This window comes from Colossoma macropomum, unplaced genomic scaffold (assembly GCF_904425465.1).
Source record: "Colossoma macropomum unplaced genomic scaffold, Colossoma_macropomum, whole genome shotgun sequence".
Taxonomy (NCBI): Eukaryota; Metazoa; Chordata; class Actinopteri; order Characiformes; family Serrasalmidae; genus Colossoma; species Colossoma macropomum.
In genome coordinates this window covers 10,060,867-10,132,955 of record NW_023494801.1, presented here as the reverse complement: position 1 = coordinate 10,132,955, position 72,089 = coordinate 10,060,867, and the positions used below count along the sequence as shown (strand labels likewise).

Sequence of the window (72,089 nt, the reverse complement as noted above, 5' to 3'; positions counted from 1 at the left end):
CATAATTTAATGAAATAGTGTGAACATGATTAAATTTAGTTGAAATTTCAGTTCAAGGAAATTTTACAAAATATAATTAAGGTGACAAAACTTACAAGCAATGAGTAAATGTCATCAGAAAGGCATCAAATTTAAGTTGTTTTAACTAAAAGAAAAAGTTGTATTTATAACAATCTACATAATTTGCTTAAGTAGAAAGAACATGAATAATTTTAGTTAAAATTACACTATTGAAGTAAATCCTGCAAAATACAGTTAAGTTGACATTGCTTATAGGTAATAAGTAAATGTTACTCAAATTATATCTCTGATTGTAGATAATTTAATTTTGTGCAACACTTTGACGAAAAAAAATTAAGTGTATGAGCCCTCTTATCTTTTGTCACTTGTGTTTGTTTTAGTGTCATAAAGCTGTCATCATGCGTGACGTGATACCACAGAAAACTAAGCTTAGGCTGGCTAAAACTTTAGTGAGGAGGGAGGGGATGGCAGTTGAACCGTGTTGTTTAGACAATCATATTTTAGTAAGACCAGTAGATTCAGTTAGACTGGTTTCGAACCGTTGGTGTGCATGTAAAAGTAAGCCTGTGAGCCTGGAGGAGCTTTTCTATCAGTTGGCCAATCATATGTGCAAATATATGTTCTAGTATTATGTTAGCGCTAAGCTAATGGGGATTCACATAGATATTTGTCGGTCTTTCTAGGTAAAATGATAACATTTTAAGCTTGTAATAATCAAATATTTATATTTCTGAGGAATCTAGGAGTCATCTAGGACTTTAAGAATTGTAAGTTCCTAATAACATTAGTGTTTAATCTGACACTTTGGCCCTTCAGTTGAGCTCCTGAACTCCTAATGAGTGTGTTAGATTGGCTATATCTGCCTAGGGACCACAGTGAAAAATCGGTTCGGCTAATTTTCCACTGGGGAGTTGAAGAATTCAACTCTTTGTTTCTATCCAAAACTTAAGTGAAAAAAGAGTATCACTACAGTACTTGTAGAGTTTACATACAACAAAAATGATGGTTATATTAAATGAAAATGTGCTAATATATTACAATCACGCGTTTTTTATTTCACAGAAATCATTAGGCCTTCTCCAAAGACCTAGAAAAGTCCTGATAGTTCCCCACTGCTACAGAAAAGCAGGCTGAACATTACCAGTTTGAAGATACAAGGATTTGTTACATGTTGCAAGAACATGTTAATACTGCTTTTATGCCCATGCTAATCTTATGATGAAAACATATTGGGAAGTTAAAGAAGAAGTAGTAAGTGTTAACTGAGTAGTGACAGAAAATGTGACAGGATCGATAAACAAAATAATTAATGCTGCTTGACATAAACACAAAAAGTATACATGATCCATTTTTAAAACACTGGTGGACAACAAATTAGCTGGCTCTGGAGAGGCAGAGAGCAGTGAAAGAAAGAAAAGTTATTTGCTATTTAGAGGGGCGTCTCTTGCCACTAGCACATTGCCTTAATGAGCAACAAGGTGTCAAAACAACTCAGACTCTCCGGTGTGCTTTCCCCTTGTTTATCTCGCACAACTCTAACCACTGACACAACAAACCCATCTCTTGCTTACTTCCTGAGACAGAGCCTGGCAATGAGCCCTGCGGGGTCAAAGTCACGCTGGACCGTTTTCGATAGAACACCCTGTTAATGAATTAACATTGCTCGTTTACCCTCACTCTTTAATTCGGAGAGGAACAGGGTGGTGACCCCGCTGCCTGATTAGATATATAGTGCTTGGAGGAGGCTAGAAGTTAATTTAAAGAAAAAACTATTTACACAGCCCCATGAACTGCATCTTAAAGGGAAGAATTGCTTGTTTATTCTTGCATTGTTTGTCTACCGGTGAGTCCTTTGTTCCCACTGAATCAAATCATTAAAAGTGTTTGTTTTTGTTTGGATGAAGCTCAGAATACACCATTAAAGTCACAAGGCTGTTTCATTTTTACTGGATGTCTACCAGGCTAATTGTGCACTGTGCTGTGATGTTCCTTTACTTTTTGTCATTAGGAACTGTAAGAGACAAGAGTAATTTACCCTATTTGTCCCATTTCAAGGACAGATAGGTCTGTAAGGTGTGAAGAAAAACTCTATCACACCATCATCTTTCATTTGGAAACGAAGAACTGCTTGGACAGAGGTTTTGTGGGTGCGGGGGTGCTTTAATGCTGCTAAGTACATAGCAAAATCTGGAACCTTTGGTGAACACCTTCATCACTCTCCTTCGAAGCTCATTTAATTAGCTTGCTAGTTTGGCTAGTTTGCTCTGGCTTGCAAAATGTAGATCACTCTACAAGTGTACAAGCAGGTGAAAGTGACATTAGAGGCACTAACCAGTATCGGGCTATTATGTGCACCGAACAAAGTGATGCATTGAATTTACTTATTTTAAATGTGTACATAACTCGAATAAAATATATTAAAATGTTACAATAAATTATGATTTTACATTAATATGATTATATCATTATCTTAGTTATATTATATAAAAATATATCAACACCATTACTGCCAAAAGTAAGCAAATTGGAAGACATGTTTGCCTTTATGTCTTTTATTCATGTGAAAATGAAGTACACATCTGTATCAAGTAAATGCAGTGTATCAATTTTCCACCACCAGTGGAGTTTTTGGAATTATTTTTCAACAGTAAGCATAAAAAAGAGATACGAGCATTAACATAGTTTACTTGATTTCATACGATTTTTTAAAACTTGCACTCAAAATCTTCAGAATTGAAACTGTGAAAAACTTGAAATTCCAGGAGGCCTCAGTTATTTCCAGGAATCTCAAAGCCAAACCTTCATGGTTGGCAGCCCAACCTCTGATGCTGCATGATCAATAATCATCAAACGTGAAAGTTTGAAGCACTGTGTTTTTGTGTAAATATTTGTGTAAATCATATTATACATTTTTTCTCAAATCTATGTGTACCACTGGAGAACACATTGCATACATATGGTGTGTTCGTGCATTTTAGTGCATAGTTTCTATTTATTTGCTGAGTTAAACATATTGGAGAAAAAACATATAAAATTAGCCCAGGCCACAAGTTTTTTCCTCAGCATGTTGGATTCAATTTCAAATTCGCAGTAATTGTACACTAAAATGTGCAAATTAAAATGAAAATTCAAATCTGCAGAAGTCTGTTGTCTGTAGAGGATGTGTTATCTTATTTGCACTCAGATAATTAATTAACAAAACATGTGATTAGACCAGGGGAACCCAAACTTTCACGTAACGGCTGTAGTACCACAATAGGTTCTCTGACTTATAATGATAGTGGAACAAGTTTTGGTGCTATATGTTGAAGTATTTTAGGGGATATGTTTAGAACCATATATAACAGGTTTTCTGTCATACATACTTAAAAAAGATGGTTCTTCAAGTATTTTTTAGTAAAGAAAATGGCTCTGTATAGAACCAAAAACACTCAAAGAACACTTTACATGATTAAACGGTTATTTGCGTCATGAAAGAATTCTTCAGCCTATGAAAAATGTGCTGTATATGGTTCTATATAGCACCAAAAAGGGTTCTTCTGTTGTTATAGATGTCAAGCTTGTAACAATAGAAGAACCCTTCTGGGTGCCATATAGAGCCCTTTTCAAGAAGGTTTTATATAGAACTGGCTATAGCGCATCCATGCACATTTTCCATCAATCTGAAGAATGCTTTCATGATGCAGAGGACTGTTGAATCATGCAAAGGGTTCTTTGAGTGTTCTTGGTTCTATACAGAGCTATTTCCTTTATTAAAGAACCTTTGAAAAACCATAATTTTTAAGAGTGTAGATAAGAACTATTTAAACACTCAGAGGGTTCTTGGAGTTGTCATGGTTCTACATACAGTACTGTACAAAAGTCTGATACAACTAAGCAAATCTCTGCAGTCAGTGTGTTTTGCCAGTTAAGATATTTGTTATGATATAAAAGTTGAAAAAAATAAAAATACAAATAAATACAGAAAAAGGTAACCAGAATTTCTTGTTTTCAAAAAAGTAATTAATATTTTACAGACAGTTAGAAGATCAAAATCTTTGAAAAGAAAAAGAACATTCAGTGCTTTTTAAAAAAAGTTATGAATGCACTACACAATTTTCAAATGAATTTTACTTTGAGTGAAGTTTGGCAAAAAATCTAATTGATCCTACTTTTTATTTACCTCACATGTAGTCAATCACCCAGGACATGTTTAGAGGCCAGATTTAGCTTTAGCAGTTAAGAACTGTAGCTACAAGGCTAACATTGCTAACAATCAGTAGACCTCAATAGGCACCCAAACAGCCAAATTTTTTTCTGTAAAAATACATCACCAGAGCTTCTCTCTACCTGTTCAAACCACATCCAGGTCTTCATTAAGGACTTGTCAATATGGTTTAGGACACACATGACTTGCTGTGAACTATAAATATGAGCATATGAACTACTTGCAGCCAGACAAAACCAGGGCTGGTGTTTACAAAGTTGGACTGATCTTGGACCAGATTCCTTCATATTTATGACAGTCATTGTTACAAATACTGATTCTAGATCAGCACATTTTTTCATTTTAGTAGGTTTGATTGTGTTGAAAGATGTTTTGATGATGTATTTATATATTTTGGGCTATTTGGGTGGCTATTTAATTCTAGTGTTTGTTAGCAGTATTAGCCTTGCCACTCTAGTTCTAAACTAAAGACTACCAGGTAAATGGAAAACTGTCTAAACGTTATTTTTCACAGACAAAATTCCTTTAAAGGGCTTTGAAAGATGTTGCGCTCTTCATAAACAGATCACTGGAAGTAAGGATCAGTAGCTGCAGCATGTTTTGAGGTTGTAATTCCTTTTTTATTAATATATTGGTTTCAAACCACAAACTTATAATGGCTCACAGGGGAGTCAGAAATGTAGAAATGTCAGAAAGAGTGTTTATATGCACAAGAGGTGACACAAAATACAACAGAGTGGGTTTAGGAGCCCATTATGGCATAATGTAATGAGTTGTGGAGGGTAAACAGCAAACAAATCAAGTGCACTGCTTGCAGTGGGTGATGATGTTTGGCTACTGCTTGGATCTTGGATCTGCTTTTTGAATATGAGAAAAAACTTTTGCTTTACATCCTTCAAAGCCTTCAAGCAACCATATCACCTAAATGTCTCTTAGGTGTCTTTAGCTGGTCTGAGCAATTGATCAGTAAATATAGGATGGCATGTGAATATAAATAAAGGATCAGATAGCCTGAAACATAGCAAAAGGTCAAGGAGAGGTGCAATTTCTGACCTTGATGGCCTTCTTAAATCAAAGCCCTACAAATAGTATTGAGCTCTAGAAAAACATGCTGAGTTAATGGACGTTTTCACAGTGGTGATAGGAATAAGACATCTGAAGAGTTTAATGCCCCTAAAAGCTACCTCAAAGAAGGTTATTACATGAAATGGTTATCATTATGTTGTCTAAAGCCTGACAAATTGTTTTATGGTAGATCTGAGAAAGTTTTGGCTTAAAATTCATGGTGGCGAGTTACATGCAAAGTGTTCTGAGGTTCTGAATGCAAAAAAATTATTTTATTATTTTTTCTCATTTACCACATTTTGCCATAATCAACATTACATGTAAAATCTCAGAAGACACGTGTAGATGTACTGAACATTTGGACAACTACATTTGTGTTGCAGACATTGTGCCTCCTGGTTTCGGTCGCCAGTACTGTAAAAAAAATCTAAATCAGTAATTTCTCCGCAATCCACCATTTCACATTGGACCATCCTGAATGACTTTGTTTACAACTCATCGACTGAATTATGCAGACCAGCCATTATGTTATTAAACAGTGCTCTTACAGCAAAGGAAAAAGCTCAGGATTTATGTGGGTAATTGGTGCACGATTTGAACTTGCTTTATTTTAAAGCACCTTGGAGCTGATTGGTGAATTCTCTCCATCATTTACAATGGAAATGGCAAAGTGCTTTTATTATGGTGAGCAACTGCAGATCCAAGCAGCATTTTGAAATATTGCCAGTGGACAAGTGCATATAGACTAGCTAATATGGAATGTCCCTGTGCAGCTGCATCAGATGCTTAGTGGGCTGGTCAGTTGCAGTGTGTGCTGGGTTATTGCACTACCTCAAGCTGATGGTCAGGCTAAAGCACGACTAATCTGTCCAGGGCTTTGGAATTGCCCACATCGTGGGAAGAAACAGAACTGGTTTTATTGCACTCTGAAATAGAGCCCAGTCGCAGCATATGGATTTGAGATTAATAACTCTTTCCCATGTAAGGTTTGCCGAACCAGTTCACACACCACAAACTGACAAAAATAAACCAAGGCCAATACCAAGCCCACTGAGTCAAAAAAACACTATGCTTTTTATGTGAGTATGAGGCCACTGGTGTCTGTTATCATTCAGCAGGATATAATCTGATATTGAGTACATGTGTTTTCCCTCAGCATTGCCTTATTATTTATATTGACTCCTCTCTATGATCACCAAAATGCATGCACTTTTAAATTGAGTTAGCTTTGTTTGAAGTGTTACGGAGCAACATAAACATGAACCAGTGGAACCAAAGCTAAGCCAATATCTCCTGCATCTTTACTCCACATCCCCCTGCAGTGATGCACAGTAGAAACTGAGCCCATGACTAAAAGACTGCAAAAAGAATATCATTGTTCTTGGTTACCATGCCCAAATGCCACAAAAATCTGTTCAATTGTGCCATGCAATGGTTCATGATTACCTCTGGTCACATTAATGCAAGAAGTACTTTTAGAAGGATTGCCATAACCTGTAGCCTGCATGATGAAATTGTTCCTGTCATAACAAAACCTCATATAATGATTTTGCAGCATCTCTTCATTCCTGTCGGTTCATTCATCATGAAATGTTCACACAATCTCTATCTACAGTACTGTGCAAAAGTCAAAGACAATCCTTATTTATTTAACTTTCAGTCAAAACAGCCATTATTACTTCATTTTTCAGTATATGTGAAATTAAATTAGATAAACAGTAATCCACATGAATAAGGAAGGAGTGAAAGAAAGAAATATTGTGAAAAACAAGAGTTTACAAACCTGGAGTTCAAAAAATGATGATTTGATATAGATTGATTGACAGAGTGATTGAATGATATAAAGAAAATTTGACTTCTAAAGACTGTGCAAAACCACCAAAACTGTCTTCATCAGTTAAACAGTACTTAAAATCTTTGAGAGAGCGGAGAACATCAAGCTTCATGCTGGTGATGGTATTGGTCTGAAGGGGGAGAACACTTCTACATATATATATATATATATATATATATATATATATATATATATATATATATATATATACATACGTGTGTGTTTATATACAAATTTCGTATACACTGACAATAGATTATTTTAAGCATATGTTTCAGAATTTCTCTATTTCTCTCTCTCTCTGTCTGTCTATGCATATACATGTGTGTGTGTGTGTTTGTGTGTGTGTGTGTGTGTGTGTTTGTGTGTACAGAGAGAGAGAATAAGATAGATAGATATGTGTAGTCACTGTTATAATAATACATCATATACATATATTCCATCTGACTCCTCCTGCATTTACAGTACCTTATCTGCTATTTAAGAAGAATGTTGTTTGCTTTTTGTACCATTAAACAAAATACAAAGGATAAAATCATGAGTTGCTATGGCTGGCATCACACTTGCTTTGTTCACAAATAACTAACTAAATAAACAAATAATAATGAATCAACTGCCTCTAGAGATGCCTCCTTCCCCTTATTTTTTTTTTATTTAGTTCTGTCTTTTGACCCTGGGTTCAGTGTACTAAATTGGCATGGTTCTGTAGTTCAAAAAATTTGGCATTTTAAAATTTCTCTTTTAATTAATTTCACAGTCTAGGTTCACAAATCCACACTGGGCCATCTTGAACCAGTCAGTTGAACTTGGTGCTGCTGCTCAGTGGTGTGCTTTGATGTGCTTTGCTCTGAGGACAGTCTGACCCAAAATGGCAAAAAGCGCACTGCAAACTTTACATCTAACCATAACTCTCATGTATCTCATGACTGCGCTCCGATCTTAACCCTCAAACGAAATCAGCCAGGCTCTGGGCCAGAATTTATTCCAAGGAGATGCAATCACAGAGATGTGCAAAAAACTCATACCAGCTGCTGTGAAATATTGAAGAGCCTTCACAATGAGTGATCAGTCCTGCTTCAGCAGTGCCATCTAATGTACTCAGTCTGAAATGAACACGTCCTTGACTGTTGGATATGGGACAACTGCTAAATTACTTATTGACCCACTGCCTTGTTCACCTATAGGAGTAGCCTTTCTCCACACTGCTTTACCTATAGATCCCAGTGTCCTCTTTTTCATACTGGGGTTCATTCCTAGCTGTCAGTCAATTAAATGGTTGACATTAACAATTTCAGATATCATCCTGATTACAAGAGAGTCAGACCTACACAAGACTACATTACACCACTGAAGCTGTACAGGCCAAAACAGGAGACTGTGGAAAAATGCATTGTGTGACAGTGTCCAATAAGAAAAGCACAGGACAGACACAAGATCAGAAAAACAGTTTCATTCTGGAAGGTGTTTTTCCTTAAATCAAAAGTGACCTTCAGCTATTCAACATCACTTGATATTAATGTCATCTCAGATTGCTCACTGATTAGATTTTTATTGGCTTCATGTAATGAGCACATATAAATTGTTGTTCATGCAGCCCATCCAGTTATTACTGACAAGAGAGATTTATGTCAATCTTTCCACTGTGAGAAGACAACACTGAGTCTGAAAGTATGTATAGCTGTCAAGAAGCCCTTACTGAGAAAAGAAAATAGACAAAAAGAAGAGCATTTGCAAATCAAACAAAGAAGCTGCTTGTGTTCTCAGAACAGTGGACCAACCACCCCAGAGTCCAGCCATCAACATCACTGAATGTGTTTGGGATTTTTGGATCATGAGAAGCAGAAAATGCAACCAACTTCTAAGACTGAACTTTAGAGTCATTAAAAAATATCCCTGCAGATTTCTTTGAAAAGCTGATAGCAAGTGTACTGAAAAGAGTGGAAGCTGTAATAAGGGCAAAGGATCGACATACTGAAAAAAATTATATTTAGTTGTTGAGGCTTATGTGTAATCTTCTATTATTGGCTATTTTAAATGGAAATTAAACAAAAGAAATGAAGGTCTCTGACTAAACATTTACTAAAATAAAGGAAAGTTGAAATATTCAAGATTCTACTCTATTTCTAGATCACTATTTAAATTTATGCAAATTTGTGAGATGACCATGGTTTTTGTACAAAAAGGTCAGACTGTTTACTGAGTCTTTTCTCTTGCATTGAAGCTTGTGTTCAGATGACTCTCAGGTGGATTTGCTCTACTTTTTGTGACATTTCCAGCTCAAGTACAATCTGTTATTAAAGCAAAAGAAGGGCACAGCACATACTAAGAGGGTCTGGAAGTTACACATTTCAAAGATTCTAATTTTCATTTACATTTAGATAGATAGATAGATAGATAGATAGATAGATAGATAGATAGATAGATAGATTGATTTTAGGTCCACATGAACTTGCGTGGTCATGTGTCTTTAGATAATGTTTAGTAACGATGAAAAAAATGAAAAAGAAAGAAACACAGAAGCAAAAGGCACTGCTGCCATCTAGTGGCAGCAAAACACTGACAGTCATCAGGATGCACAAGGAAATTATGATATGAAATTTCTAAGTTCTAAGCAAATAAGTCAAAACCATATGACTGAATACGCCTTTCTGGAGAGTACAGGTTTTTGGTTTAATTCAGGTCAAGCTGACTGAGATATTCTGTTTTGTGAAACAGGTACTCTACAGAATTGACATTAAAAAATATATAAACACACACACACACACACACACACACATATATATATATATACATACATATATATATATATATATATATATATATATATATATATATATATATATATATATATATATATCAAAAGATCAAAAGATCTTGAACTTCACTCGGATCTCTGTGTCTAACACTGATGTTAAAAAAAAATAACTCTGTGTGTGTGTGTGTGTGTGTGTGTGTGTGTGTGTGTGTGTCTCCAGTGGCACCTTCTCTTCCAGCCCTAGTTCTGTTGTTCAGACATGCAGAGAAATAGGTCATTGAGAATTTTAGAAATGTTTCCTGTCTGATTTGAACAAAGTTGTTCAGAGCCTATGCATGTAGGCTACTAAAAGTGTAGTACTAGAAGTGGATTACACAGCATCACCAATTTAGCCTAACCTGGACAGTGGATTTAATACAGACAAGAGACGTTGAAGTGAAATGTATAAAATACTGATGCAAGACTTGTACAGCTTGGCTGCATATAGTAAAGTACCATGAGGGACAAGATGCTGACATAGACATATGCACCTAACTTTATTTTCACAGTCACCGTTCACAATAAATATGTGTACACAATATGAAATAGTGTTGAGAAATGGATTTTTAAAGTAAAGTCTGGGTGCTCTGGTCCAGATTCAGCTGGACCTATCTCTCTCAATTACACCAACTTTTCTCTGCACTTGGAATGACTCATCCTCCCAGATATTTCTCAGACAGTTAAAATGGTGTGGAGCAAAAGGATTACAGGAGATAAGCTTTGCCACTGTGGAGAAGCTGTGCTCCCCATATGTGCCCATAAATTCTGCAAGAGGACAGAATTGGGTCATAATACCAAATTCAGATGTTTTGACCAAGAGGGAACAACAGTCTTCAATGTTTTCATGGGGTGAAGGTGTAGTGTTGCTTGCTTGAGGAAGCATGACTGGATTTTTTATGGCCTCTGAACTTGACTTCAAAAGATCTTGAACTTCACTCAGATCTCTGTGTCTAACACTGATGTAGAAGTTAAAAAAAACAGCTATAACTCTCTGAAGAAAGAAGTGAAAATGCCTCATAGGCCATCAGGCTATTACTAACAAAGGTGTTCAATTGTGCCCACACAGTTTATGTAATATCCATAGAAAAGCTTTGCCAGTGCACCTTTAAAAAGTGGTTCTTCAAGCATTCTTTAGTAAAGGCAATGGCTTTTGAATGCATACAAGGTTCTTTCTTCTCTATTGCAATTTTGAGGGAGACGACGAGGCAGGATGCAAATGCAAGTTATTGGTTTGATTAAAAATCCATGACAAAAAGGTAACTACAAAGATGACAAAACAAAGATAGAGCACTACTGAACAAAATAAACAGAAGAAAACAGAAACAGAAACGGAAAGAAAACCAAAGACAGAGGAACATGAAGAAAACTAGAAAACAATCAAGAGATAATCAAAACAGGGCCTGAAAGAACAAAACACCAAGCAAACACAAAGCACACAACAAGAGATAATTACACATGGAACACCTGAGGAAAAATGCGATGGTGGGGCTACAGACGACAGACAGGTAAGACAGATAATAAGAAGGCAGGAAAAGAAGGAGACAAAGACATAACAACAAAACCACACTGAACAAGAAAACAAAGGCTAAAGCAGAGAAAGACAAGAACAGGGCAACACAGGATGTTACATCTATGATAAAAAAAATTGGTGTATGTATTTTTTTAATGAAAAGCCATTTTAAAATGGTCCTAGATAGCACTAAAATGGGTTCAACTATTGTTACAAGTTGTAGAACCTTTTTGATATTCTATACCACCCTTTTTGTTAAGAAACTAGAATGGGAAACTGGGAAGCAGCCACACACAACCCTGAGTTCACCATGGCCAGTGCCAAGCATCTGTGAAGGGGAATCTGTGGAGCTGTTTTCTGGAGTGATGGAACTCCATCCAAAACTTTTAGGATGATTTTGTCATGACGTTTGTGATCCAGAACTAATCATCCAACATCAGTACCAGGCCTCACTAATGCTCTTGTGGCTGAGTGCAATGAAACAGGGCCATAATGCTGTCTTATTCTGTCATTCATCAAGGCCATAAGGTGGGTAATGCAGAACTTCCAGAGTCAGATTATAATGCGGACCATAGCAGACTTTGCTTGTGAAAGTTACTCTAAATTCAAAGTGAAATGGGCATGACGACATAAACAAAGTTAGAGCAGTTCCAAAAAAGTGAATGAAAATTACAGACAAACAAATTCTTTCAATGTAAGTAACATTTATGTGCAAGTGTGCAGACTCTGATGTCTGTGTCAATCATGGAAGCTTATCAAGCTGAAGTTCCCTCTCATTAGTGCTTTGTATAGACTTGCACTGCTTTCTTTAGTTAATTTGAAGTCAAAAAGGCCATTAAGTACAATTTTTTTATTTTTCAGTTTTAGGAAAAAACACAAAATTTATATTTAATAAAAAATTACACAGAAGCCTTTTTAACTATTTAGCATGTTCTCCTTTATCTTTATTACAGCTTCCATTCTTTTAGGGAGACCTGCTTTCAGTTTATCAAGAAAGCCACAGGGATGTTTTTCCACATCTCTAAAGTTCAGTCTTAGAAGTTGGTTGCATTTTCTACTCCTTACCTTCCAAGTAACCCCAATTAGAAATTTCATCAGTCTATAAAACCTTACGCCACATCTCAGATGTCCAGTTTCTGTTTTCTAGTAGAAACTTTTTCTTTTTCCTTTTCTCAGTAAGGACTTCTTGACAGCTACACATCCTTTCAGACCCATAGTGCTGAGTTGTCTTCTCACAGCGGAAGGATGGACAGAAACACCTATGGGTTTTCTCAGATCTGAAAAAAATATAACATGATTTTCTCCTTTTTTTCTGACGGTGACAGTTTTGATGTCTACCAGTTCTTAGAAAATGTAATTTTCTCTGAATCATTGTTTTTCCCCACTTATATTTATTTTGCGTTCCCCTTTTTGTGCTAGATTAGCTTATGTCTGATCTCCTCAGAAATATCTCCTTTAGTCATTTGAGATGCACATGAAAAAAGACATTTGAATGGTCAAGGTGTCTTTGGGTAGTTTGTGTGAACTTTAGTGCCTCTTTGTAGGGGAACATAATGTCACTGAATCCTTTGGGAACAGGTTTTGTTGGGAATAACTTGTACTATATACTTGGGAATAACTTGTAAATAAACTAAAGGGTGGTCTCTGACCTTTGCACAGTAATGGAAGGGGTTTGAGTTTTAACCAAATAAATGTGCAGGGTTTTGAATTAATAAAATGTCTTGTGAAACGATAACTGCAGTATTTAAAACTTGGTGTGTTAATGATCCAAGGGCATTTCACAAAACTCTATTTAAAATCAAATCTATAAAATACACATAACATGCTTTAGAAATATGAAGAGACTGTACATGACAGTGTAGGATGTTGACTTACATATGTCTGTTAGCAGGAGCAAAATCTGAAAACACAAAGAATAAGAGAATAACTCTTTTCACCGTCCTTAAACTCTATATTGAGATGGATCATTTTTAAACGGTTTCAAAAAGTAATGCACACACAAAGACACATCAGCTACCTCCAGTGAGTAGACTGACCCACTGGTGTTCTCTACCAGACTGGATTGCTCCACTTCTCTTTTTGTGGCTGCAGTCTTCCTCCTCTGTCCCGTTCCCTTGGGCCCGGTGCTAATAGCAGACAGGCTCTCCGCTCACCCAGAACCAGGATGCCACAATGTAAACATGTCATAAACCCAGCCACACAGTATTTTGGTGCCACCTCCATCCCTCAGCACTGGATGTCCTCAGAGTGCACTTTTTTAACACCTGAAATAGCAGGGCCCAAAGTTTTGCTACACGTTTTTATAACCTAACAATTACTCTGCATTGTAGTCCATGTAGTTACTGAATGATAAGCCTTAGCATGTCAAAGCCTGGGATTTTTAAGGGTAATATATTTATAATATTTAATAATAACTAATATTAGTCTAGAACCAAGCAAAATTACATGCTAATTGAATAAGAATTTAGAAAAAAGGCATGAAATTGGTTAGTCTTGTAATAGTCTTGTCTCTTACAGCAATTTTATAATGCGAACTGCTGCAAACAGTGAAAAGTATTCGCCCCCTCCTGATTTCTTCTGTCACACTTACCAAAATTTATTTTAAGTCGAAGACAACCTAAATAAATACAGACCAGTTTATAAATGCTCATTTACTTAAGGAGAAGTCCAGCACAAGCTGGCTCTGTGTGAAACAGTAATTGTCCCCTTAATTACTGGGCTTGTTTAAGATTAACTGTTCCTCACCTTGGTGAACGTCAGGAATTGCTAGTTATATACTCATATATATAAAATAATGTTTATATATATATATATATATATATATATATATATATATAGATATATGTGTGTGTGTGTGTGTGAGAGAAAAACAAGGTGATTGAAATCCATGTCTGAGAGAGAATGTATTTCACAGCTTAGATTTCTAGATCACAGTTCATAACAGTACTGCATTCAAATTGCCAAGGTGTACAGCTGGCAATTGCAGTACTCACACCATAAATATGAATATTTCCTACAAAAAAAAATGTCTTTCCTTTGCTTTATTTGCAACAAATAACATAGTAGGGAATGCAACTATCACAGTTTTTCTTCCTTGAAATGTGTTCTTGTTCTTTTTCGCCTCAAGTTATGCTAATATAAACAGTATCACCTGTCCTTTAAAGATATACCATTACAGTATTTTTTAGTGAAGAGGAAATTCATTCATGAGGTTCCATCAAACATGCACATTGTGTTAAAAAAAAAAGTTGTTAAACAACAAAACATTGGATTATAGAAAAACATTATCATTCTAGGTTGCGTTGACATCCATAAAGAGAAAATGTATAGCCTTTTTGTGCTTATCAATTCAGTGTATGAAAGGTTTTGCCTCAGGGGTCCGATTCTCAAAAGCAGACGAGATACACCAGCTTCCCAGCCTCACTGTAGTTGAATTGGGCCTGCTAGTCTAGTTAACAAAGTATCTGTTCGTACAAGCTAAGGCTTCAGCCTAATTCTAAGATACTGTCCATAGTCCACATCATAGTGTCAATGGTTTTACAACAACCACAAATCAATTCATTCACGTTTATTTCATTGCTTTTGTTAGAAAACTTATGACTGCACACTGTCATCCATAGACATATCACATGTGCTTACAAAAAAAGGTAGGCCTATTTAATACCTATATACTGATTATTATGGGCTGATTTAATGATAATGTATGCCACTTCAAAAAAAGGAAAAGTATAAAAGAGCATAACAAAGAGGTTTTTTTTTCATTTACTGCTGCCCTGCATGATGGAGCTATTCTCTAAGAACAGAGACGTTATTGAACATTATATTGAACCTCATATTGTACAATATATTTTCATACTTATTTATGATTATGATTGATACCTGTGTTCGTCTGTAGGTCAAACGTCAGTCAGTTATATAACTAACCTACATATACTTTTAATACTTTTAATGCTGGTAGCATTTTCTGATATGATCATTAAGGCCTGTGGTTTTCAGCCCTGGTGTACACCTTAAGGCCTGTGGTCCTGGAGTACACCCTGCCATGCACATCTTAGTGTTTCTCCTGCTCCTAGCACACCTGGTCCAATTAATCAGTTCATTAACAAGCACAGTTTTATGTAGGGAGTGACATATAAATGTACAATGCAGTAAGACATTTTAATAAGGTGGGTTAATTTGCCAGAACACTGGCTTTTTACGTGAACATGGAGAGCCGACTCTCACTGAAGAGCTTTTTAGGGAGAAAAAAACGAATGGGCAGATCTTATGTATGGCAACATATTCTGGACTTGTTTCAAATTCAAATGCAAAATTTGAAAATGCTAATTAAATTGTGTATTTATAATTGCATTTCCCATGAGTGTCCATCATTAAATAAGTATCTCAAATTCAAATGCCAAATATGTATTTGCATATTTGTATATAATGTATAATGTCTATATAGTGTATAATGGCTGGAAAAGATTAAAATGGAAAAGCAAAGTCTTTTTGACATTTTGTTTTTGTTCTCTTAATGGTGTAACTATGACATATTAAAAAAATAATCACAGTTGCCCATTTACAATTGCAATATCTTATCGTTTTGCCTGATTAGCGAGTGTTAAAATGTCACTCGCAGCAGTTGCTAATGCTCCAGTGCCTCTAAAGTTTAGACTTTATCACTTTCTCTTAAAACATGTGCTGTGAAGTCCTTAGTTTGTTAGTTTGTTTCTGGTTTTGTTTTTTTGGCAGTTTTCACACAGTTCTTTGCTGCACTTCAAATTGTACCTTGTTAGTTCTGCTGATTTTTGATTTTGACCTGCCTTGTTTGTTGATGACTCATGGATTTGCCTGTATTTTGCCCATTTGCCTATTCTACAATCCCTGCCTCTCTTAACTACTTTTCAGTATTGGATTTAGTCAACTTTTTTTATTAAATAACAAACCTAAAATGCGATTGTTGTTAATTAATTATAAGCAGTCCTTTACAATACACAAAAAGTAACGTACTCAGAATATAATTAGAATATATATTGATAAATCACATGAGGGAAACTTTTTTACTTAATTCACTGTTGGTAGTTAGCAGTTTTCCTTCTGATTCTTTTGTTAATATGTTTTGTGGAAAATAAGCTTATCATTTAAATGAAGTTCTTTCAGTGTATGCTTGATAAATTTAAGGCAAATGTTGAAAAGTGGAAATGACTTCCTTTGTCAATGGTGGGACACATTAATGCAATCAAAATGGTGATGTTTCTAAAATTATTACATCTTTTTCAGAACCTTCCAATTTATTTGCCTCTTTCCTTTTTTAAACAGTTATACAAAATTATTTGGTTATTTCTTTAAGCCTTGTATTTCGAAAGCTTACATGCAAAACCCCACTGTGGCTGGGGGACTGGGCTTACCAGTGTTTAAATACTATTATTGGGCGGCAAATGCCAGGGCTCTGGCTTTTTGGCTGTAGGAATCTCCAGCTCAGACATGATTGGATCCATTATGGACTAAGTTGGAGGCCTTTTCTCTCCCAGGTTCCTCTCTTCCAGTGTTGCTTTCAACAAAAAAGAAATCTATTAGGGCTGTTGTAGGCAACAATTTATACTTGAGCCGCACTTTGGATTCTTAATCGGATAAGGTGTTTTACTAAAGCTCCATCAACGTCTATCTATACTCCAATTTTACACAACAACTTATTTCAGCTGGATGGGGCATTCTCTGTCTGGATGGACAAACGTTTACAGTGTATTGGGGACTTTTATGTAGATGGGAGATTTGTCTCTTTCAACCAGCTCTAAGAATCCATATGTTCAATAACAAGCCTCAATGGCTGGTGTGGTTGCAGCTAAGAAGGTTCTCCACCATGTTTCAAACACTGACTATCAGAGATGCTTTATATTATTACAATGAAAAGTTTGTATAGCTATGACCCAAGTTGGGGTCCATTTTGGACCATCTTAAGTGACCCTCGGTGCCCTTTTAGTTTCCTTCTTTATTCTCTTTCTGTCTCTCTCTCTCTCTCTCTTTTTTATTTATACTTAATGGGTGTTTGTGTTAGGGTCGGGTGTTGGTGGAGTTTGTGTTTTGTATTGTTGCTTTTTGTATCGATTTCTGTATTCTAAATATGTATTTCTAATATTTGTATTCCACTACATCCCAACCCAGGTTATAAGGTAGAGAGAGGTTTAATTGGAAGTTAGAAGATATCGCTAACTTGGCTAATTGTGAGAACAAAAAACTTACAGTGTCAAGTTACTAGATGAAGAGCCGTTTGGGAGCCGATTCTTATTTGTGAGCCGAGCCAAGTGAACTGACTCACTAAAAAGAGCCGGAATACCAGAGACGCTATAAATGAGCTATATAATGTCCTATTAGGACTTTGGGAACGCTCACCACTGTTTGCATTACATGTCGAACGGAGTACCGCGTTCGGAACTTCAATACCCATAACCGACTGAGAGAACCAATGAAGTCTCTCTATACTCGCAGGCCTGTTCTCTTCAACAGCAGCCTGTCCAATCAGAATCGTTGCTGTTCACCCGGCTGCGCATGCTCATAACGCCCGACCGTTCATGCGGCTGGTCCGTGGGTTTCTCTGGAGGTCACAGTGAAGCAGAGCGCGGGTGAGTTGGAGACTTTTAACCCAGAATTGTTATAGATATACTTCTTATGTATTGGTTAGCCGTGTTCACATTTTTGTCCTGCGTTTCTGTTCCGCCCTGTTTTTTCCTAAAGCTGAGCTGGGAATGACAGAACTGCGATTGCGTGTTCGTTGCAACAGCAGTAGGTTAGCTAGTTAACCAACGTTGGTACCTAATGTTAGCTAACTAGTATTAGTTGAGTTTGAGTTTTAGTTGCAGCTAAATAATTTTTTCCCTGTCATTTTTTTTTATTAAGAAGGCATAATATCCTCCCTAGCTTTCTTCCTAACGTGCAGTTTACTGTCTATCTCTCTAGACCGGGACAAAGTAGCCTTCATGCTCCGCATTAACGTTACAGCACACAAGGCCTCTAAATGGTGCTCACATTTGTCACACTTGACGTTTCTCTCCTTGAACAGTTGACAGTGTTTTGTAGAGATAACATGACTGGACACGCATATTTCCCTTAATGTTCCTGTTTGATTCTCGAGACACGTGTAAGCAGCACATTTCTAAGCTCCTGAGAGAGGCTCATCCAAGATCAGCTCGCACTTCGGCCTCTCTGGAAACTGCATGATGCAATCTCTTCTTTTCCTTCACATCACACTGTAATATCGTGTGAAAATTAAAGTCTCTTTTCTTTTCAGAGCTGTCACTCTGTTGCCATGGCAAAGCTGTTCGAGTCGATTGGAAAATTGGGATTGGCCTTGGCCATAGGAGGGGGTGTGGTTAACTCTGCCCTTTTTAATGGTAAGTGGATTTTCAATTGAATCATTGGCTCTTTTTTCAGACCTGTGCTGTTTCAGTTGCTTACGTGTGGATTAAGAGCCTTTGGTTCAGCACCATGACGTTACTGTGCTCACCTTGCTGTGTGTAGGCAATAAGACACGTTCCTCCTCTGTATTATCACACATTCTCTGTAAGAAGTTGTACTCACGAGTCACGATAAATGACACATGTGAAAAAAGGCCTGTAGAGGCTGGTGAGCACGGCCATGCCAGGAGGATCATGGGGTTGCGCACCCTCTGGAAAGGGACTTATTGTTGCTGTTAATTGACCTCCCCCATAAGTTTAATGCTTTATATGTGCCTTTCTGCCCTGGTGTTTAATAAAGAACACTTCTTGTGGTGGAATCATGGCCTCTCCAGTGTCTTACTCTACACTGACACTGCAGTATTACATGTTAACCCCTTACATGCTGAGGACATGACCTCCTGATCCAGACTCCCATTCCTCTTTCCTGTAATTTCAGTGTGAATCAGAATCCTAAACACTGTATCAGGGAGGCCCTCTAAGCCTGCTGAGTGTTTTCTTTCAGTGATTGGGGGGGATTCAAAGATTATGGGAAAACAGAACGTTTGTCTTTTAAATGGCATGGTATGATGAATTCTGCTTAATTTGGCCAGGGATATGAACTATTAAGGTACAAAAGGTCAGTTTTGATTTCAAGTTTACTTGTTTAGGAAATACCCAATCATTTTTATGTAATTACTGGAAAATGAAACTGGCAAAACCTGATGTTTTAATTTCTGGTCTATGCTGTTTGATTTTGATAACCTGTACTCTGTGTGTGTCCTGCAGTTGATGCTGGCCACAGGGCAGTCATCTTTGACCGGTTTCGAGGAGTTCAGGATGCCGTGGTTGGGGAAGGAACACATTTCCTGATACCCTGGGTACAAAAACCAATCATTTTCGACTGCAGGTCCCGTCCACGCAACGTGCCTGTCGTCACTGGAAGCAAAGGTAACTACTGTCAGAAAGAGACTGAGGTTCATGATCTTGACCTTGAGGGGTCCAGTCATGGTCTTGTGTACCCCTATAGTTTATAAGAGAATGTCCTTGCTCAACTCCATTTTGGTCATTAAGAATTTGTGGATAATTATTATGTAGTTATATTTTATTACAATTGCTTAATGGCTTTGGCATGGTGTTGATTTATAGCTGCAAAGCTGTTGTAAGCTGATTTGCTTGTAAAATTAACAGAAGATGCATCATTTAAAAAATGTGCACCAGGATATTTGTATTTTGTTTGTGTGTGAGGGAAGTACAGTATATAGTCAGATATTAGATTTTAAAAACCCCTGTTTTTTGCTGATTTTTGAAGTGAAAGGTTAGCACAGCCTCTACAGGGAACTTTAAATATGGCATTTCCTGCTAATTTTAGTGTAGAGCACGTGTTAGCACGCTTAGAAAATCAGCAAACCATGCAATTTGACCAGGGGTGTTCAAACTTGCATATAATTGTATGTAACATGCGCAGTGTTGATGGGCACACACTCAAGTTTAAGGTGGTTCTTTCTAATCTTTCTGTATCCCAACTTTGATTACGCTCAATTAATACTATATTCCCCTTTATCTTTTTTTTTCCTTCAGATCTACAGAATGTTAACATTACGTTGAGAATTCTGTTCAGGCCAGTAGCAACTCAGCTGCCGAGGATTTTCACCAGCATTGGTGAAGACTACGATGAAAGAGTGCTCCCCTCCATCACCACTGAAGTGCTGAAGGCTGTTGTGGTGAGTCGTAGTAATGTTCAGTTTAATTAGTTTACTAAAGTGTTTGTGATTTGTTTTTTTACTGTCCATTTAAAATAATTAAACTCTAAACAATTAATTGACTCATAATTGAACTATTCTTATATTTTCCATATACAGTATATCATCTGATGTGTGATGCTTCTAAGTACTAAAGGATGCAGAATGCACAAATACATGATAGAAAAAAAAGATACACATCAGTAAAGTTTCAGTTACATTTATGAATCAGTTTGACCGTTTTACTAAGAAGAATGATTTGTTAATGAGTAGTGTAACAATTTACAAGTATATAAACCTGTTGCTGTTTCTCTGTGTGTGTGTTTGTGTGACCCCAGGCCAGGTTTGATGCAGGAGAACTGATCACTCAGAGAGAGCTGGTGTCCAGGCAGGTCAGCGAAGATCTGACTGAGAGAGCATCCACATTTGGCCTTATTCTTGACGACGTCTCCTTGGTAACCCTTCCTTCTCCTCTATGTCTTGTTTACTTCTTTCGCACTCCACAGTCATTGCAAGCTGAAAGATTAGAACATCTAAAGTAATTCTTCGTTCTTCTCTCCAGACACATCTGACGTTCGGCAAGGAGTTCACAGAGGCTGTTGAAATGAAACAGGTGGCCCAGCAAGAAGCTGAAAGAGCAAGATTCATTGTAGAGAAGGTAAGGCAGAGCTTTAACCTGAGAACATTATCCTATTTAAGGTCTGTTTCACTTGCGAACCTTACTAAGTTTTCTGCAAGTATCGCTTTTTTGCACGTACAGTTACAGTCCACGTCTCTTTCTGCGCTCTCGTCTCACACCATTATATATTTATCAGGAATTGATAAATGTGATTCCTCCTGTTCCTCAGGGATTCCTCAACTGTGATTGTTTTTTTTGCCACAATCCTGATACAAATTATCTGAGTATCTGTCAATATGGAGTTCAATCTGATATACAGCCCTGTACAAAAGCCCTGGACAAATAACATGCTCTGTTGATTTTCTAGGTGAAAATAAGTGAACACATCCTCTACAGAGAACACACTTCTGCAAATTTTAGTCCACATTTACTGTTTATTTGCTGAATGTAACATTTTAGGGAGAAAAGAAAAAAAAAGTGACATACCAAATTTATGGCATGTTTTAATATATTAAATTCAGCAAATAAACAATAATTGTGCTCAAATATGCAGAAAATTGCCATATTTACATTATTACTGTAGAGGATGTGTTAACTTAATTTAACTTAGGAAAATTAATAAAACATGTAATTTAACCAGCAGTATCCAAACTTTTGCCTAAGACTGTAGCTGCACACACTAAACTTGGTAAAACCAATTTAAGTTGACATGAAACATTTTAGCAAGTGACACTGTGCTAATTGGTGTTTTCCCCCCCCCCACAAGTTGTGGATGATGTCAATTTATGTCACCTTACAGCAGTGGTGTGATTGAAGCATAAAATTGCCTTAAGATTGGACCAGAATTTGATCAGGCTTAATTTAGCCTGTAGTGTGTTAATAAAATATGCCTTGACTGGCTCTAATTTGTAGTTTTTACTAGAGCTGGCACAATCCAGTACCAGGTATCAGTATCGAGCCAGTACTGTATGATGTAATGTTAGCTGTGTATTTCCTTTGGGGTAGTAGAGTGACTGAGTAGTTTGAGCATGATTGTAGGAAAGCCTACTTTTAATCTGTAATCTTAGTACTTCAATTACAAGCTTGGTATTTAAAAAATTAACAAAAAAACAAAACTATCTTTCAGCCAATACTCAAGGTTTCAATGTTGGTATCAGTATTGGAAAAGGAAAAAGTGATCAAGCTGATTTAAGTGTCTCTTTCACAGGCGGAGCAGCAGAAGCAGGCAGCTATCATCTCGGCAGCGGGCGACTCGCAGGCTGCTCTGCTGATCGCTAACTCTCTGGCTGAGGCAGGAGATGGCCTAGTAGAGCTGAGGAAGCTGGAGGCGGCTGAAGACATCGCTTTCCAGCTCAGCCGCTCACGCAACGTCACCTACCTGCCCTCAGGACAGGGCACACTGCTGCAGCTGCCTCAGTGAGACACAGCCACACAAACACAGACACACACTCACATGCACGGCCTCTCTGCCAAAGCTATGGCTGCCTGATGAGGAACGCATGAAGGAACTGACCCACATCTGAAAAGGCTACATGCAACTTGTTGAGAAATGGCCAAGTCTCTTGTTTTTTTGTTTTTTTTTGTGTTGCTGGCTCTGGCTCTCTATGGCTGAAATTATGGACTGCCTCAGAGTGTCTACAGCAGTCGGAGAGGGGAGGTGGTTGTTGTGAGGGTGGTCCGACAGCGTCTGTGTGTGTTTGTGTTTAATGGTGAAATATAACATGTTATATGACTGTATAATGGCTAAAGCACTAGAGTCTGATTGAAACAGTGTAACCCCAAAATTGCATATTGATTGCACTGGGGCCTTTTAGATATTAAAATGAAATATAGTTGAAGTCCAGATACAGTTTGGCACAATCAGGTTTCATCCTGATTATCTTCAAACTCCTGCAAGTGAGAAGTTGTTAGCCATCTGTCATATTTCTCTCTACATTGACTAGCCTGACCATGTTGCTGTTTTGTTTGTATTGTTTTTCTTATTGTATAACTGAAGAGGAGTATGGATTGCCCTTGCATTCCACAACCGATAAACTAATAATTATCAATAAAACCATTTCTGTTCAAGAGAAATAAAACTGTGTCAAATTAATAAATTGTAAAAATACCAGAGCTCCAAGGCTGACGGCTGTTTAAAGAGGTGGGAGAACAGATACCTGGGCTAAAGCTAGGCCAAAAATCACACAATAGGTTTTTTCTATATTTGATAATAATAATTATTGGTATGCATTTCCCTATGCTAAAACATAAATCTGAAGGACATGCTTACTCTGGTGAAAGTACAAAATGATCAAATATAAATAAAAGTTTACATTTTGAGGACATTGTACTGGGTTTTACTTTCAACATGTGACACATTGCAAACTTTTAAAAGTCAACAAAAATAAGAATAAGTCAGTAAAGTTGCCGCAGGGGTTGTGTGGCTGTTTCATTGTTCTAAATATCAGCAGTGGTAATGGTTTGCAAACTGCTGTCACACTTGTTTGTGCTGTTGCAGTAGAACTTCTAGACTTTTTCCTTTCCTAGTGTATGAAAGCAGCGATTGTTCCAAGTTTGTTTAAAGTTCAAGCCTTTGTTGCCAGATTGAGGAACAGAATGGCATAATCATTTTATCAAAAATACATAACACATGCATCAGTGCTAATAATACAGTTGATGTTGATGATTATTGTTATAGTTCTATCGTCAAGCTGTACATTTTATTCTTTCTCCTTATCTAACACTTCTGACACTTCTGAATTATTACCAAACACTTAATGAGGTTATAATGAGCACCTTAGAACAGTACCCTGCAGGGCTACAGGACCAGGACTGGAAACATTAATCTATATAATGTGTTGCTTTAACTGCAACATTATCAAAATTTACTCATATGAAGATGAAGTGTTATTTTTATTAATGAGTAATAATCACCAATGACAATGTAAATATGTTTGGCATTTGCTTTGTGTAAGATAAAGTTACAATTTCTGAAGCAACACTGTACATCTAGCAAACTGTGAAACCAAATTCTTGGTGGCTGAATGGCAGGTGTCAGTTACAAGACAAATGTATTTTTTAATGCCTTAAACAAACGAGACCATCTAGAGAGGAGTTGCAGTCATGCATACCTTGCGGGCAATGCTTGTTGCACTTCACCCTCTGGCTATGTTTGGCCCATTGTTCTGAATGACTCTCCTCTATTTGTAATGTGCATTAATTTCTTCAGCCAGTAGATGGCCTCAGCACCCATTCCAATTACACAACCACACACCTGAGACACTACAGGTCACCTCATCTCTGTCCTTATATCCTTTTTAGCATGTATATATTTTTTTCATTAAATGGCCTGTAAATTTGTATTAATAAGCATTTTTCATCACAGTGATCATATGAATATTTAAAATTGCATACAAACGTTTGAACGCCTCCAGTTAGTTAACATATTTGGTTGATTTCCTAAGTGAAAATAAGTTAACACACCCTCTACAGGGAACGAACTTAAATATCTGCAAATTGTAGTGCGCAATTTCTGTTTATTTGCTGAGTTTAACATATTGAAAAAAATATACAGTGTCCCATACGTTTTGCACAGGCCATAATTTGTTTAGTTTATTTCCCAATATGTTAAATTCAGGAAATAAACAGTATTTGTGCCTTAAAATGTGCAGAAGTGTGTTCTCTGTAGAAGATGTATTAGAAAATCAACAAAATGTAATATGACCAGGGGTGGCCAAACTTTTGCATTCAATTGTATTTATAAGATGTTGAAGAGGATAATGAGGATAAGAATGTTTAGATGCTGGAAATGTATTTTGAACTGTTAAAGCTTACTGGAGCTGTTTTTATTTTAATTTATATATATATATATATATATATATATATATATATATATATATATATATATATATATATATATGTATGTATATATATATATATATATATATATATATATATATATATATATATATATATATATGTATATGTGTGTGTGTGTGTATGTATGTATATATATATATATATATATATATATATATGTGTGTGTATGTATTATATCTATGGGAAAACATCTATATATGGGGGAAAATTTATATATATATATATATATAAATTTTCCCCCATATATAGATGTTTTCCCATAGATAGAGCTTCATTTTTTTAGTCTGCTTCAATTGAGCTGTCCCAACACAATACTTCATAGCACAGGATGTCAGTGTCTCTTTCCTGTTTGGCACAAGCTTACACACCACACACACCTTTGTGGGTGCATTACTCAGACTGAAAGAATTTCAGTTTGAGACAAATACATAATTGTATTGACATTAAATCACCAAAACTGCATCTTTGTGAAGCTGTGGACATGATGACTAAATGCACACTCAGGCCTTTATATCAGAGCATGTTCCTTATAGTTCAATATCAGTAATAAAAGAAAGCAAAATTGAATAAATCAAAGTCAAAAGTTTTAGACAATAACCCAGATAAATATAAAGGATAAACACAAAAAGAAAGGTAGAGACGCAGTATGGTACAAAAGTCAGAGACCACCCTTCCTTTATTTAAAGGGCCTGTATCTTATATTTTTCCCCTGTGGTCCACTTATGGCAAGTATGTGGTTTTATATACCAAAAACAGTGATACTTAATTCATATATAAATAAATTTATGTACATACACACACACACACACATATATATATATATATATATATATATATAAACCTCAAACGCTAGAGGGAGCTCCCGAGCAAGTCCAAAATGAATGATGCAGCATTTTGAGTAAAATCATAGTTTAAAAATGCTTACACATTTTTAATGTAAAACAATACATTCAGTATCTGAACACACAACAGCATAAAAACATTTTAACACTGCTGTTATATTTTTGATCGCTTTTAAACTTGAGTTATAGGAGTTTAGAAAGGTGCCTCATGTACGTTGATGACGCCTGTGAGTGCCAACAGCCAATGAGCTGCTCCGCTTGCCAACCGATCAGCACTCAGTAGCAGTAATGCTAGCGTCCTGCTGCCCAAAACCCATTTTGCTGTAGAAAAAAGAAAATATGTAGGTAAGCATTCTTTGCATTTTTAGTGAAACACATCCTTCTACTTTCTTTTTACTTTAATTTTTCGTTTTTAGCCATTGAGCTCCTTTCACTCCCACTCATTGAGGACTGGCTTGCGGGCACCCTCTGGTGATTTGCAGTCATGTTTTTGATATAACAGGGAAACAGGAGGTGGTCAGGCTCCTCATAAACTGACTCTGGTGACACGTCCGCCAGTGGCAACGTTTTGCAGACCGAAGGGGTGAGCGGAATGATCCATCAAGAGATCCATTTTCCCAACTTTGGCTCTCAACTGCAGTAGTAAAATAAACCAGATGTTGATTTTTTGGGAGCCATGGATGCCAAATGTCCTGTTAAATTTCATACGAACTCAGTGTCATACAACAAAAAAGACTACAGAGTGTCCCCCTGACTTTTTCCACCCTAAACAAACTGCTAAATCTCTCCTCTGACAGTGATCGATTTTCACCGTCACCAGTCACCACGCCATTATTTTCAGTGATGGCGTCTGTGAACATGTCAGATCTTATGAGAGCAGCTTATTACACACCTTTAAATTCTGGTTCATTAGGTGGTAAAAATCGTTTGAAACAGGCTGTTTTAGAGGATGAAGGTGTGCGTCTGTCTGATCAACAGGTTTCAGATTGGTTAGCTGGTGAGGACGCATACACGCTTCACAAACCCATATGGCATAATTACAAAAGAAACAGGGTTATAGTATACAGTATTGACTCAATTCCAAGCCGATCTTGTTGATATGAACGCATATTCTAAGGAAAACGATGGTTATAAATATATGGTGACATGTATTGACGTATTTAGCAAAAAAAAAGGTGGGCGATGTTGTGAGAATTTATAAAGTCAGGGGTCCATTTGCAAAGGGTTACTAGGAGAACTATACACATGAATTTTTCACATGAATTTCAGAGTGTATCCCTCATCAACCACCTGTTTATAAATTGAAAGATTATGTTGGTGATGTTATACAAGGTAGTTTCTACGAAGAAGAGTTGCAAAAAATAAATGTGCCTGGAGATAAAACATTCAAAGTTGAAAAGATTTTAGAGAAGACAGAACAGGGTAAAAAAAAATATAGTTTTGGTGAAATGGCTGGGATGGCCTCCCAAATTCAACAGTTGGATTCCTGAAAAGGATGTGGTGGATATACAAAAGCCTTAAAAGATGTGTCGCTTTTGTGAATGCATTCATTACAACAAATGACAAACATGGGTGACAATGGTTTTTGCATTACTTTGCCATGCAATTCATCGATGTCGGTATACCCCGACAATCAAATTTCTAATTACAGAACAAAACTGGCAAAACCAGTTGGTTTAAAAGGTGACTGGGAAGTGGGTGTTTTAGAGTTTCAGTACCCGTGGACGTGGAAAACATTTGATGAAGATGACGCAACATTTATGGTGATCGATAAAAATGCTTTAAAAATAACAAAAATAAAATTACCTATTGGATATTATAAAGACATACCCATGTTGATTGATGAGATCAATTTTAAACTGTCATCAGATTCAGTATTTATTGATTACGATCAAATAAGGCACAAGGTTTTTATCAAGACAAGACCTGGCTGCTACATTTTACTACATATTTACTACTACATTTTAGACCTGTAAAACAACCAACTGGGTTTTAAAATGGATGCATTCAATGCACACGCTATGGACCCTGAACGCTATGTTTCTTACTACCAAAATCAAGCGGGCGGTATCATGCCTGGTTATGCAGGTAGTCCAGCTATGTACGAAGCCGGATTTGGCGGAATGTTTAGAAATTTGTTCCGCATGGCAATACCATTGTTCAAAACAGGGTTTAATATAGCTAAACCACATCTAAAAACAGCTGCTAAAAACATTGTAAGCGATATTGTCAGCGGTGGTCTTACACAAGTAATGCGAAACAACCAGGATGGATCAGGCATGCTAGTAATGGCACGAACATTTGTTAAACGACCCCCTGGAAAGAGGCGTGGTTGACCTGCTAAGAAAACCAAGCATGAGTTGAAAAAACACATAGATTCAAAAAGGAAAAGAAAGGGGAACCAGACCAAACGAACACCACGAAGAAAGGCTATCAGTACTATTTTCTGAACATGGCTCTACTTCATCGCATGTCTGAAGAATGTATAAAGTCGGAACTAGACTTGTTCACAGTGCCTTTAACACAAACATCACTATCGAGAAAAACACTATCAAGAAAAACACTTATGTAGAAATTCCACTGCTTTCAGCAATATCAGACACAGCCCCTTTGGAATTTTTTATAGCCGGCCATGGTGAAGATTATACGGATCTGAATAACATTCTCTTGTTCCTTCGTGTTAAAAGCACAAAACCTGATGGAAGTGACATCGATGACGGTGCTGCTGTGGGGTTGATAAACTATCCAGGAGCCACAGTATTTTCACAGGTCGATGTGTCCCTAGGTGATCAACTAATATCCAATACCTACCCATACCGTAGTATCATAGAATGTCTTGCGAATTATGGTCGGGATACCTTGGAAACAGCTTTTTCTGCTGGACTCTTTTATCTGGACACTGCTGGACATATAGATGAGACAAACCCCATTAGAAACAATCTACGCTTGGCAAAGAGGGCTGCATTTACAAATGCTAGTAATGTGGTAGAACTGCTGGCACCGATTCATAGCGACATATTTTTTCAGGAGAAATTGATGCTTAACAGTGTTGACATAGAAAATACGCATGACCCGTAGTAAGGACGAATTCTGTTTAATGCAACATGATGCGTTAGCTTACAAAGTAAACATTCTCTCGGCATCTTTATTTGTCAAAAAAAGTGTCTGTATCACCAGCTGTAAGGCGAGGTCATGCTCAGGCATTGCTGTCAGCAACAGCTAAATACCCAATTGACAGTTTGTGTAAAAAATTTCTCTATACCAGCAGGGACGAGAGTTTCTAATCAAGAGAATTTGTTCTTGGGAACACTACCAAAGTCTATGATAATAGCAATGGTTGACGATGCTTTCACAGGCGCATACAATAAAAACCCATTTGCATTCAAACATTATGATTTAGACTTTGCTTCAACTACTTGTGGCCAATACTGCATGTTCAGTCAGGACAAATGTTTAATGTGTAGTTTGTAAACCCACCCCACTTTGTTGTTGTGGTTAAAATAAAACAGACAAAAATCTATTTCAGCATTGTGTCATTTATTTACAAAATACAACACAGTATTCAACATCAGTATTCAGCACATCGTTAACAAAATAATACAATTCTAAAACACATAAACAAATATGTACACAACATTGTGAACAATCAAGATACACAGACACACAAACACACACAAAAAAAAGAAGACTTAGAAGTTTAGCCATTTACTTCTGTCAGTAATGGGTGTTTTAAACTTTGGGGTTTCACCGTTGCTATCGGACGATCGTGAAATGTCCCCCCTAGGCGCAGCATAACCAGCAGACTTTTTGTTTAAGAAAACAATTTTTTGTCTTACATGCTTGATTGGTATGGTAGAAAGAGGTATGTTTAAAACAGCAAAAGCCTCTAGAAACTCATCCCAACCTGGCGGTCTACGATCATCGCTAACCCTGTGCGGTGCTGTGAAACTTTTCACTATGTCCAGAATATGCGACCCTGGGACTGGACTTCCATGCAAGACAAATTCACCAAATTCATTCCAGGATGACATCTTTTGATTTAGACATTTTATCTAAAACATACTGAACATTCCTCTTGCTTCGTGAGGGTACATTTCTAAAAACATCAGTGATTACGTCATTTTTGTCATCAGTCTGATCAATGACATTTACATCCTTATTAACATTATCTGCAGGTGGTAATGACAATTAAAGTGTTGGTCTCCATATCACCCTGTTTAGCAATGGTTAAATATCTCTGCAAAACAGCGGCATAAAGCTTGGCTTTCTCATGAGCGTCAAGATCATTCCTACCCAAAATATTTCTAATAGACACATCTAAGTCATTTTCTACAATTTGTCTGATAGTTCCCCGCGAGTTCTCGCTCTTTAACTTATCCAACTGGTGTTGTGCTACCAAAAACATTCTCTTCAAAAACATAACTTCAGTTTTGTTTGTTTGTTATCAAGCTTGTTATAAACGGTATTGCGATGCTTAGCAATGGTAGAAGAAAACCCCCTTTCTGATTAAGCACTTTCCTTTTTTTGTGAAACTCTGCCCCTTTTATCAGCAAATATTTTTATGGCCGTCTTCTTCTTCTTTAACATACAATGTTGCATTGGTGTAAGAGGTATGTTACCAGTAAGCACATTAAGAGCTGTTTCACACAGGGTTAAGATGAGTTCATCAGATGCAGCCTGCAAAATAACACGTCTCTGTGATGGTTTAGCATTAAATAAAAGTTTAAGAAGTGGTAAGTTTCTATATAGCCAGTCAGACATATTGATCTATCTGCGTTTTTTCTGAATATATACACAACAGGATCGTTTGAAAGCAGATCCGTTCTGAGACGAAAGTCTTCAGGAGTCTTTGCTTTATAATCAATCATGAGGTGGCCGAATGGTTGCTTACAGTATTTTGAAAACACTCCATTAAAATTTTGTATTACCAGGGTACATTTGTCTACCTAATACACCAACCTGATTAGTATCTCTAGGGTTCTTAAATAATATGAGGTAGTTTGTGTTTAAACTAATAGTCCTACTAGATTTTCCTTGAAAAAACATTCTGTATTAGGTAAATGGCACTTAAATTTCGGTGATGTACATATTGTGTAAATACCTTTTCCACCTCAGAATTATTCCCGGCATCTTTCAATAATTAACAAATTATTTCTGTTAGGCGATAGTAGGGCATCATTTAGCATTGTTGGTACCCCTTGAACAAAATTAATATTTCTTATTTTCAACATTTCATCATAAGGGGGTTGTCAGCAATTATAAATGTACAATATGTTTTCTTTTTTCGGTGAAACCAACTCATCAGCACGTTTTACGAAACATTTTACGAAAAATGTTTTTCCAGAATTTGATGGTCCACTTATTACGCAGGAAAAAGGGTGTTGTAATCTAAAATCAAAACCATCAACTTCGCGTACACCGCGATAGTCTCGGATGCCTTTAGTATCCATAAGGGAGTGTTGAAAAATCAGACAGCAGAACCCATTTGTTGTACACAACTTTGAAACGTTTCACAACTGACTTGTTTTTCAGAGTGAGGTTCTTTTTATTTCTCACAATACTGTCTGCACGAGCAAGTATGTGACGACTATTATCACGATGAACTACATAATGGTCAACAAGGCCAATGAGAGTGTCGAGTCTAATAACTTTAGAAATTTCAGAATTAAGTGTGATTCCTTTTGCTTTCATGCATGTTTTACCGCCGGCTGTACGATAACCATATGTCTTGGGACCTCTTGAGCAAAATTCTGTAATGTAATCGACACCACCAATCTCGTCAGTCAAATCCCCTAAATAGGGCCCCTAAATAGGGCACAAAAATACACAAAAATAACGCTGTCAGTGTCGCTGTACAACAGTCTGTCACCTAATTTATCCATCAGATTGTACAGTTCTAAACGAGCGTGTGCAGTTGTAAAAGCACCGAGAAACACATTAATGTCACGTGTTGGGCAACTGTCTCCGGCAGAATAGCACCACTGAATCAGTGCTGTGCTGTCAAACACAAAAGAAAAATGTTTAACATTGTATCCATCACCAAAGATGTGTTGTGAAAACTGTTCAGGGTCAGTTAACAGTTCAGACACTGGCAAGTTTTCCCTCATTGAAAAACGGCCCCACAAGCTATTTAACAGCAATTTGTTGATAGATCGTCGTGCTTGGTTAATAACAATAACACTAATCCTGTCAGGGTTCAACTGAATCTTTTCTTTCTCAAAATAATCCCTGATGTACTCTGCCCTCTCTTCCTCAGTGATGGCTTGTACTGGATAACCACTGGCCTCCTGCTTGTACTGTAAAAATGTCTTTACGTAATCACAGAACAACGTCTCTGAACTGTCTGGAAAATGCCAAACCTCATGGATTTTTGCCACCACCTACCCCTGCTCAACAGCCTTCATCAGTTCAGTACTAACCCAGGTCCCTGTGATAAATTTATCTTTATCACTGTGTGTGCAAGTTTGAAGCTGGTTTTCCTGCTCAGCACAAGTACGACAGAGTGGGAACATTAACTTACCATTACAGTGGTATGGTAAAACAGGGTGTAGGAGTTTTCTAGGTGGATGTACAGTTGCTTTAACTAGACCGTAGTACTCCTCAAGAGGTCGAAAATTTTTGAAAAATATTTGAGGGTGACCTATGGGGTATTTCTGTCTAGATTGACAGAATGGATACAAACTAGTAAAGTCCAAATATCTGATTTTCTCACCCTTCTTTGCCTTGTAATACAATTTGTATGCATTGGTTCTACCACCAAAAAGTGCGTCTCTTGGTTCCAGTCTTTCGGGGCCTGTATAGTTAGACATAAATGTCATAACACACAAATCTTCCCTCTTAGCGCGCGCCCACTGACATTCCCACATTACTTCCACATGTAGTTTGTATGCACAAACAAGCATCTCTACCTTGGCGTCAAACTGTTTCCTCAGTTCACCATATAACACCTTTGACATTGGGTGGGCCTGGTTCAGACTGTAGCGACATTCATGACCATGATGCATGCAAGCATTACATTCTAAAGCTTTACGTACAACATCTTTTTCATAATACCCGTCAACATAAAATGCACCAAACTTCATTTCTCCATGAGAAAGTGCGTGGTGTACATCGACATCTCTTGTACTTTTAACATACTCAAGCCATTCAATAGAAACATTTGAGAATGTCTTGTGTTGGTTAATGTACGTGTTATGTGTCAGCACTAATGTGTCTTTGGGTAGAAAACGTGTTTTTTACGCAGCCATGCAACATGATGCTAGTGTTGTACAGTTAAACGGATCCAACTTTGTACATTGAATGAACTCGTTACGATACTTAATACACGCTTCGCGTAGTAAAACGACATCATTCTGGCCATAAATGTATAATTCCTTTTGGAAGTCAAACACACCACCAGAGACTGTGTTGTACCACTCACTGTTTTCTGTCTTTGTCACCCATAGTGTCATAACCGTAAAAACACTTGTCAGGATACTTGCCCACATAGCTTACATTTTTCTTTAGATTAAATTTGTGTGGAAAGCACCCTCTCCAAACATGTTAGATTTAACGCTGACGCTGTTTTAGCCAATCGCATTGGAATGAATGAGTATGGGTCTATGTAGCGTTGTTTGAATGCTTTGTCATACATGGAGATCAGCCTGCACCCCATCACGGTAATTTTGACAGCTATCCCCACTTTAGAAAATATTCCAGTAACAGGAAATTGTCAAATCCAGCAGCATTGTGCGCCAAACATGTGTACCCCGGTATGTAGGTCTTCTAAATTCTTTAACAAGACGCTTTATACAGTCAGACCCTTCAGCTGTGAACTCTCTACCGTCACATGTAATAGCACAGACAAAATTAGCCTCATATTTACCGTTTTCAAATCGTGTCTCAAAGTCAAAAAATATGTATGAATTGCAGGGTTCTTTTAATTTGATTGGTTGTATGTAACATTCATGTGTGGTGTCCGATATTAACTCTTCTCCACAATGAACACAATGTCCTGACACACATCTGTGGGGTTTTGGCTTTGTTAAACTAACATAATAACGGCGGCCACATTTTTTACAATACTTGGTCAGATCACATGAGGACGCCATTACTCCTGTTGTAGGTTGTTGTTTCTGTTTCTTATGTTGAATATAACAGTATTCGGACTTGCAGTAGCGTGAACAGTCGTCGCATTATTTGAAATGTCTGGGGTTCTTGTAACACAACACATCTTGACACACATCGCAACTGTATTTACAACTATGATCTCTGGCACTGGTGTAACCCTTATAACAAAACTCACATACATATGGGACGCCCATGAATGCTTTCAAATTTTTTACCAAGTAATAATGGTTGTCATGAAGATACAGAAACACAGTCTTGGTGTGTTTTGTCTTTTGTTTGATACTTCTCTAAATTACCTGAACTAGCTATGTGGAAAACAACTATTTTAACACCATACTTGTATTCGAAACAGCCAATATCATTAAACCCAACCCTGTGGTGACGTGTGTAGCCAGCATTTGTCTGTATTTGTTCGGCTATGGGTTCTAATGTGTTGTGGGGTGCTTGTGGATTTTGAAAATGAGCGAGGCAGACTGCAAAACACAGGTTATTTGAGATTTTTGTTGGGCAGAAAAGATTCAGTCTATTCCTATCAAGTACCTGATTGTGTGTAAGGTCACGCACCTTACGACGAACACCACCGCTTTTGCTCATCACAATGGAAACAGTCAAAACCAAACTATCGTCTGTTTTAATGCTACTGTTACTCTGTATAACCCGTTCAATAGCGTCTGAAAATCTGTCAACACTGTAACCATCACTTGAAGATAACAAAGCATTTACGTCAGATGTTAAACTACTACCTCTTAGCTTGATATCAATAACACTGCCATCACCACCCAACACTCTGGAGAAAGATACAATGTCTGACAACATACTGTGTATATAGGTTGCATATGAAGCCATATCTGTAGATGGAGCATTACGTAAGTTCAAAGTCCTGTGTAACACAACGCTGTTAAATCTACTTCTAGGCACCACAGTATAATCATCAACAACCCCCCCATTTCTTACTAACTGTGCAATATCATATATATAATGATAAACCAAAGTTAGGAGCCATTAGATCAAGTGATGGGGAACTATGTGTTTGCATGCCAGCGCCTGTCTGTTCTGTGTTTATGTGTTGTGTATTATTTTGTGTGTCACTTTCTAGGGATGCTATAGCCATCACAATTTCATCGTTTAGACTATGTATTTGCTCGATGGTGAACATGTCCCAAGCTTCATATATAGGGTCATTATACACAAAATTGCGGCAACTATCACCGATTCTACAACGTTTTGTTGGTGTGGATTGTGCTGTATGACTTGTATTTGGCGACCAATTGTCAAGTGTAATTTGTAAACTAGCAAGTACGTTATGTAAGGTGTCGGTGTCTTGCTGTTCATTAATAAGTTCATCAATACCAGTCACATACTCATCATTTAGACACTGCAATTGTTCAAGGGGTGACAACTGCCCCCAACACTTACTAACATACTGGTTGTTGTCTGACTCCCAAGACCTATTAGATGCCATTTTATATGTTTAATTTAGAGATTTTACCATTACGTATTTAAAACAACGCTAACGTGTTTACGTTCAAGTTTTGCGCTGATGAGTTAGTTTATTTAAAACTACTGAACACAATACAAACCAGCCGTGACAATGTCAACACAACAATACAAAACAACCTTAAACAATAAAAATAAATAAAAAACAATACAAAACCCAAGCCTTAACCAATAACAAAAAATGACTATCTGGAAGATGGTCCAGGAACAGGAATCCATGGTGATAGTTTTAACTGTAAGAATCTATTTAAATTAAATAATAGTTCTCTTGTTACTTTATCATATTCAGCCTTGTCTTTTATCAATTTAGTATGTGTGTTAAGATCACCAACTATTTTCTGAATAATTATGTCACGCTCCTGAACCGCTTTTTCTAATTTAGAAATTTCTTCATTTAGTTTCACCTTGTCTTTATCACACCGACGAAGAAGAGCGGCTTGTCTACGTTGTTCAATTGACAGTCTTTTTATCTCTTGATTAAGCTGCCCCAATGTTATATTTTCCCCAGAATTATTACATATGGCACAGCGGCCTACCTGGTCTTGGGCTTCATGTTCTTGATTTGACCGCAAATCAGTGTCTCTTGGTTTATTTAGAGTTCCAACTTTTGGTACAGCCGCTGTAGTTTTGTCCTCGTTTTCTGAAAAATTGTTGATGTGCCAGTTGTTTAAAAAGTCTTCAGACCAGCTGGCTACATCCAGATCAGGATCAACTCTGGGTAACACCGTATTCGCACACACCAAATCTGTAGACAGATCAAGTAAAAATACATTTACATATAGTCACTAATGTTAAAATATTGTAAATAGTGTTTAATTTGTATTTTCTTACCAGTTGATTTCTGGATTTCCTCAAGTTCCTTGTTCTTTTGACCCCGCGATGATTCACCTGGGCTGCTTGTAGCGCTGGGGTTAAATCCAACCAATTCGAAATCGTTATGTACTGCAACACGGCGTTCAATTGCTTTAGACATACTTGGGGCAGCGTCAAATCCAGGTGGTGTTAGGAGACCAACCGACTCAACCAAACGGTTCAAACCTGCTACAGAAAACAAATAGTCTGAATTAGTATATCATTTTGCTACAAAATCAAAAATCAAAACATAAACTTTGTCTCACCAAGAGGGTTTTCACAAACCGATGCGCTACCAGTTTCTTTAGAAATGCAAGAAATATTTTTTAATGAACATCAAGAGCTGCAAATAAATAAACAAGTAAGTAAATAATGCTATAAACAAACAGTGACATACCATCAAACAGTTGCTATAAACCTTCAATCAAAAAAACTCATAGTAAGTTTGATGGCATAAGAATTCCTGTTCTAAAATGTCAAGCATCATGTAGTTCCTCTTCTATGGTTTTAAACTGAGTAGGTAATGACAGTGATTTGTGTGACAGAGGATTGGATCCTCTTTAAGCAGATACAGAACTCTGCTCACTCTGTGCACAAGCCATCATGTTGGAACAGGGACTTCCCCAAACCATTGCCAGAAAGTAGCAGTAGTCTAGGATGTCATTGCATGGTATTGCTATAAGATTGCCCTTACTAGAATTAAGGGGCTGAACCCAAACTATGGAAAAATGGTACATACTTACAAAGAAAGCTGGCGTCCACACAGCAAAGCCGTTGACGGTATATGGGCGAATGCAGGTCTTTTTCACTCAAGGCACTCCCCTTACTATGACCTGTTGAATACCTTTGTGTTTGATTGGTTTGGTTGGGTAGCTGTAATGATGGTGTCATGAGACAAAACCCCCTAAGCCGATCCGCCCACCCGACACACACACACACACACACACACACACACACACACACACACACACACACAATGCTGTCTTACCTGTTTTAAAGTTGAAATTAGGCCTAAAAGTGTATTAAAACACTTTTTTAAAAAACATCTATATGGTCTTACAAGTTTTAAAGTTTAAAGTTGCAATTAGGTCTAAAAGTGTATTAAACTCTTGTTTAAAACTTCTATCACACACACAAAGTCGTCTTACTAGTTTTTAAAGTTGAAATTAGACGTTTATTTGTATTAAACACTTTATAAAAACTCTTATAAGACCATATGGGGGTGATGAGGGAGGTGAGGGTGTGTGTGTGGGTGGGTAAAGTGGAGAGAGGGTACCTTGTCAAAGTGTCCAATCTGTCCATCACAGAACCACAAATCAGATGGGTTATAAATCAGAAGGGTCATAAATCAGGTCATAAATCATACATTTGAAAAACAGTATAGGATACTTACTACTTATGTAAATGATTTGGTATTCGTGACATCACAAAACAATTTTTCAGCTTTGCATCCATATATGGACTGAATGGAGTGGAGAACAAATTCTATGTTCTGAAATTTTAACTATGTTTACATATAACATTAAATGCTTTTATTTAAAAAAAAAACAAAGAAAATTCACATTTCTATTATATGGGCCCTTAAATTTTCAAAACTGCCACTAAGTACAAATTATTAATTTTTCCATTAGATATATGATAATCCACTTGCAAAAGGACATAGAAAGTCAAAGGAAAATAAGTGAAAAAACAGGAGTTTAAAAAACTGGAGCTCAAAAAATTATTGAAAGATACAGAGAAGATGAGACTCCTAACAACCATGCAAGACCTGGTAGACCACCAACACATCACCATCAGATAAACAGTAATTAAAGCTTTTATCTTTGAAAGAGAGGAGACAATCAAGCTCTTGCTTCAGATCTGAAAAAAAAGTCCGAAAGGATATATGGCTGTCAAGTAGTCCTTACTGAGAAAAGGAAAAAGAGCATTTGAACTAGAACTAGAACACTGGACATCTGGTCTGACTTTGTCTTGAGAGGTAAAAAATGCAAGCCACTTCTAAGTCTGAACTTCAGAGGTGTGGAAAATATCCCTGCAAATTTCTTTGAAAAACTGAAAGCAAGTCTCCTGAAAACAATAAAAGCAGTAATAAAGACAAAGAGTGCACACCCTCAGTACTGAAAAAGAACTGATGTTATATTTAGTTGTTGAGGCTTCTGTGTAATTTCCTGATGCTAAAAATGAATAACCCGAATGAATAAGCCGTTTTTACTGAAAATTAAATAAATGAAAAGTGGTCTCTGGCTTTTGTACAGTACTGTACGTTTTACCAGGTATATTTGCAGAATCTTTTTTTTGATGAATGATTACCCAATGACACCAAAAACTGCCTATTCACACACACACACACACACACACACACACACGCACACACGCACGCACGCACGCACGCACGCACGCACCACAAAGGGTCAACAGCAGATTGACTGTATATCAGCCATTACAGATATACAGGCAGTAAGGTGCTGTCTGGAATATCACTGCTATTCTTTCTTAGAATGCTGCAGTTCTTGTTTTTTTCTCATGGGGAAATCAGAGCATTCTTAAGGAAGGACAGACTTCACTTATCACACTGAACAGCTGGGGGCAGATATTTGCTTAAGGTTTCCTTTGATGAAATCAGAAACAAAACTCCATCCAGGTGTCTAAATCTCCTTCCTTCTACATGAGTAATCTCTACTCTACCCGAGCTTATGTTTATAACATTGCCTTCAATAACAGGCTAATGGTGCAGACGTGGTTGACGCTGGTCAGGAAAATTGGTCAGTAACATTTTTTCACCATGATGTACAGTCATACTACAGTATCTGAAAACAGAAGCCCATTGACAAGAATGTTCTTTCACAAAGTGTCTCATATGGCTTTCATACTTGGCTTTTCAACTTTGTTGAAAGTGTATTTCTTAAAATATTTTGAACTGTCACAAAGTATGACTGATATTTCAAAAATAATCTTTAAAAAAAACTCAAGCAATTTTAGATTCATGGATGTAGCTTCCCTAAATACTACCTACACCATGTTGTGTAGGCCAAAAAAAAAGTTTTTCACAAGTCCACTTCACAACTTTCACAAGTCCTTAAGGGCTTTTAGTCTAAATGTTGTAATCGTTTTTCATCTACATTGTATGTAGGTTGAGTTCAGGTAAGGTGAAACCTTAGGCATTACTTAAATGAATAATCTAAAATGTCAAGCATCATGTAATTTCCTCTTCTTTGGTTTTAAACTGAGTAGGTAATGACTCAACAGTGATTTGTGTGACAGGGGGTTGGATCCTCTTTAAGCAGATACAGTTCCAACAAGCCATCTTGTTGGAACAGGAACTTCCCCAAACCATTGCCGCAAAGTAGCAGTAGTCTAGAATGTCATTGTATGGTATTGCAATAAGATAGCCCTTACTAGAATTAAGGGGCTGACCCAAAACCATGGAAAACATCGCCAGACCATTATTTCTCACAAACCAACCTTTACAATTAGCACTATTTGGCATCCGCCAAACCACATAACCTCTGCTTCAGTGTTCAGTGGCGAGCAATGCTTGGCATTGTGCATGATGATAGGCTTGTATGTGCCTGCTTGGTAACTGCGGTTACCACAGAATCCCAATCCATAAAGCTCCTAAGGAATAACAAATGAACAGCACAGTTCTTGTGCTGAAGTTGCCTCCAGAAGCAGTGTGGAAGTCTGCAGTGAGTGTTGCAACTGAGGACAGATGATTTGAAAAACCTACCTCAGCTGATCTGTTGTTGCTGCTAGATGTTTCCACTTCACCAAAACAGCACTTACAGTTGACCAGGGCAGCTCTAGCAAGGCAAAAATTAGATGAACTAGCTGGCATTCTATGACAGGGTTATGGCATAAGTCACTGCGCTTTGTGACCTACTGCAAATGTAGCTTTATTCTTGATTTTATGTACACTATAGCATTGGAAGTTGCTAATATAGCCTAATCACTTAATTAGCAGGGTGTCTACATAATTTTGACAATGTAGTGTATATCAGCATAGAAATGCAGATTAGCACTAATTTAAATGAAAGTGACATCCCTCAAGCTGCAGATGAGTGGTTTTGATGGACTATTCAAATGGCACAAATTCACAAGGGGATGTTTTTTAATTACTTGGGATAGTCTTGAGGAATAGTGGGTTGGTTGCTGAAAAAAGTACCCAGTAACCTATATTATTCACCACATTCTTCGTTACTGGAGTATTTGGCTAAAATATGTATAGCAACATGCAGATCAGAGTGAATTTGAACAATTTGAGAAAAGCTTCTATGACAATGGGCAAACAAAAAGTCTCTATTTAAAACAAGCCTCTTTAATGAATGTTTTATATGAGTTTGTGTTTTAATATTGACATATAATGCATTAGATATCATGACTATGACAGTTTTGCATATAATGTGCTGTATGTAGGCTAAAGCCCCCAGTATCTCACTCTACTGATCTACACCTTCATGAAAACTCACTCTACTAATCTACACCTTTATAAGAACTCAATCTACTGAACTACACCTTTATAGAAACTCTACTGATCTACACCTTCATAAGAACTAACTCTATTGATCTACACCTCTATAAGAACTCACTCTATTGATTTACACCTCTATAAGAACTCACTCTATTGATCTACACCTTTAACTGAATTCCCTCTATCCCTATACACCTTTATAAGAACTCACTCTATTGATCTACACCTTTAACTGAATTCCCTCTATCCCTATACACCTTTATAGGAACTCACGCTACTGATCTACACATTTACAAAAACTCACGCTACTCATCTACACCTTTACCTTAACTCACTTCTTTCACTCCATTCCCTTGTTTGTCTGTGTTCTCAGGGCGGCACCCACTCTCGCCACTGCCCTTCACATTAAAAGCTGAAATAAAGTTTCCCTTAACACTAACATGGGATGTAAACGGGTGCGCGCACTTTTTTCTCCAGGCGACGACGCGCGCGCCCCCGTGCAGCCCCGCCAGCTCCGGGCGCTTCTGTACCGGAGGCGCGAGACCTGGAGCTGGCCGCCAGCAGCAGCCACGTAGCGAGGAGAGGAGACGGCGTTAACGAGCGCGAGAGAACGGCAGTGACTTCCCGTTCATCGCCGGTACTGTAGGCGCGCGAGCGGCTCCGGACTGCGACCATGTGTAATCGGGAGACGCCTCGTCTGTCTGCAGCCAGAGAGAGTTAGAAAATAAGAGGAGGCTATTCCTCCACGTCTGTGGATCTTTGACTCGCTCGCGACTTGAAGTGCACGCGATGAGAAAGAGGGCGCTCGCGCTACGGGTGAGTAGTGCAACGACGAGAAGAACGGACGGGGCAGCTCGCCACAAGTTAATTTCTGCGTTTTTGCATTTTTCTTATTCATTTACGAAGATGGCAAGCGCTCGCGTCCGGGAAATCCTCACCCGAGCAGCCGTGCAGGTAGGACGCTGTCACGGACGATGTGTTATTTTTAGACTCCCTTTTTCACGGGGCGAATTGCATTTGGTAGGTTTTTGTTTGCAAAGAGGAGGAGGATTCCTAAAAATGTTCCTGCTCGCATGCAAAAAAATACTTATTTGTTCGAGGTCCAGTATTACAGGAGGTTAGTAGCTGCACTTGACCCTTTGCTGCTGTTGCGGGCGAATTTCAGAAGCCGAGGGGGAGAAATCTCAGGAGCAACGTGTTGGAAATTAAATCTGGGCGGTTTTTGCGGGGTTAAAAGGAGAGAAAGTGGTGCTCAGACGAGGTTACGCTAAATTTATGTGTGTAATTCTCCATAACGGAACGCAGTTCGCAGTGTAAATGGGTCGTACCCGAGGGGCGCCTAAACGAAAAAAGTAGGTAGACCCAGCAAAGCTCATGTTGGGTTTGATATTTTGTTAGCTAGCCGATTGCTAATAGGCACGCAGCTGTATTCCTGCAGCCTCTGAAGCAGCACTAGCTCTCCTGCTAACTGACTAAGCTAAGCTAAGCCGCCTCTGGTCGCTGTGCTAGCCTAACGAACGGCCTGCTCTCGTCTCGCCGTGTTTTTTTTTTTCTTGACCAACCAAGGTTTTCCTCCAGCTTAACCCTTTCTTTGCGCCGTTTCCCCCAAAGTTGCTCTTTGTCAGCGAGCTGCTGTCAACTCGCCGACGCTTAAACAGTATCTAGACACAGTCTGTGGTTGTAGAGACTTTGTGGTCTTTATAACAGATAAGCTGATTTCGGTCGTGGACTTTGCTAGTGAAATGGAGGAGGCCCTTATGAAAACTGCCAAGCTTGCTAAAGCACGGCTAGTTGGCTAACTTAGCCTTCTTTTGGCCGGGGCAGAGGAATTTCCACTCCCCCCTCTCCTGCTCTGGAAGTTTCAGGCCTCTGTCAACTGTCAACACAAAAAAACACCCCCCAGAAAATAAACAAAATATAGTGTACAACCGAAATATTTGATAAGTGTGAAGGATTTCAGGAAAATGTAACGTTAAGCACCTACCTTAGCAAGCTAACTAATTGTTTAGCTGTTGCTTCGTTACGCTTTGAGATTGTTCCCGCTTTGCCGTACTCCCGTCTTATACAACAGGGGGGACACAATCTTTTCTAGTTTTTAAACACTAAAACGTCTTGTCAGGAATTACTTGGCTGTCTCTATGAAGCTAGTGTTAAACCATGTTTCAGTTGCTGTTATCCTTGTATCAGTTTCCCTCAGTTGCCCTCAGACACTCCTAGCTAGATAACTTACAGTATTATTGTAACAGGAGGATTTCTTTAGCGGTTTGTGATTCACGGATCAACGTGGCAGATCGAAATATGTTAAAGCTAAAGACTCAAATGGATAGTAAAGCTCTGTTATGATGCTGCAAAAGAGATGGAAAGAGGTATATAAACCATAAATGGTGTTTCTAAAACCTGACCTCTCTTCCAGAACGGTGAAATCAACCACAGGTCGAGATGGGCTTGAGATGTGGCATATAATGTATAAAAGGTGGTGGGTCATTCTTCTTGCAGCAGACTCTGTGCTTCTTTGTTCAAAGCACACTATATGGACAAAAGTATTGGGACACACTTCTTGATCATTGAATTCAGGTGTTTCGTTCAGTCCCATTGCCACAGGTGTAAGAAATCAAGCACCTAGCCATGAAGTCTGCCTTGACAAACATTTGTGAAAGAATGGGTGGCACTGTAATAGGATGCCATTGTTGCAACAAGTCAGTTCATGAAATTCCTTTCCTCCTAAATATTCCACAATCAAATGTATTATTGAAAAGTGGAAGCATTTAGGAACCACAGCAACTCGGCCACAAAGTGGCAGACCATGTAAAGTTACAGAGCAAAGTTGCAGAGTGCTTAAGCGCATAGTGCATATAAGTTGCCAGTGCTCTGCTGACTTAATAACTGAGTTCCAAACCTCCTCTGGCATTAACATCAGCACAATAACTGTGCGCCGGGAGCTTCATAGCTTGGGTTTCCATGGCTGAGCAGCTGTGTGCAAGCCTTACATCACCAAGCACAATGCCGAGCATGGGATGGAGTGTTACTGATTGTTACTGTTACTGGACTCTGCAGCAGTGGACACCTATTCTGTGGAGTGATGAATCATGCTTCTCTATCTGGCAGTCTGAAGGACAAGTCAGGGTTTGGCAAATGCCAGGAGAACGTTACCTGCTTGACTGCGTTGTGCCAAGTGTAAAGTTTGGTGGAGGAGGGATAATGCTATGGGGTTGTTTTATCGGGGCTTGGCCTAGGCCCCTTTGTTACAGTGAAGTCTTAATACTTCAGCATACCAAAATATTTTGGACAATTCTATGCTTCCAACTTTGTAGGAACAATTTGGGGAAGGCCCTTTTCTGTTCCGGCATGATTGAACCCCAGTGCACAAAACAAGGTCCGTAAAGGCATGGCCGGATAAGTTCGGTGTGGAAGCACTTAACTGGCCCGCACAGAGCCCTGAAATGAACCCCATCGAGCACCTTTGGAATGAATTAGAACGGATATTGCAAGCCAGGCCCTCTCATCCAACATCAGTGTCTGACCTCACAGATGATCTTTTGGATGAATGAGCAAAAATTCCTACACACGCAGTCTTGTAGAAAGCTTCCCAGAAGAGTAGAAGCTACTATAGCTGCAAAGAGTGGTCCTACTCCATATTAATGCCTATGGATTTAGAATGGGATGTCATAAACACTCCTGTAGGTGTAATGTGAAGGTGTCTCAATACTTTTGTCCATACAGTGTGTGTGTGTGTGCACATATAAAAAAGGATATATTTTGAATCACTAAATGACGTGAAAATTAAACTTCCGAAAATCATTTGCAGCCACTTTTCATTGGCACCTCTTTTCTGTTAATGTTGAAAATCCAGTGGAGAAATGCATATGCTTGTGGAAAATGATAAAAGGAGCAGGATTGACACCTAAATTGTAGGATGAGATGATTCACAAAATTCATAATTCAGTTCAAAGTAATATGGTGGGGTCTCAATTCAATGTATTGCTTGATACAGCAAAAATAACAAGTGCCTAAAAAAGTCCCTGCTGTTAATTATTTAATTTTTAGTTTATTAGCACATTCAACATTATATAAATACAATGTTTCAGACTAACAAATGGCAAAGTGGAGTATTGCCTTGAGCCTCAAGCTAATACACTAGCCACAAGCTAACATGCTAGCCATGACATGACCATACAATATGATATGTTATTATACCTTGTAGGGGTGTTATGTTATAATGCATCATGGCATTGTGAGATCTTGATGCGAAAACGTGACCGTGCATCGTAGAGAACAAGCGTTCTATTAATTATGGCATTCAGCGCAACTGCATTGTTAGGGCACAGGTTTGAACAGCCAGCACCAATCAACAACTCAGTCCAGCATGTTCATTATTAAGCTGTGCAGCTACATGGATACAGTCATCAGTTTTCTTTAAATTGTAGTTAAGATTATCTTTGTATTTTCTCGTTTGTAAAGCACTTTGAATAGCCGCAGTGTATGAAAGGTGCTATATAAACTTTCCTTGCCTTGCCTGCACCCCTAACATGATTTGATGCAATCAAATAATATGATATTTTATAATACAATATGATTCATTATGAAATGTGTTATTATCCCCCATTTAATTGCCATGTAGAAGCTTGTGCAAATGGATACAGAAGCTGCATAACTGGAGTGATGATTGCAAGGTATGCCTGCACAAAGTAGAACTGCCAGCTGTACTGTGTGAGAACGCAATGGTTGCTTTTAGTCTGCAGTGTTTTCAGTGTCTGATACAGTCATATGCAAAAGTTTAAATACTCCTGGTCAAACCACTTTTATTGATTTTGTAAGTGAAAATAGGGTAATGCATCCTTTACAGGGACCAGACTTAAGTGTGACTTTTTTTTCTGCCAATTTTTAGAGCACACTTTGTTTATTTCTGCCATAACTTTTGTACAGGCCATATTCTATGTTTTCCCCCCGATACGTTAAATTCAGCATATACACAGTAAATATGCATTAAGATGTACAGACGTGTATTACCTGTAGAGGATGTGTTAACTTACTTTCACTTAGAAAATCAACAAAAGGTATAATTTGACTAGGGGTGCCCAAACTTGTGCATACAACTGTGTATGTGTCTTTCGTGACTTAAGATTTGAAGCATTATTACCGAATTGCTATTTTTTCATGGGTTGCAACTGTGCAACTGTGTTGAAGATCATTGCTGTTAGATATTTTCTTTGAAAACTTTACGTTTTAAATTTATAAGTATTATTGACTTCACAAAAATCAATTTCTTCATGCCAACTATGTGCAGTGTTTGGCATTATTAATGATGGCAAATATGTAATTTGCTGGACTGGAAGAAAAGTTCAAAATACATGAAAACTAAATAAATGATAAGTTTACTTACTGGGAATGTGGTTTACAATACTTTGTAAATTATGTTTGGTGTGCTTTTAGGAGAAGCAGTGCTGCTGTCTTTCACAAATTACAGTATGTTGTAATGCTCAGCAGGAAGACGTTACTTTTTAATATTGGTTAATTTAGGTAGCCAGGTAACAGCAGTCAAGGAATTTAATTACTTGTTTTCTAATAAGATAACTCTTTGTCTCTCATTCTTCCTTTCTATCTGACACTTTCTCTTTTGTAAGTGCTTGGCTCATTGTGAATTCTTGGTATGGTGTCTTGGCCATCTGTTGGTTCCAGACTAAATTAGTAAGGTGAGAGTACTCGCAGTTGCCTGAGTTCAGTACGAGGCTAATGGTGCATAGTTTGTAAGGGAGACAGAATTTGGAAAATGCCTGTTCATCCCTTCCAATCTTGACCTTGAGTAATAGCTAGACCATCCAGTTCATGTTCACGTTTCTCATGCTTGCTACAGCTAAATCCTTGGTTGAGACAGGAAGGACAACGTTGCTGCAGTTTTGTGACTGTTAGTTTTGTGTAAAATCAATACAGCACTTTCTTTTTGATCCTTAGAAAGATTATAAATGTGTAATAACCACACTATGAGTAAGTGAGTATGATAGTTTCAGAGATTTCGATGCTTTGGCGGTTGCCCACATCAAAGGGACTCGTAGTGTGTGAAAGAAACCTGCATGAGTCATCATCTTCATCCTCACTCACGAGGAAGAGGATTAGCATGGCATTGTGAAAGAGAGATCAAGAGAGAAAAGGAGAAAACCAGTGAAGGTAGTTTAATTTTTTCATGAGATGTCAGTCCCTTTCTTTCCCACAGACAAGTATTGTGACCTCCTACTATGACAATGTCTTGTGAACATGCTGAATTAAATATTGCATCTGCTAAACTCTGAGTACACGCATGTGTGTTGCTTGTTTTTTGACACAGGTTTGCTTTTAAGCAGTTTCATTTTATTATTGGTATTGGTGGGAAGATGATGCACTACTGAAGAAGTACTTCAGGGCATAAAGTATGTCACTGCTTGGTGCCTATGCTCTACTGAATACCACAATTGCAACCCGTGCCCTCTTCATTGAGCTGCTTAGCTGGTTATTCGGCTAACTGCAGCAAACATGGTGCCCTGAAAACGATTTGTGTTCTGCTGTGCCACTGTCCACAATCTATAAGCTACCATTATGCATCCTTAGTCCCATGTCTGATTCATCTGTATTAAGCTTGAGCATTCGTGAATCACTGAGGTTGGGCTCGTTTCGGAATAATCCAGTTAACTATTTTAGCCAGCTATTGTAAATAAAGGACTAGATGCGAAATAAAATGGTTAATATAGGGGCCAAATGATATTTTGTTTGTTAGTCATTAATTTTTGCAATACTAATATCATAGAAGGTTGCAATATTCAACTACAACTGAGCCCACTAACCAATCACCTTTTGGTGTGTGTGTGTGTGTGTGTGTGTGTGTGCGTGCTGTTAGCAGATGGGTTCTTTGGGCGTTTTAATGAATCAGAATATTCTTATACTCCAGTTATTTTACACAGGCCAGTCTTTAAAGCAAGCCACATTTGATTCACCAGTGCAAAGCATTTAGCAGTTGCAATATGCAACAATACAATCTTAATATTAGTATCCTGTTCATATCATGTAGTCTCTCTTAACAGAGCCATTTTCCCCCTTCACAATCAAGTCACAGTGAGCATTAAGGGAAGGGCTTGTGGCTGATTTGGGATCAGGCCAACAGGTCTGCTGCTAATGTCTCTCTTGGCATTGACACCAGCAAAACTTCAGTTTCTTGCTGATTAAACCATCTGCTACAATACAGGTTTTCATGCATGTGTACTTGCACACTAATAGACTCTGCCTCTGCTAGAAGCGGGTACATACTCAGAAGGAATGAAAGAAAAGTGTACATGTAGCACCCACGCACTTCCACCTCACAGCGCACACCTGTGCCTGTTCATATACCGCTCTAGTTACAGTGGGCAATAGCAGAGAGGTGCAAGAGTTGCGATTTTAAGTGGGCCCTGATGGGCTAGCGCATGCACAATACTGTTTGTTACTCATTATTGTCGTATTGCCCTTTGCAGTATTGATATGGCAGAAGGCTGCAATATGCAAATGAGCTCTCTAACCTATTACAATTTTTTTGTTTTAATTGTGTGCTCGCTGCTTTCTGACCAACCTCAGATGTGCCAGACGAATGTTGTATGTTTTTTATTTTTTTTTAAAGAAGAATCAAGGTATTCACACAATCCAGCAAACTAAATAGTACAGTTCAATCTTTAACCCTGTCACTAATGTGCTTTAATATACTGAAAGGCATATGAGTCACATTATATATCACTGTAATCGCAATATGATATTTTGTCCATATCATGCAACCTTGTGATGGGTTATGCTCCTTCAGAGTCATATACAGTATATCAAATCAAGACACTGTCAAATGGCCCAAATATCCTACATTTTCTTTTATTTTATTAGTTCCATTCTGTTTTCCATGACCATTTTTCAACCTCTCTCTCTGTGCCTTTAAGACTGACGTGACCTCCTCTGATTGCCTACCCTCATTTAGAAAGCAGTCGCGATTGAAACACTCTTTAAAACTTCAGTGTGAATGGGCTGAGCTGAACTGCTGTATAGGCAGATATGTGGAAATGTACTGGTTTTTGTTTAGTCACAAAAACGGTGAATTCAAACAGCAGTTTCTGCAGCTTGGTTTCCATATATAGACTGTAAGGACTGGATCGAATGGGGAGTGAATGGTACATTTGGAACTTTAACATTGTTTACATGCTATATTAAGTCTTTTATTTAAACAAGGAACGCATGTTTAGTTGTACATACGGGCCTCTCAGCACATTATACAGTGCAGGATTCATTACTGCCAAGATGCAGATAAACACATAGCTGTGACCCCTTATGCACCCATTGTGTGGTCACACACTTGGCGTGCTTGCCGATTCTCAGAAAGCTGCAGAGATACAGGAAGGTAGTGGAGTGTGTCTGTATAGGTGTGGGTGTATGTGGGAGTGTGTAGAGTTATATATATGTTTGTGTTTGTTTTTCAATTGCACTGTTCAGTCTGATGTAGGGGGCGAATATACATCCGGTACTTGTTGCCTACTTTTAAAGTAAATGTAGTTTAGCAGTTAACATGGATGCATATTTTGCTTGCACATACTTGCAGGCGGGCATGCTATTCGCACGCACGCACACACACATACACATACACACAGAGCGAAGATGAGTCTCTGAGACGCAGGAAGTAAAGGCTGAGACCGTTAAGTGTAAGTTAGAGTGTGGTTAAACTGCGCTATTTTTCTAGTTTGTGTCTGCCATTTTGTCGTTAATTGACTATATTAGTGTTCGCTCTTTCTCTCTATCCACACCTTGTTTGTGGTGTTTGACCTTCAGGCTTCATCAGGGTTACCCAGGGGTCGTCCAGTTAGCTACGCCTCCGCCTTTGTTTTCAGATGGAATGCGAAATCTAGGCGTTGTAATTGTTTTTATTGAAAACTGTTCCTTGAAAACATGTTTGTAGACCACTACATACGCAGAGTCCCACAAAACTCACTCATACTGAAAACTGTGGTTTCGTTCTGCCTCTGAAGTGCATAACTGCCAGCGCTGTCAGTTGACTGAATCTTGACTGTGCATTCTTACAGTACCGTTTACCAATGAAAAATGGCTCAGTTAGGGCTTGTTTTCTAGGGTCACTATTCAGCTGTGCAGTTCTCTAAATCAGTGGCTCTTAAACTGGTCTTCTGGGATCCTAGATGGTCCACATTTATGCTTGATTGTATCTCCTAACATTTAAGGATAGAGCAAAAATATGGACCATCTGAGGGTCCCTGAGGACTGGTCTGAGAATCTCTGCTCTGAAATGTCAGTTGCAAACGTTGGTTAAGGGGCCACTTTCATTCTGATCTTCCTTAGATAAGAGTCATGGTTCATGTTTGTATGTTGTTTGGCTTTTAATTACTATGAGTTTCACTATGATTTTCCTTAAATAAGAGTCATGGTTCATGTTTGTATGTTGTTTGGCTTGTAATTACTATGAGTTTCACTATGATCTTCTTTAGATAAGAGTCATGGTTCATGTTTGTATGTTGTTTGGCTTGTAATTACTATGATAGTAATGAAGATAAATTCTTGACATTGGTGGGCAATAAAATTGTATTCTATTCTTGATAAATCTGGCAGTTGAGTTCTGTGGAGCTGTCTGACTCTTAAAATCTGATTTGTGGCATTCACCATAAAGGCAAAAAAGTTGACTTGTGGTAGTAAACTCCACCTCGTCACACTTGTCTTTATTTACTTCACTGATTTTGATTTACTTTCTCTTCCCAAAAATGCAAAGGGCTGAATACAAGTCTCTGGTGTAGTATACCCAAATAGTTCAGTTGACCTGGTTGACCCTAGTGCCACCTGTTGCGCTTATTTCTCCAGATTTGCCAATAAAGATTTTTTTTAGGTAGCTAGAACAGTGTTGTTAGTAGTTATTTTAGTGCTCGGTTTTGTCCTATATAAAGGATGTAGTTATTTTAATGATGACATGTAGGCCTACGATTAATTTCTTCAAGATATTAAATATTCAGGTGTTTGTGTGTGTGGAAGAGGTGTGTGTTTTTAAGGGGTTAGTTTTCTCTACTCAGCTCCTTTGTGGTTTTAATTTAAGTCGCTCACACACGCTCCCACACAGAAGTGAAACGTTTGTGGTCAGGAGTGTGTGTGTGTGTGTGCGCGAGCGCCTATATTTGTGTGATTGGTAGTGAGATTTTTAGATCTCTGCACCTTAACCAGACAGCAGTTTCATTTCTCTCTCCCACACACGCGCTTGGTGTGGATGGTGAAAGCCTGACTTATCATTTGAGGACAAAAAAAAAAAACCTTTAACTAGATGACAATCTCTGCAGTACGAGGGCAGTTTTTTGTGGATTCCGTTCAGGTAATATTGAAATGTCCATCAAAAATGGTCTTTATGAAGATACCCTAATGTTCTAATAGTTATGCATATAGTCGTGTTGTTTGTAAGGTATTTATTGCCTTCATTTAAGTGTGATGTTCTTATCAGCAAGCTGAATTAAACTTTTTCTTTCTTTCTTTCTTTCTTTCTTGATTTCTTTTTTTCAGGCAGTGTATGGCAGGAGGCTTTTGAAGCAGAGCTGGCAGGCTATGACCGCGAGAGGCTAATCTCAGCGCAGAGACTCTGGCATCTTTAACTGATTTGGCAGATATTAACAGTAATTGCTGAAATCTAGAAAGTGCTCTCACAGACCAACGAGGAACAAATATCTCTGACCTAAAAGCTGGCTGAATTGGCCCAGTGTGAGCACAGCATACATGTGATTGCTTTGTGAAAAGGAAACCACGGACCTGCCGAATCTTTCTCTCCGTCCGTCTTCTGATGCAGAGGTCATGGGGACTCAGTTTGGTTTGGGCTGAGGTGTTGTAGGGGTCCCACCCCTTTCTTTTTCCCCTCCTTTCCTCCCCTCCTCTTGCTCTCTGAGCGAGGGGTAGGGTTGGACCCTTTTTAGTCTTTTTAGGTGTCAAGAGGAAACACCACCACTGTTGCACGTCGAGAGAACAGTACAGAGAACGCAAAACTCTCTCCACACATATATACACATACTGATGAAGCCGTGCCAGACACTGAAGGAAGAAGTATCTGACCTAGAAGCCATGTCGCAGGAAGAGGGTCAAAGAGCTCATCCTGCACAAACCTACTATCACCACACCCCTTCAGCAGACAGCGACCTATCAGCAAAGCTCTACAGGCAGGAGGCCGGGGCCAAGCCCTATTCAGTGTTGGTCGACAACAAGATGACCACCAAACCAGTAACACAGGTGGCCCCTGACCTAGAACCAAACCCCGTTCCCCTTCAGCAGTACTACAAAGAAGGTTCTGGAGTGAGTGGGAGCGAGGGGGCCACACGAGGGGAGAAAGACGGAACATCTGAGGATACAGAGGAAGAGGATGGAGGCCAGGAGGAGGAAGAGGAAGAGTTTAAACGAGCACAAATCATTGTAGAGGTGAACCTGAACAACCAGACCCTCCACGTCTCTAAAGGAGAAAAGAGTAGCCCAGTGAACCCTGCAGGAGAGGTAAAAAGCAACAGCGAAGAGGAGGATGATGACGACGAAGAGGAGGAGGAAGATGATAGCATAGAAGAAGAGAGCTCAGAGGAAGAGGAGGATCTGGACGAAGAGGAGGAAGAAGAGAATGGGAGTCGGAGGTTAAGAGCAAAACGGGCGCGCCGGGGCCGACTCAGCACCAAGCCACGCAGAAAGACCCGCCGCGTAACCATGGCAACCGTCGCGCCTACAACTGCTGGTATGACAACCAGGGGGCGCAGGAAGAGCGCTGAAGTCCCACCCCAGAAGCACAGGATGGGCCGTGACAACAAAGGCTCGGCTCCTTCTTCTACTTCAGGGGCCAAGGGTGAAGGGGAGGAGCGCGAGACACTGACCTGCGAGAAATGTCCACGAGTGTTTAATACCCGCTGGTACCTGGAGAAGCACATGAACGTCACTCACAGGCGCATGCAAATCTGCGACAAGTGCGGGAAGAAGTTTGTGCTGGAGAGCGAGCTGGCGCTGCATCAGCAGACGGACTGCGAGAAGAATATTCAGGTGAGAGGCGTGGAGTGCTGGGAGATATGGCCAAAACTTCTATCGCTATATATTTGTAGCATATAATTTGATGTATATGAGTAGTATTTTGTGCCCCAAAGAAAACAAATAGCTCATTCTGGTTGTCACATTTGTGGCTTCAGTCTTCTCAAATTCAAGTTTTCCTCAGACTTCAGCCTTCAATCTATTCCATTATTTCAGTACCTAAAATAGTCGTGCAGATTTGTGCTGCTCTAAGTGAATGGCTTGAAGACTTTGTCGTCCTCTGCTCAGCACGTAAAAAGCACACATCGCTGCATACTGTGAAGTAGCAATTGTTCAAGTTAAAGTCTTTGTTGCACTTAAGGAAAAGGACATTTAATTTAATTAAAAATGCCTCAAATACAGATCATTGATATTAACAAAAATGTCTGATAATCAATATCGTTTAATCTTCCTGGTTTATATCAGAATCAGTTTTATTTTGCTCAGGTATGTTACACATATTGAGGAATTAAAATGTAATCAAACAGACTAATCGAATGTGCTAGACCAGTAATATTTGGATGTTCCACAGAAATAGAAAATGTTTATAGGGTATAAATAATGGCATTATTGAATTAAAATATGGGTGTAATAAAAGAGGCATATCCTGTGTGGAATATGAAAAGTCTGAGAAAGCATCTCTAGTAACCAACCTCCGGTTATCACTGTACAAACTTTCTCATGTCCCCAGCAGAGGGAGACAGAGTCATCAGAGAGTTAGAATAGAGCGGTCAGGAGACCTTCACTGATTTTGACCCTAGCATTTGAGTCTACAGCATTGCTTAGAGTGGAATTTGTTGAGTGTATCTAAACGTTGAGTACTAACGTGTGGGGGTGTGTGTGTGTGGGTGTTCTGTTCTCTTCTGTTCCTCAGTGTGTGTCGTGTAATAAATCCTTTAAGAAGCTGTGGTCACTTCATGAGCACATTAAGATTGTCCATGGCTTTGCTGAGAAGAAATTTGCCTGTGAGATCTGTGAGAAGAAGTTCTACACAATGGCCCATGTCCGCAAGCACATGGTTGGTAAGTAACAAAAACATTGCATTATGGAAATACATTTGGAATCCCTGTGGTGGCAACCAGTCCTGACTGCTAACCAAGCTGTAGCCTATAGGTATATAAATTAAATTTATATTTCTATAGCTATATAAAGCAAGTTTAATATTGGCTAACAAATACAATGAAGCAAGTATTGGTGTAATTCATACCTCAGTCATTGAGTAAAATATTGACTGTCTTTATTAAGCACAAAATGCACACAATAAGTTATTTACCCTTTCAGCCGGAGAAGTATCTAGATAGTCAAGTAGCTACCTTGCTAACTGCAGCCTGTTGCCCTCCACATCTGACAGGTCATGTCCGGCCTTTGAGTAATGAATTCTCTCCATCTTAATGATGGTTTGAAGACAGTTACTACAGTCACGTATCTGCAATAAAATATTTGTAGTGTTAGCTATTTGTTTCCTGCATTCACCAGCTAACACAAAAAAACAGCTTTTCAGAAGTTCCTCCTACCTTCAAGATACATCATTAGAAGGAGGTTCTGAGTCTTTAAACCGGAAAGTTTCACTCTAGAGTAGGGGTGCCCAACCTTTTTGCCTTGGAGGCCAAAGTGCAGTGTTTGTAGCACGCAAAGTGCCAAAAAGACAAAATGGTATACAAATAACAAAGGAAGGTAGGTTTTGAAAAATTTATTTTACATCAATACAGCTTATTTTGTTACTAAAATACTTCAGAAATACTATTACAGGTGCAAAACAAGCTGTATATAGTCAAAAATAAGTTTGTTCTCGCACTGGCTGAGGGAGTAGAGTTAGGGTAACTAGGGTAACTTTTTTTTTTTTTTGGATGGAGTCCCTTCAGTGAACACTCAATGTTAATGTTAATGAGCAAACTCGGCTAGAAATATTCTATCTTTCTCCTCTCTCTCTCTCTCTCTCTCTCTCTCTCTCTCTCTCTCTCTCTCTCTCTCTCTCTCTCTCTCTCTCTCCTCCTTCCAGCTCACACTAAGGACATGCCGTTTACATGTGAAACCTGTGGAAAATCCTTTAAGCGCAGCATGTCCCTGAAGGTGCACTCACTCCAGCACTCGGGAGAGAAGCCCTTCCGCTGTGAGGTACATATGCATTTATTCTCACATGGCTGCTTCTGCCCCCATTGTGAAACCCTTGCAGCATGCACTGAGCTCTCAGGGTATTTTGCACATACGCACAGATATTACCACATTCATAACTCCTTTCACAATAGGGTAAAGCAAACACACATACAGGAACACATTGACATTTATTTACCCATATACGTGCCTATATAAAGCCGTATTGTGCCATGTCTGCGTGTGCCTGCATTTCTGTGTTTGGTTAGTGGCTCAGCTAGGTTCTAATGACTGAACTGAAAATAGTGTTCTGCATCTGTTCCTCTGCCTCCCTATAATCAAAACAGACATTTACATAAAAGTTTCATAGTGTTCGTTTCGTTTCTGTTTTTGTGTTGGTTGTCAGCTCATATTTGCAATATTACAAAAAATATTGAAAAATAATCTCTCCAGGTGGCACCATACCATTTATGGCTGAATGTGAATTTAAAACTGTTGGTTGTGGTATTAGCTTTTGCTACTGTGGTGTTTGGTTGTTGCTGCTATATTCACCTGTTTGTGAAAAGTAAATGTGTTTTTCTTAATAATGAACTAAATTGTGTTGTGCTGCAGTTCAGTTTTAGTATGTATGCTGAAATGCTTGACTTTGGCAAATTTTGCCTAACCAGTGCAACCAAGCTGTGCATACAGGTTTTCGTCTGTGAATGTAAATCCGTGTCTGGAGAGACCGGTCTGGCTCTGCTTGTAGGCACCGTCTCCCCCATCAACCTCTGTTTCTTAAATAACTTGTGTGGTGGAAAACGTTTAGCATTTCCAGTAAGCTGGAACATTTGGAGCTTTTTCCGGAAATGCACCTCCACAGGCAGATCCAGTGCTTTTCCATACAGCTCATTTAGGGCTGATTCTAGACAGATTAATGCAGATTACAACTTGTAGGCCCTGGACTAAGTTATGCTGTTGGTTCTGGATTTAAGCTTAACCCTCAGGGCTGCTTAATTTAGTTACACATACATGAGCAGTTGCAATTTACTTGGTATTAAAAGGTCCATGTCCTACATTTTTAGTATTTTTTTTTCCTTTAATGTCTGTGTGGGTTTACGTGCCAAATATAGTCATTATTAATTTTATAATCTCTCTTCATTTCTTACAATTAACCAGGCTGTTTTTATTACTGTGCCTTTTAAACCAGTATAATGCTGCTGTCAGAACAAAACGTTGTATCTCCATTTTTGTCATTTTTCAGTTTTTGACATAAATTAAAAATGCCTGTTGCCCTTTACAATTGAATGGACCAAAAGAAATAGCCCAAAATGACTTGGAAAAAGTCTGGTTCCATTAACTTACAATAAAAATAAAGTAGGTTTTTTCCTTTTCCTGTAAAGTTACCATTTTGGAGATAAAAGGTTTTGTTCCAACATCAGCGATATGTAAATAATCTCTGTTCTGATTGGCTGCCCTGTATTGTGTCTTACTCCAAATGCAGTCCAGGCTGAAACACTCCTTATAACTTCAATGCACATGGGTGGGACTGGATTGCTGTAGGCTGAATATGTGGATTTATATAAATGCATTGTTTGTTTGTTTGTTTGTTTGTTTTTTTGTGACATCACTCCTGTGTTTATTGTTATTGCTAGCAGTAACAAAAGCATGGTGTAATTTTAGATAATTCATCTTTCACTCATAGCCTATTGAAAGCAAGTGAGGAAATTCTGTAGAAATTTCTTTGTAGAAAATTCGATGTGGCTTTGGTGTTCGTAAATTTGATGTAAAGTTATTGTTGTGCATCTTGTTTAGTGGGATGAAGAAATGTGCTGCCTTGTTTACCATTATTAGATATTGAAATAAAAAAGGAAGATGTCAGAAGTGTAGACTCAAATCTGTCAGCACAGAGTGTAAATTGAATGTAAATGTAATTTGACATAACTATGTATGTAATACATACATACATACATACATCATCTAAACCGCTTATCCTTCTGGGTCGCGGTGGGGTGCTGGAGCCTATCCCAGCTGTCACTGGGCGGAAGGCAGGATACACCCTGGACAGGTCACCAGTCCATCGCACAACTATGTATGTAATGAATTGTGTAATTTAATTTAAATAATGAATATTATATTATATTAAATAATATAAATCAAATGCATCACAAAAAGAACAATAATATGTTTAGGCTTCTAAGAGTTAAGAGGTGTCTGGAAAATGATCAAAAATTCAGTCATTTCACTGAGAATGAATAAAGAATCTGATTCTGCATCAACTCTGTTACTCTGAGTGTTCAGACATTTGACACTCGTGATAGGTTTCAGCCTTTGACATCAGCACAACATTTTTTTTTTTCCATAGAAACAGCCTCTCTGTGTTGGGAGTGGTGCCCACAGGGTGGTCTGGGTGGGACTTATAATTTCAATGTAAGACACAGTCTGCTTGTGTGTGCGCTCACGCGTGCACTCAGGCTGGGTTGGGCTGTGTCATGTATAAATAACTTTGTAATGACAGGCTTATAAGACGTAATAACAGGTCAAGTCCTTTATATTACAAAGCTCGCTCTGCTTTTCATGTGCAACTACTGCTTTCACCCACGCTCTCTATTTCTGTGTCTGTGCAGAACTGTGATGAACGGTTCCAGTATAAGTATCAGCTGCGCTCTCATATGAGCATCCACATTGGACACAAGCAGTTCATGTGCCAGTGGTGCGGCAAAGACTTCAACATGAAGCAGTATTTTGATGAGCATATGAAGACACACACAGGTGAGACACACTTGCGCACACACACACACTCACTTGGAAAAACGTACAAGGAGGCAAAGTCAAAGTCCCTTCCTGATTACTTCCAATAAATACACAAAAGTACTAAATGTGTTGCAACATTCATTCTAACGGATGTACAGTCACATAAATGTAGGGCATAGACATCACTTCTGTCAGAGACTGTAGTCCTCTGCTGCCCTAAATACCATACTTTCTGTCTTCTTTTAGCTTTTTAAAACGTAATTGGACGGATTTAAATTTTTGTGGTGGAACACACCCTGAGCTCTCCAGATGTGCCCTTTACAAACACATAGACCTCCATGTTACACACACACACACACACACACACACACACACACACACACATGTAAGTGCAGTTGCCCAAGTAGCATTTATACCATTTCGTGTGTGAGTGTGTCAGGCCACTGCTGTTTCGTTCAAAATCAGAAAGAAGGAGCATTTTGCGAACAGCAGGCAAAAGTTTGAGGACACACACACACACACACACACACACACACACACACACACACACACACACACACACACACACTGACTTTACAGGAGAAGGAAAAACATACTTTACTTTTAACTATATAACTATAGAGAGATAGATAGATAGATAGAGAGAGAGAGAGAGAGAATGTACGGCAGTGGCCTGGCATTAGGAATGACCATAGGACCATTGCAACAAATTTTATGTTTCATTATTTATTGAAGGAAATTATGGAGAGAAATGACTTTGCCTCCTTGCCCAATGTTTTTCTGCCTCTAATAATTTCGCTGAAAGCCAAAGCCAGTTGTGCTACATCACCTTCACAGGAAATCATCACTGATTCTCATGTAGATTTTGCAAATACAACTGTTGTAATTTACTGTGATCCTGAATGGTTTAGGTTTTGATCCTGTCGATTAGTTGAGTCCTTTGACTACGTTAACGCTACAAGCCTTATTACTCAATTCCAATTTTTTGTCAGATCCAGTCTTTCTGCCTTGATAGTTCACATCTGTGTTTGTAAGTGACCCACACCCCTGATGTATACCGCTCATACAGTCTCTTCCAAAAGTATTGGAACAGTTTGGTGATGTCAGCGGGTCGCCAGCTTGATGCAGTTATTGCTAGCAATGGATATGCAACCATATATTAAGCGTTACTTTAGGACTATCTGTTCCCTATACCTTTGCTCAACTAAGTAACTGGGTGGTCTGCCAACATAGGTGCAATATTCTAAGTTGTTTAATTTTTGTAGTTAATAGCTGTAGCTGCTACAGTTTTATGAAATGTAGCTAAAAGCTGTAGCACATACAGATTTTTGTGTAGCTATAGCGATAATTTTCACTACAATTTTGCTACAGGCTTCCGGCAATCCGTGCAAAATCTAACCCATAGAACACAGTCGTTAACTGGGCTGGTGGCGATAGTGCAATCCTGACTGAGCCACGGACAATTCGAGCAAACGGTCACACGCTGTCTCGATGCGCTGATCACCCCTTACTAGTAGGCTTAACTCAGGGGTCGCAACCGAAATGTTAAGAAAAGCCATTTTTTCCTTTCAACAAAAATTAATCCACCTTGGGAGCCACGACATTTTATGTCCGTTTTGCCATCTTGGCTGTATGTCAGAATGTGCTGATGTACTAGTACAGGATAAAAATATAATATAAACGAAAACACACTTACTTTGCTCTGCTTTAAGTTTTAGCTCAGTTATAGCCGCTTTTCTTGCATCTCAGGAAACTTCTCCACGAGTTTCTCCTAGCGTTCGACTTTTTACAAGGCTGAAGTCGCTTCTCATTCTCCTGCTTCTCATTCGAATTGTCCCGTTCCACCTTAAATGGTGCCTGAGGCGACAGATTGTAGGCTGCACCATTTAAGGTGGAATGTGAAAATTCGAATGAGAAGCTGACTTCAGCTTTGCAACTTGTTACAGATTAAACGTATGAGGAAACCAGCTGAGTGCTGATAAATGCAAATAAGTCCATTCGTCTCCAAATTATCGATGTTCATCTTAAATCTCTCTTTGCCATTTCGTTATCTGCATTGCTGTGTGACCAGCAGTCTGTGCGTCAGTCTTTAGGGTTATGCGTTAACTCAAGCGTTGAAGACCATTTACTGTGAGAACTGCGTTAGAACTGTGTGTTATAATGATTTTACAGCAAAGGAGGATTGTTATTTTACCTAAAAATCCAGTTCTGCTGTGGAGCCGCAAAAGCTCTGCAGCAGTGGAGAGATTATTCAGGCCTAATTCTCACCCAAAATAGAGCCAGGGTCACTGATGAGAATTTTGAGGCTGAAGTGTTACTGAAGTTTAACAAAGGACTCTGAATGTCATGTTTGTACAGATCTTGCTTGAATGTTTAAATTGGAGCAGTTTTATTTCAACAGTTGACAATGCTTTGCACAAAGTTGTTTGGTTTGTATTTGGTTATTTTTGTTGATTTTTGTAAGGAAAAACCTGGAATGATTGACTTTGCCTTTACTTAGTGTAAATTTTTGTTGGATATCACACCTTTGGTTGTGAAGGTTTGATTGTTGGTTACATTTAAACTTACTTTTTGGTGATCTTTTTTATATTTGTAGCTTTTCAACTGTATGTTTCTTTCTGGCACATGATTAAATGCAGTGTCTTGTTCACAAACATTCTGACAGTTGCGCTTTGAAAGTAGCTAAAAAGTAGTGCACTACTTTTCAAAAAGTAGCTAAAAAGTAGCCACTACTTTTTCTAGAAAAGTAGCTACTTTGTAGCCACTTCCCCGAAATTTGTAGCTAGCTACTAATTTTTCAGTAGCTATCCCAACCCTGATCCTCTCATATTCATCTTTTAAGTTCAAACCCAAATACCTTCAGTGTATAGCAAAAACAAAAGAATTGGCCTTGCCATTCCAATACCTTCAGAGGAGACTTTATGACCACTGACAGGATACATATCTGTCAGAAGGTATGTATCAGATATGTGTCCAATCTAGGATCATATGTGAAAGTGGATCATATCTGATTTGTAAAGATCCAGTTTTTGTGTTCACACAGCTCTTGAATTTGTACCGCATCAACCCTGTATCATAGCTTTTGTTGCTCTTTCATCTCTCTAGGTGAAAAGCCATTTATCTGTGAGATCTGCGGGAAGAGTTTCACCAGCCGGCCAAATATGAAGCGTCACCGCAGAACACACACCGGAGAGAAGCCTTATCCATGTGAGGTGTGCGGCCAGCGCTTCCGCTTCTCTAACATGCTTAAAGCGCATCGCGAAAAGTGCTTCCGGGTCACCAGCCCCATGACCCTGCAGCCCTCCACCATGCCCCTGCCCATCCATCTATCAGGCCACACCCCTTCTTCCTCTGGCCACGCCCCCAGCACACCCCAGCCCTCTCAAGCCACATCCACCATCGCGGCCGTCAACCCAGGAATGATCGGGTCTGCCTCTGGGCCTCTCAGTCAGAGAGGTGGGATTGGACATGGCTTTTCCCATTTGCATATGTCAGCCACACCCACGCAGCACCACCAAACACACACCCATACCCCTGTCCATCACTCTGGACACGCCCCCATGACGAGTCAGCACCTTTCCGTCCCGTCCTCTCTCCTGCCCCCTCCACCTGCCCTGTTTAAGAGCGAGCCAATCAACCACTGCGCACATGAGGAGACGTATCTGAGACAGGGGTCAGCACAGCACCACTGAAAACCATACAAAACCACACAAAACCTTCTGACCTGCCCTGAGCCAGCTGAGGGCCACAGAAACAAGTAAAGACACTTGCATACATACTGTCAGTTCATTTGTGTAAGAGTGAAACTCAGCAAGATTGCTGAGGAACACACTCAGCTGCTGACTGTGCATTTCCTCATTAGAAGCTTAAATGTGATCAGAAAGGATTTTTCAGTCTGGTGACCTCAATGAACCTTCTCTGTCAAAGCAAAACGCACGCAGACAACCTTGTAAAGCATTATTTTACACCTCATAAACCGTTATGGAAAGATTCCACTTGCATCATAATGATGAAAACCTGCCACTGTACTGAGTTGGCACAAACTATTTCTCTCTCTCTCTCTCTCTGTCTCTCTCTCTTTCTCTCTCGCAATCTATTTACTCTCTCTTGATGTAATTCCTCTCAGTTTCTTGTTCTGCCATACTCACCCCTCTGTCAAAGTATTTCTTGTTTTCTCTCTAATGTATTTGTGTTGCTCTCTCATTCTCCCATACATTTTTCTCTCTCTCTCTCTCTCTCTCTCTCTCTCTCTCTTTCTCTCTCTCTCTCTCTCTCTCTGTCTCTGTCTCTCTCTCTGTAATGTACCCAGCTGCTGCTGCCAAGGTTCTACGGGTTTGAAACATTTACTTGTGGAAGCTCTAACTTTTCAGAGAAATTCAGTTTTACAAAACAAAGAGAAATGCAGTTCAACCTTTTCTTCATGGGAATACAACTTTTCTCAAATATATATATATATAAACACTTGTTTGTGCGTGTATACAAACCCACACATGCAGACTTTTGGGCACTTAAACTCAATAGATAAGGTAACATTAACTTTGTTGTTTCTTGGTTGTTGTCGAATCGATTGTGTGTTCCACTGAAAAATTTTTGTTGTTGACTTTGAAAGTGTGCTTTCTGGAAAAGAACTTGAGTGCGTTCTGGAAGACGTTTTCAGTGCGAGACTGTTGAGAATGACCAATGCTGTGATGTGTCATGATGAACTGAAAGAAATGAATAATTCATTAATTATGTTCTATATGATCTAACCCACTTACCTGACATTTTAATTTGTAAACTTTGTTACTGTTTTTAAAGAAAATTTCTAAGCGTGAGTGTGTTCTGGGCTAAAAAAAGATAAGAAGAGGTTTATTTGTACTCGTTTATTCAATAGAATGTGCAGGAAGGGCGCTGTAGTGAGCACCTGTATGTTTTCATGACTCATTATACCCCTGGAGGTGCTGGCATTGAAAGCTGCTTGTTAAGTTCTCTGTCTTTTACATGAACATGTCTTTTACATATCGTGTAAATGATATCGTGGCATGAGTGTGCAAAGAGGGTTTTGGAAAAGGTGCGTGGGCAAATCAAAAAAGGTTCTCACTAGCCTTTTTTTATTATTTTTTTTTTTTGGTTAATGAAATTTTGGTTGTGTAAGAGCGTGTATTTGTGTGCGTGTTTAAAAGCCCTATTTTGTTTGTCTATTCTCTGCACTTTACTGCTGCATTACAGGTTTGACCTGAAACTGACAAAACATTGCTGATCGTGTCCAGCGGCTGCATCTGTATGAGCTGATTGGCTTTTGGAAAAGGAGGAGAATCAACACAGCAAAATGGGCCTCTATGTTACCAGTTGAGGGTCTTCATATTATTTGAACCTTTAAAGCTGTCCTATAATTAATGTTCTTTTTATTGATCTTGCCTGTTCTCATTTGGAAAGTCTTATAAAGGCTTATTGTTGTATTTGGATATCAGTCTAGAACTGTTCCTTCGCTTGATCCAGCGTACTATTGTTTTAAAGTAGTGATGTACAATGATACTGGAATCGTATGTGTATCGGCAGATACTTGCTTAAAAAAAAAGAAATCTGCATCGGATGGACGATTAGATTTGATAGATATTTCATGCCATATTTATTGTACTCCAGAAGAAAAGAATATTTAGTTGACACTGGGCTACTGCGCTAAAATATCTGCATTTTATTAATCTTGCTACTTAACCCTGTAGAAATAAATGATATATTTCACTTATGTTAATCATGGTAGCTGTAGTCCTAATTTCTATGTTCTGTATAAGTTAATTTATCCGCATCAGCAGATATGTACATGAAGTAATATTGAATATTGGCATCGGCCCACAATTCCCAAATTGGTGCATCCCTTTTTTAAAGACTTATGATTCTCCTCCTTTTCTCTTGGTTAATAGAATGCACTTTCTACTAAAACCTTTCTAGTTAAGACATATAAGCAGACCAGGTTAATGTAAAACTCTGAGGACTCCAGAGGACTCGTCCCTTTTCCCCGTTTCTACCACTCGACTGTAGCAGTGTATGATTGCATCACTGTGTCTGGTACTCAGATGTGCGGCTTTGCCAACTTCCATCTTCAAGTTTCATTTCAATGTTTGTTTTTTTGTTGTCATCTTTTGATTGTTTATAAAAAATAACGATGGACATGTATTACAGATGGGCCTTTTTTTATAATGTTCATTTAACATACTTTCTGCTAACTTTAGGAAGTAAAAAGATTAAGTAGCCATATTTCAAACTTTGTCATTATTTGTGTGGTTGTCAGAAAAAAGAAGTTTCTCATGTGCCTTGAATACGGAAATGGGTCAGGGGATTGTGGTCATGGTCAGACCAGCTCTCGTTTTGTTTTGATCTTGCTGACCCTTTGACCCTTTTCTGTCTAGTCCACAGAGACAGCTGTTCGGTACTTGTGGTGATTATGGAGAAGTAAAATAGTGATTAGATAAGCAGAGAATACAGAATCATTACCAAAGTGTGGGTTACTTCAGGCTGTCCTCATGTCAACTTTTACCATGCTTCAGGAAGACGTCAAGCTCAGCTGCTCTTAATGGTTAAAGGTCAGCAAACCCTGACCAGGGGTCAGCATAAGAAAAAGTACACTCTTAAAATAAAGGTGCTAAAACAGTTCTCATGTCATAGAAGAACCTCTTTTGGTTCCCTAAAGAACCTTTCAGTGGATCCTTATTTAAAGAACTATTTTCACAAATGAGATGTGAGTGTAAAGAACCTTTTTACAGTTTAAAGCTTTACTATGTTTTGGGGATTTGGTTAATTATCTACCATAGTCATCATATTTTTATCAGCATAATGATGATTTTGCATTTGAGATTAATTATCTACCATAGTCATCATCATATTTTTATCAGCATAATGATGATTTTGCATTTGAGACCTAACCATCGTGTCGGATCTTCTTTCTGAGCCTGTGTGCGATGTTAACAAGTTAAAGACAACATGGTATGAAAAACTCCCCCCAAATCTGATCCGACACATAATTGTCAGGCTTTACAGGGCGACTTGCAGCAATGCGGACCAAGTTTAAGCATGTTTTTCTCCTTAGTAATACTACTAATTTCAGTTTTAATCAAAAATTACATAGTGCAGCTTTAAATATTCCACCAAATCTGCAAAACATTGGGCATTTGTGTACCAAAGAAAAACAAAGTTACTTAGTGAAGTGTGGAATGGTCTTCCACAAAAACCATGATGCTGAAGCCAGTGTTAAATATTAATATTGTTTTGGATGGGGATGAACAAACTGAGACCAAACTGATGATGCAATCAATCAGTGAACGCCTTAGACAAACTCCATCTAATATGGCTGTATGTTTGTCTCCAAAATACAGAGGGACCAAAAAAGGACCACAAACGTCCACAAGCTGGCTAGTAAAGGGTCAAAGGACAGTGTAGCTGAGAGCCTTCACTCTGAGCGTGAAGTTATCTCTGTGTAGACTGTAAAGGGTTGGTCATATTGACACAGAATTGCTTAGCCTGTCTCTTTGAGCTTTATGTGTCCTTAGCCATGCTCAAACACTCTGCAACAACATTAACCTTTGGTTTCTCTGCATGAGCATTCTCTGAAATTATGTTCCTGTGGAAACTCCAATGAGGATGTGAGTCAGTGAAAAGTGGATCCGAGTCAGGCGTTCAAACCTCCAGTTAGAGCAAGTAGGTGATGATACTGTGTGCTCTGATTTAAGGAGACATACACAAAGTGCATCTGCGCTCCTACACCACTGCCCAAAATAGCCTGCCCAGCACCCTGTTATTAAAGGGGTGTTACAAGTGGACAAGGAAGGGAGGAAAGAAGGAAGGGTATATAGATGAGAGACAAAGCTTTATAGTAAAAAGCATGGAAAGGGATAAAATTGCTTTATTTTACAAAAATCAGGGAGAACGAGACTTTCCATGCATTCAGGCTCACAGCTGTGTCTCCACTCTGGCCAATTATCTCACAGATGCTTCACACTGTATTGCTTGTTTTCACCAATTTTTTAGAAGTTCTCACCATGTCTAAACACACGGTACAGTTGCAAACAGCGTACTGGGAACCTGAAGGCTTGTGCTGTGTCTCAGTAGTTTGGGTGCTCTCACTGTTTAAAGAGGCCTATCATGGAAAATGATTTTTCCTCACTAAAAAAAGAAAACATATGATGTAATATGTCAACACTGTTAAAAAAGCCCATATCATGGGAAACAACTTCCCTTGTTTTTGTTTTTGAGTTTGAGTAATAATACATGACTGTAATATGTGAACACTGAAAATTTCAAAATTCACCAAAAAGTTCATATATGTGAACTATGCTATGCTACCTGTTTTAAATTAATCATTTCTTTGATGTCACAAAAACAAACTGATTTCCTAATTTATCATCAGTCTACCAATTCAGCCTACAGCAGTTTAGCCCCACCCATTCATGCTAAGTTCTAAGGAGTTTTTCAGCTCTAGGTGCTTTGTGAATGAGATGCAATACAGGACAGCCAACAGAACAGGGCTCATGTATTAGTCTTAAAGGCACAGTAATTATGTTTAATTCTAGCCTGTTTAGTTCTATGGGATAAAGTTTGTTAGGGGCAATTCTTCTCCCTTTGCGATGCCTAAAAATGCTAAAGCTCCAAAGTGAGATGTGCAAGCAACAACAAAAACGTCCAGGAGCTCAACCAACAGAAATTAAATGAGTTAGTAAGGCTCACTAGGTAGATAATACTTATACGTACAGCTATACTTGGGTAGAGGTATTATTTGGAAATGCTCATAAAAGCACAAATTCATCAGAATTATAGCTAAATAAGTACATCCAGCTGAGTAAATCTGAGTTTGGTCCCTCCTGTTTGTTGTGTAATGGATTACTCCGCGGGGGCGGAGCTTCGACTCAGTGCCGTTATAAACCACCACCAGGAAAGTGAGGGAAACTCAGCGTCGCACAGCGGGATTAAAACGAGGAGCAGCAAGGAGACGTTTTTCTGCTGGATGTACAGCTTCAGGTAAAGAGCCTCGCCGGCGTTTAGTGAATATCTGTAAACTAGACCAAGTCGTCTTTCAGTGGCATACAGCACTGTTACTGAAACATCATGTTCTCTTTTACATTCTTATTTTATTTGAGGTGCTGAAAAAAATCACAGCTCAGTGTGCTTCAGGAAAAAAAAAAATAATAAAATTAAAGAGGCATACATGAATAAACAACAAAAGACAAAAAGGCAACTAAACTATCTGAAAGCTAAAAATACATAAAGGAATTTTTATCTGCCTTGGTGGATTGTATTGTATTGCATGATACCACTGAGGGTCATATGCCTGTACAATAATAATAATAATAATGTTTATGTATAGCGCTTTTTACATATTAAAGCATCTCAATGTGCTTCAGAAAAGTACTAGAATTAAAGAAGCGTAAATTAGTTGACATAAAAAGCCAAAAAAGTAGCAAAAATTACTTGATAGCTTAAATTAATATAGGTGTTTTTTTTGTTTTTTTGTTAGCAGAAGGTTCCTGATTTTATTCCTGATTTATCACAGTCGATGGGTTTCTGCCAAAGATTTTCCACACAGGATCCTGTAGACATGCACATCTAAAGTCAGTGCACCTCATGATCTCAACCGAAGGTTAACTTTTTCTATTTTTTCTCCTCTGTTACAGTGACTGTAACCTGAGACCACTGTGAAGTCCAAATTTCAATACACTTGTCATTTTTGGTTTTAGAGCAGAATTTATGAAGGGAAAAAATCTGTGCGCTCACTTAAGCTGGTTTTTGAACACCATTACTGTCCCACTGAATCCTGTAACCTCACTGAGTTGAGCCCTTCAGACTGCAGTCCACTCTGTTCTACAGTTAAACTGTAGCGGATCCAGATCACAGTGTAGAACTCACTGTCTCACAGCTGGAATCAAGGCTGCTATTTCCTGATATACTATTGTTTTTCAGCTGAAATAATATGACACAAAAACAATCTGGCAGCATAGTGAATAACATCCTTATAATGTTTCTATAAATTACACACTGATATTTTAAATTAAATAATGTACACTGTTAGAAATAAAGGTGCTGTGCAGGCACATATTTTGTTTATCAAGGTACAAACAATGTAAAAGTACCATCAAAGGTACAACAGTAGTTTTAAGTCCAATTGTGTACCTTAAATAAGTTATTCCCAAGTAAAAAGTGTGTATTTGTACCTTTTCATAATCCAAAGATTTAAAACAGAACAATAAAATAAAAGCCTGGAGATGAGACGGGGTGTGTGAAGTCAATATAACTTATAATATATTATAAATATAATATCAGTGGATTATGGTACAATTATGTTCCCTGACTAAAGGTACTGAGATGCACACATAAGGGTGCCCCCCAGGGACAGTTTCATACCTTTGTTTCTGAGAGTGTAGTTACCTGGCTGTCTTAAAATTTCAAGTTAACTGAACTTCAGACAATATATTAACAGAGAGTAAAACAGATTTTTGTTCTGTTAACTTACTAAAGTTCTGTTAATTCAAAATTTTAATGCAGCCTGGCAACTAACCTTTTTTAAGTTAAAACACATTTTTTATTATAGTGTTATTAGATTTGTCTTCTATATTTTCACATTTACATTGGCTGTGGAAAAACAATTTACATAGCTATAATCAGAAGAGTAAACAGTGATAATAAACAGTTAACTGTTTTTACTTAAATTTTAAACTTTGAAGTTATACAGAAATATGAGAGGTTTAATAAAAAGTCTATCAGTGCCTGTGGTGAAACACTTTCACTTTGTAGTAGCGCTATTAAACATTTTCAGTATATTTTAACAATACCATAATAATACCAAGAACCATGATAGGAAATGTTCACACGACCACTATTTCTTATTTTTTTCTGTATTTTTATTGTTCTGTCTTTCAGTTCACCTCTTTTGTTCTTTTAAGGAGAGAGAAAAAGAAGAACAGAAATAGTCTGTGAGGTGTGCATCACTGCTAACGATGCGGGACTCTGTCTTCAATTGCTGTTTTGCCCCGCCTCATCCTCCTTCAAGCAGACGGGACGAATCCAATTTTCATGGCAATAGAGCGTCGGCTCCACCCCCTAATGACCGACGCTTCCTGATCTTCTTCGACTTTGACGAGACGCTGGTGGACGAGTGCAGTGATGACGCAGTGGTTAGCGCGGCACCTGGTGGCTCTCTTCCCAGCTGGCTGAAAGACACATATCGACCGGGCAGGTATAACGAGTACATGCAGCGTGTGCTGGCCTACCTGGCTGAGCAGGGTGTCACTCCAGGGACCATCATCAACACGATAGAGCGACTTCCGCCATGCCCGGGTATTCCGGCACTTCTGCGCTTCCTGATGTCCCGCCCACCGCGGGATTTTGAAATTGTGTGTGTGTCTGATGCCAACACGGTCTTCATCGAGGCATGGCTGCAGAATCTGGGCTTCCGCCAGCTTTTCCTGCGCATCTTCGCAAACCCTGCCCACTTTGACGATAACGGCCAGTTGCAGCTCCGCCCATTCCATACCCACAGCTGCCTGCGGTGCCCGGTGAACATGTGCAAGGCGGAGATTGTGCGGCAGTATACAGCTCAGCGGGTTCGCGAGAGAGGTGGTAGACGATACCAGAAGGTTCTGTACGTTGGAGATGGAGCCAACGACTTCTGTCCATCGCTCACACTTTCGCCGGGGGATACAGCTTTTCCTAGGCGCGACTTCCCTATGCATAGGCTGATCCAAGAGATGGAGGAGGCTAAACCTGGAGAGTACAAGGCCAATGTGGTGCCCTGGAGCAGTGGCGAGGATATCATAAACAGGCTTAGGAAGATAGTGGAAGAAAGGCCTTAAAAGAGTGGTTCCCAGTACTTGTCCTAGAGTAACCCTGTCTTGCATGCTTTGGTGTTTTTGGGTTGCTTGCTCCAAAACACCTGATCCAAATCGGACAGTTCTCATCAATTTGTAAAGCTGGAAAATTGTCTTGTGACCAAATCATAACTACCTGTTGTTTGGTTCGGGTGGTCATCGGCAAGTGGTAAATCTATCACGTGAGCAATATCCATAAATCTTGGGATGGACCAAAGCCAACTCTACTGTGGTCATGTAGTATTAGAAAACTGGTGTGTTCAGGTGGTCCTCATAAACCTACAAATTTCCCAGTTTACCGCAAGCAAGTTGCATACAAATGGGTGACAAAGTTGTAAATTAAGTCGTAAAGTGCCACTAGCCAGCACAATGTCTTAGACCATGTGAACAAAGTCGATCAAGCCGGCAAACAGTGTAGTCTACCATGTGGTAAACAATGTATGACTGATACCTAAATTTCTGTATCATGTGCGTAAATTACTATAACCTTACACATACCTGTAGAGAGCAGACAGGCATTATCAGTAAGAAACCAACAATAGATTTTTTGCTGAGGGATGTTAGTGGTCCATCATGCAGACATGATATAAATTTGCCAGTTGTCGATGACCACCCAAACGTCTTAAGAGCCATTCCATTACTATATTAGCACAAGTTTATTAGAAGAGCCCTTATTGAGGCGAGGGACCAAGTGACCTCAAGTACTGACTTCAATGACAAAATGTGCCCAGAAATCATTGAGACCTGATGCATTTCCCTTTGCAAACCTGAAAATAATTTTCACCAGATGTATGTACATTATACTCAGACGTCTCAAAAAAAATTCTGCGTGATAAAGTTTGTATGACTAATTAGCTCACTGTGGCTAACCTAACAGTGAGTGACTATATACTGACTAAATAATTCGCCCCTTACTGTCCCTTGCTCCCCTTGTGCTGTGAGCGGCCACTTGTGTAACATAGGTATGATGCACTTCAGAGTGGCGAGTCAAAGTTAGCAAGGCTAATTACTAGGACTTTTCTGACTTAAAGTGGCACGTTAGAGCCAAAGAAAACACTCAAGTGCAAAAGATGAGGGTACTCCAAAGACTAGGATTGACAACAGTCGCCTTAGAAATACCCAGCCATGTCCAAACTTATACATACCCAAAGCCTTAAAGTGAAGCTAAATATACAGTTACATGTGAATATCACACACTATGAGCAGTGTGCAAACTCTGATACAACAGAGAAGGGGTGGTATTAAGGCACAGCTATGCTTTCCATAATTCCGCATATCTGAGCACAAGATGGCTGCCTCATGTATCCTGCTAGGTGTCCACCACATGCAATACCAACATAAATGTTGGAGGCAGTATACCATAATGTGATGTGACCTTAGCAGCAGACTGAACCAACTGCAACTATGTCAGAAAGAACATAGTTTGTCTACAATATCCTCTTATGTATTTCTCCATGCAACTCCATGAATCAAAAAAGTCAGAAGTAGTCATGGAAGGTTTCGTGATGCCAGCCTGGGATCTTTCTGCTCTGACCTGCCCCCTAATGGATAAAAGCTTTTAATCCTCCAGATACACAGACGAGTAAAAGAACGAAGTTCCTTGTGTAGCAGGTGTTTGCGAACACGTGTGTCATTAAAAATAAAGTAAAACTGTGCCTTTAATGGGAGCTGCTCTGTTATGCTAGCCAAGACCAATTTAGCCTTTTCTTTGTTAGTCGCTGAGATTATAACGATTATGTCAGTATGAAGAGGGAAAGGGGGTAAAAAGCTCAAAGTTTGCCTTTCTGCTAGCCAACATAACCTGTGTGGAAATATCACCATGCTCAGAACATGTTCATCCATATTCTATAAGCATTTCATTGGGCAGTGGGTAACCTGAGAGCTATAATAATGTATGGACAAAGTCATAACCATAATTTAATGATTTTGTCCTACTTTGGGTGCTTTTTTAATCATGTTTTTACATCTTTCTAGTACTGTCTTTGTGTGTCCTACATGTCAATGTGTGCATGTGTGTTTGTCTGCATATCATAATCATCTCGGGCAAAGTCTGAGACTGTGTGCCTTTTGTCTCTTAGTCTGCTAAGTGGATGTGTCTTGTTAGTTGTATGCATACCTCTGTCTTACTAGGAGGGATATAAATCATTGAACTCTGTGTGTCTCTGAGTCTCCGTCCACCTGCTTTAAGCCACTGCTCTTTGACCTGCAGCACACCTGGGGAGCCGTGCATGTGGTAAAAATGGTCTTGGCCTGAAGAGTTTATACAGCTCTCCTCTATCAAGGTAAAGTGAACTGAACAAAGTTTAATATGACACTCCAGCCAAAATGAAAAAGTATCCATGGCTAAGTGTGTTTTAAACATGCCTACTTGCCTCCTGCAGCGGTGCTGGAGTATTCTCTAGAGTGAGCTTTTCCAGTTTAAAGACTAGGAAAACCCCCTTTTGATGATGTATCTTGAAGGTGGTAGGAACTTTTGAAAAACTACAAGCGCTTTAAGGTGGATACTTAAGGGCAGGCTTTTTTCCCCACCAGCTGGCTAATGCAGAAGGAAGCCAGTTAGCT

At 38.7% G+C, this 72,089-nt stretch overlaps 4 protein-coding genes across 9 annotated transcripts; 3 read left to right on the top strand and 1 right to left on the bottom strand.

The window, feature by feature from the left end:
- Positions 1–17,930: 17,930 nt before the first annotated feature.
- phb (prohibitin) lies at positions 17,931–23,313 on the top strand. The gene is made up of 7 exons (XM_036589963.1): positions 17,931–18,030; positions 18,696–18,798; positions 19,630–19,791; positions 20,422–20,564; positions 20,921–21,037; positions 21,145–21,240; positions 22,409–23,313. Exons 2-7 carry the CDS (start codon positions 18,714–18,716, stop codon positions 22,619–22,621), a joined length of 816 nt encoding a protein of 271 aa, XP_036445856.1. The 5' UTR covers positions 17,931–18,030; positions 18,696–18,713; the 3' UTR covers positions 22,622–23,313.
- Positions 23,314–29,433: 6,120 nt separating this feature from the next.
- Positions 29,434–37,307, bottom strand: LOC118820978. 2 transcript variants are annotated; one of them, XM_036589350.1, is made up of 3 exons: positions 37,103–37,307; positions 36,339–36,548; positions 29,434–36,252 (listed from the first exon to the last, which is right to left on the bottom strand). In XM_036589350.1, the coding sequence occupies exons 1-3, from the start codon at positions 37,248–37,250 to the stop codon at positions 35,693–35,695; spliced, it is 918 nt and encodes a 305-aa protein (XP_036445243.1). In that variant the 5' UTR covers positions 37,251–37,307; the 3' UTR covers positions 29,434–35,692. The 2 variants fall into 2 exon arrangements, with proteins under 2 accessions (XP_036445243.1, XP_036445244.1); XM_036589351.1 differs by having other exon boundaries at positions 36,339–36,545.
- Positions 37,308–41,391: 4,084 nt separating this feature from the next.
- On the top strand, positions 41,392–63,930 carry znf652 (zinc finger protein 652). Of its 4 annotated transcripts, none has more exons than XM_036589346.1 (6): positions 41,392–41,643; positions 51,349–52,848; positions 53,747–53,894; positions 54,872–54,987; positions 57,570–57,714; positions 60,802–63,930. In XM_036589346.1, the coding sequence occupies exons 2-6, from the start codon at positions 51,850–51,852 to the stop codon at positions 61,386–61,388; spliced, it is 1,995 nt and encodes a 664-aa protein (XP_036445239.1). In that variant the 5' UTR covers positions 41,392–41,643; positions 51,349–51,849; the 3' UTR covers positions 61,389–63,930. The 4 variants fall into 4 exon arrangements, with proteins under 4 accessions (XP_036445239.1, XP_036445238.1, XP_036445241.1 ...); XM_036589345.1 differs by having other exon boundaries at positions 41,392–41,781; XM_036589348.1 differs by lacking the exon at positions 41,392–41,643 and adding an exon at positions 48,772–49,502.
- Positions 63,931–66,585: 2,655 nt separating this feature from the next.
- On the top strand, positions 66,586–71,682 carry phospho1 (phosphoethanolamine/phosphocholine phosphatase 1). Of its 2 annotated transcripts, none has more exons than XM_036589674.1 (2): positions 66,586–66,684; positions 68,604–71,682. In XM_036589674.1, exon 2 carries the CDS (start codon positions 68,658–68,660, stop codon positions 69,510–69,512), a length of 855 nt encoding a protein of 284 aa, XP_036445567.1. In that variant the 5' UTR covers positions 66,586–66,684; positions 68,604–68,657; the 3' UTR covers positions 69,513–71,682. The 2 variants fall into 2 exon arrangements, with proteins under 2 accessions (XP_036445567.1, XP_036445569.1); XM_036589676.1 differs by having other exon boundaries at positions 66,607–66,684; positions 68,581–71,682.
- Positions 71,683–72,089: the final 407 nt, after the last annotated feature.

Excerpts from the sequence above, each read along its gene's own strand:
- phb (XM_036589963.1), top strand. The coding sequence starts at position 18,714 with ATGGCAAAGCTGTTCGAGTCGATTGGAAAATTGGGATTGGCCTTGGCC. Across the intron at positions 20,565-20,920 it reads AAGTGCTGAAGGCTGTTGTG|GCCAGGTTTGATGCAGGAGA; the intron begins GTGAGTCGTAGT and ends GTGTGACCCCAG. Across the intron at positions 21,038-21,144 it reads TTCTTGACGACGTCTCCTTG|ACACATCTGACGTTCGGCAA; the intron begins GTAACCCTTCCT and ends TCTTCTCTCCAG.
- LOC118820978 (XM_036589350.1), bottom strand. The coding sequence starts at position 37,250 with ATGACACCATCATTACAGCTACCCAACCAAACCAATCAAACACAAAGG. Across the intron at positions 36,549-37,102 it reads TGTGGACGCCAGCTTTCTTT|CAGGTTTGAACCGTTTGGTT; the intron begins GTAAGTATGTAC and ends TGTTTTCTGTAG. Across the intron at positions 36,253-36,338 it reads GGAAATCCAGAAATCAACTG|ATTTGGTGTGTGCGAATACG; the intron begins GTAAGAAAATAC and ends ATCTGTCTACAG.
- znf652 (XM_036589346.1), top strand. The coding sequence starts at position 51,850 with ATGAAGCCGTGCCAGACACTGAAGGAAGAAGTATCTGACCTAGAAGCC. Across the intron at positions 53,895-54,871 it reads TGTCCGCAAGCACATGGTTG|CTCACACTAAGGACATGCCG; the intron begins GTAAGTAACAAA and ends TCCTCCTTCCAG. Across the intron at positions 54,988-57,569 it reads AGAAGCCCTTCCGCTGTGAG|AACTGTGATGAACGGTTCCA; the intron begins GTACATATGCAT and ends GTGTCTGTGCAG.
- phospho1 (XM_036589674.1), top strand. The coding sequence starts at position 68,658 with ATGCGGGACTCTGTCTTCAATTGCTGTTTTGCCCCGCCTCATCCTCCT.